Raw genomic sequence first — 72089 nt, 5'->3', positions numbered from 1 at the left:
CGCGAGTGAACGAACAGTACAATCAATTAAATTCGCGGGTTTTACGTGCCAAAACCACGATATTGTTGCAGGAAGAAAGCAGGCCCACGAGTGTAGAAGAATGCATATTTACAAGCGAAGAAATATGGCGTTCAGGCAACGGCCAGAGTCTTCGTCTTCCTCTCGTTCGCTTCACCTTCTTCTTTCCCTTCACCGTAACATCACCCTCCCGGTGGGGTTAGCTCCGTCCCGGTGCAGGTTATGGAGCGTCGCTTAATGGGGGGACATAGGGCTTGAGCCTGGCGACGTGAACAACATCGCTGGTGACGTTGGGCGGCACTGAAGGCTGACCGACTGGGGCGATCTCGTATGTCACGTCGGACAGTTGTCGTAAGATCTGGTATGGACCAGAATAACGGGAAAGTAGTTTTTCCGACAAGCCGACGCGACGTGAAGGCGTCCAGAGAAGGACAAGGGAACCAGGTGAAAAATGGTGGTCTCGGTGCCGAAGGTCGTAGCGTCGTTTTTAAGAAGCTTGCGAGGCTGTGAGGCGATGACGGGTGACCTCTCGGGCCTGGGCGGCTAAGGCCATAGCATCGCGAGCGTAACCAGTGCTCGGTGATTGTACTGCGGAAGGTATACGTGTCGAAGGGCAAGGTGGGGTCGCGGCCATACAAAAGGTAAAATGGGACAATCCGGCAGTATCGTGACGGGACGAGTTGTATGCGAAAGTGATGTACGGTAAAGCGACGTCCCAGTCACGGTGATCGTCGGAAACGTACAGGGCCAGCATTTCAGTTAGTGTGCGGTTGAGTCGTTCGGTGAGGCCGTTCGTTTGAGGGTGGTATGCGGTAGCGAGCTGGTGTTCTGTAGAACAGGAGCGGAGCAGATCATCGACGACCTTCGAGAGAAAGTAGCGGCCGCGATCCGTGAGTAACTGGCGAGGGGCGTCGTGGTGCAGGATGACGTCGCATAGTAGGAAGTCGGCGACATCTGTAGCGGAGCTGGTTGGCATCGCTCGTGTAATGGCATATCTCGTGGCATAATCTGTTACAGCAATCCATTTGTTTCCTTTCATAGAAATAGGAAAGAGGCCAAGGAGCTCGAGGCCCACACGGAAGAAGGGCTCTGTAGGGATAGCAATTGGTTGAAGCAAACCAGCAGGAGGCATAGCAGGCGTCTTGCGGCGCTGACACAGGTCGCAAGAAGTGACATAACGGCGCACAGAGCGATAAATGCCGGGCCAGAAGAAGCGGCGCCGCAGGCGGTCGTAAGTACGAGTGATGCCCAGATGTCCAGCAGTAGGAGCGTCGTGAAGTTGCTGGAGCACGGCCAGTCGAAGGTGCTTTGGAACGACTAGGAGCAGCTCCGGGCCATCAGGACGAACACTACGACGGTATAAAGTTCCATCGCGCAAGGTGAACATCCGCAGAGACGGGTCATTAGGCGAGGAGCTTAGACGTTCCATAAGTGTTCGAAGAACAAGATCTTGGCGTTGCTCGTCGCCAATATGGAGAAAGCCGGAGAGGGACAGAATACTGATGCCCGAGTCTGCATCGGTATCGTTCGGTTGATCCACGGGATTGCGGGACAGGCAGTCAGTGTCTTTATGCAGGCGCCCTGACTTATACATAATAGAAAATGTATATTCTTGTAGACGCAATGCCCAACGTGCAAGTCGTCCAGTTGGGTCCTTCAAAGAGGAGAGCCAGCAGAGGGCGTGATGATCGGTTACGACGCAGAAGCTCAAACCGAAAAGGTACGGCCGAAATTTCGCGACCGCCCATACGAGCGCGAGGCATTCCCTCTCAGCGATGGAGTAATTTCGCTCGGGCGTGGAAAGAACGCGGCTGGCGTAAGCGATGACACGGTCGTGGCCCTGTTGACGTTGAGCGAGGACAGCGCCGATGCCATAACCACTCGCGTCAGTTCGTACTTCAGTAGGCGCAGAAGGGTCAAAGTGTGACAGAATCGGGGAGGTTGTAAGCCGCTCGATCAGGGTAGAGAAGGCTTGCTCCTGCAGTGGTCCCCAAGAGAAAGAGGCATCTTTCTTAAGAAGGTCAGTGAGAGGGCGAGCGATGTCGGCAAATTTCTTCACAAATCGCCGGAAATAAGAGCATAAGCCCAGAAAACTACGGACATCGTTTGTTGAACAAGGTACAGGAAAATGGCGCACGGCGTGGACTTTCTGTGGATCAGGTTGGATTCCGGCGGCGTTTACGAGATGGCCGAGCATGGTAATTTCACGGCGACCGAAATGGCCCTTGGAGGAGTTTAGCTGAAGGCCAGCCCTGCGAAACACGGAGAGTATGGTCGTGAGGCGCCTCAGGTGGCTCTCAAAGTTCGACGAAAACACAATCACATCGTCGAGGTAACATAGGCATGTAGACCACTTCAAGCCGCGCAGCAGAGAGTCCATCATGCGCTCGAATGTAGCTGGCGCATTGCATAATCCAAAGGGCATGACTTTAAATTGGTACAGACCGTCCGGTGTGACGAAGGCGGTTTTCTCACGGTCCATCTCGTCGACGCTAATCTGCCAATAGCCGGAGCGGAGGTCAATTGATGAAAAGTATTGGGATCCGTGAAGGGAGTCAAGAGCGTCGTCAATGCGAGGCAGGGGGTAAACATCCTTCTTTGTTATCTTGTTGAGGTGACGGTAGTCAACGCAGAAGCGCCACGAGTTGTCTCTTTTCTTTACTAAGACAACCGGTGATGCCCACGGGCTACTGGAAGGTTCAATGATGTCCTTGTCTGAGCGCGGCATGCAAGTTCTTTTTTTGCTTCCAACTGACGACCGACAGGTCTGCCAAACAGGTCTCGCATTTTTTTCTTTGCAGACATCCCAGCTTGTTAGGTCAGCTTGATGCGTATCGTACGATTGCTTCGCAGTTCCTTTCAGATAAAACATGAGGTTTGCTAACATCATTGTTGGATCCCACCTGTTGTTGTCGCACACTAGTTCGTACATCGCAAGCCAGTCCTCGACGTCGGCGTTGTCCGGGCCACAAAATGTCCCCGGGTCCCGCAGATGAGTGAGGATGACCGTTGGCGTGGACTGCTAAGGTGTTGCCGGTTGTGTCGGTTGATCTGCCATGGTGGCGGCAGGTAGATGACGCCCGCTGCGAAGTTCCGTGATTGTACCCAGCACCTTCCACCAAAATGTTGCAGGAAGAAAGCAGGCCCACGAGTGTAGAAGAATGTATATTTACAAGCGAAGAAATATGGCGTTCAGGCAACGGCCAGAGTCTTCGTCTTCCTCTCGTTGGCGTCACCTTCTTCTTTCCCTTCACCGTAACAATATCATTATGAGGCACGCTGTAATGGAGGGGGTCTGGGGAATAATTTTGACCATAGGGGTTTCTTTAACATGCACAAAAATCAAAGTACACGGTAACAAGTGTATTCTTGCATTTCGCCCCCTTAGAAATGCGGCCGCCGTGGCCGGGAATCGAGCTCGCGTCGTCGAGCATAGCGGCGCAACACGTATGCATTTACCGCTAAGCTAACACGGCGAATGTCACTGTACGATTCAACTACGTGACACGTCTAAAACAAACGGCCATGCGCTGAATACAGGTATATTACTATTGCGCTTTTATCGAGCGGCCGTGATATTGCACGCGAATGCGAAATTACGTGACTTACTTGACTTTGCGCACTCCAGTTATCCACGCTTGTCGTCTGTCCTTCTCGTACCATCTGCCCGGGATTCTGTAGGACTTCACGGGTGGCTTGCGACCTTTCGAGGCTGTTGTGGCAATCAGTAACACAGCAGTATTGCGTGCCACCTTTCCTGGTTGAAGAGGTCGCGCTCGCCGTCGCGAAAAGAACGCGCACGATCGCTCGCGCCGTAGAGAACACGGGCGCGCGCTGGCCGGAAGCGACGACCTTCGACACTTCCATCCTTCCGCCAGGGGAGTATTCGGCGCTAGTGGCGCGCGGGCAAACTTTAGATTGCTTCGTCTATGGCCAAAGCCGCTATACGGAATCGCCCGTGGGTGTTGGGCGCCGTTAAGGCGCGTTGTTTTCGCAGCTCGTCGAAGCTTTGTCAAAACTTGATGGCATCAGCGATAGATCGCGCATTCTTCGCCAGCCACGTTTAAAAAACGCCATCATCAATGCCTTTCATTATGAGCTTGATTTTTTCTTGTTCGGCTATGGATGTATTCATTTATACAGTTACCTACAGCGCCCTTCTGGGCAATAGTGTAGAGGGAAGGTTGCAAACAGGGACTGTAGACATGCGGTGCAATGTACAAAATACATCCAGAATGCAAATGAAAAACAAACAGTGCAACGGTTCAATGGTAGTACAATGACGGACAGTGCACAATACACAAATACAAAATCCACAATAAAACTGACAAACAATGCAACAATTCGGTTACGACAAGATATAAAAACGTGGTCATGTAATAATGTGAAAACGGATGGAGGATCGACTACGAAACATGTCTGCGTGTTGATTGTGATGATGACTTTAGTACTACGGCACAGACATACAATGGGCGATCGGCCAAGAAGTGGGCGACCGAGCATGTCATGACAGCGCCAGCTATAGCTCTTTGTGAGGATCGCCACGACGTTTGATTAAAACTCCCATTTTATGGCACATATGCCCACCACGAAGAATCGCCCAAGAAGCGGCTAGTACGTTCAAAATAAGGAGAAGTGCAAGTCAGTACAAGAGTTGTCACATTTACGTAGCTCGGGTGCGAGAGAGCTTATGCGCGCCATTTCATTTGCGATAAAGACGAAGGAATAAAATGGCAAATTGGTTGCATTTCATCAACCGCTTCCCGAAAGCTTCCTTTCTCATAGGTTTCAAAATGCTGTCGAACTGCATAATTTGTTTAACTAGGTTAGCTTTGGGTCGGGGTCTCCTGAATAAAATAGAGAACACATATCCCTGCAAATTTTGATCTTTTGGAAACTGACGTGTTCTTTTACAGTAAGCGTTTTAGTTATCTGGCTGGCCCCATGGCGCACTATATTAGGTACAATTTTGAGAGCTATTTCTGGCTTTCTCACACTGTGCATTACAACTTCATGATTACTTCATTCACTTATCGAATATATCCTATTCGTACAACATACATCCATAAGCTATCTCTTGACGCTTTTTAACTAGAGTCTTGTAATCGACCCGCGCAAGCATTTTCTTGTTTGCTTGCTATGGCATTCTCCTTTTTTAATTGTAAATCAAGATTACATTTCTGTGAATCTCAGCTTACAACCTTCACTCGATCATAATCGTCTTACGTTCTTAGAGAGCGGATTTGAAATTTACGGCTTTCTATTTTTACTTACATAAAGCTTTTGATTTACAATCTCATCCCCCCGCGTCCTCCAGTAAATAAGTTATGGTCCATGCATTCGTGCTTAGATCAAAGCTTGCTCACAAATAGATGCAACTTGGTGACAGTGAATGACTTGAAATAAATATTCATCCCAGATTTCTCAAGTATTCCGCAAGATTCCATCTTTTGTCCTTTATATTGGCAGATATAAACGAGCCGCAAAGTTCTATTAATTCCCGTATTAAATTAAACGCCGATGTCTTCGTAATATCTGTATACAATAATACAAGCTGGTTCCGACACGTATGTTTCTCAATTTCATCATAAAAATTTCCAACAGGTGTAAGAATTGGCGTATGAAGCCAAGCAGGGAGATGCGTACGGTTCCATGTACTCCAGAGTAAACCTGCAAACCTTCGTCGTCACTACTGCACAGTGTCGAAAAGTAACTTTCTTATAAGTATCTCAGAGTTCATATACGTCGAATATTTCTTGGGAAACTCACATAAGTATACTGTAAAAATACAAATCGGGCCCTTGGTTTTATAAAAGGAGATTTCTTTATGACAGCATTATTACTGAAATTATGTCCTTATAAAGCATTCGTCCATTTCTAGTTACAGTATAGATGTGTATGAAAGCGGTACCATCATAATTTGATGGCCATTTTAGAAGCAGTTCAAAATCGTAGTGCTAGCTTTATAGTAGCCAATTATAATCGTATGTTCATATGCTGTATCATCCATGAAAGTAAATCTGTACTTTCCGTTTCTTTCCCTCCTAAGTGCACCTGACTACTCTCTTTTTCTCTCTTTTAAATGTTTAATCTCAGCCAGGAATTGTAATAAAAAAAAATTCACGCAGAAACTCCCCCGGGAGTTGTCAAAGTATGCATAAGCATTGTGTCACTTGCTCATCTCCACGCAGCCTAGTGTCATTATCAGTGTTTTGACGCTTGATCCGGCCATTGCAAACGACAGCGCTGCAGCGACACGAGCAGATACGGACGGCGCAAGGTGCATCGACAACGCTAGCAAAATACTGCAGGCGGCGGTGCCAGGTGCGCTGATGACGTTCCGATCATTGTATGCCGTCATCGCTCTTTAGCGCCTTGTCCATTATGAATCGTGATCAGAGGACACCGGAGGCGGCACGGACCCATTAAACGTGCTCTGGCGCAGCCGCGCGGAGTTTATCTTGAAAGCGATCATGTTACAGGAAGGACACATGGATGGACGGATGGACGGACGGACACTTTTCTCGTTCGGTAAGCATAGAAATACTTGCACATTTAAAATCTATTCTAGTGCCACATTTCACAACATCATCATCGGTACAACGTTTTGGACTCCCTTCAACAGGTAAACAATAAAACATTTTGCATAATTCAACCAATTCAATGTCTTTGGAGATGAACTTGAAGGAATGTAGTTTTCTTAAAGCCTTTTTTTAAGCCTAAATTATCTGCCTCCAATTTTCAGCACGTTTCGATGCTTCCTTTTTAGATAGATTGGTGTTTGCGCTTACGCTTTGTATCTTGTCACATGTAAGAGGCCGCCCATGGTGACAGAAGAGGACGAAGAAGTGCGCGGAGCGTTCCGTACGGCGCGAGCGCTCGAGGCACGCGAACCGAGGCGTAATCCGCGAGGGAGAAGCGACGGAACAGCATTATCGACGTGTCTCTTGAGCTGGAAGGTCGCCTCGTCAGCCATGCTCTGACGAAGGGAGAGCGGAGAACCCGTCCACGAAGCTCGTGACGCTGGCAAGGCCCAGGCCGGCCCAGGCGTAGCTGTAGTCCTCGGAGACGTCCGGGCGAAGCTCCTGGGACCGGGTGCTGCTGCTCACGGTGGTTCCAGTCTTCTTCTCGAGAATCCCTCTTCCTCGGCCAATCCCGTTCAACCGATAATCACCGGGGCACCGGGCCGCCACGCAGATCGTCGTAGGGCGAAGAACACTTCATTAGGCAAGTGACACGTCAGTGGCGGCTACCGGAGCTCCAGCCACGCACTCGGCCAGGTCGACGGAACTGCGAGGCGTCGGCAACTACGGCACCCGCAACGCTTCGGACGAGATCGACGTGGACTCTACAAGAACTTCAAACCGACGTAAGGATCCGCACTTCCCTGATTGCGACGCAGTTAGGCCGAATCCAGGGTGGCCAGACTCTGACGAGTCAGCGTTAGGACTGACTGAGAGACTTTAAGGCGGAGCTAGGCTCCGAAACTGAGATAGTTATGTTCAGTGGCGCACCGACGGGGGGGGGGGACTCGGGGGTTGTAACCCTCCCCCCCCCCCTGAGGCCGACTTAACCCCCCCTTTTGTTTAACCCCTTTTCTTTCCTTACGCATTTGAGTGCTGCAACTAAGATGTAAGACGCGCAATCGTCTGCACACTCGCAAAAAGCGCATTTTTTTACAATTTCCCGTGAAGAAATCGAAATTAGTGCTGTTTAGATGGTATTGGCAAACTGTCAACACCCCCCCCCCCCTTGAGGCCGACTTAACCCCCCCTTTTGTTTAACCCCTTTTCTTTCCTTACGCATTTGAGTGCTGCAACTAAGATGTAAGACGCGCAATCGTCTGCACACTCGCAAAAAGCGCATTTTTTTACAATTTCCCGTGAAGAAATCGAAATTAGTGCTGTTTAGATGGTATTGGCAAACTGTCAACACCCCCCCCCCCCCCCTTGAGGCCGACTTAACCCCCCCTTTTGTTTAACCCCTTTTCTTTCCTTACGCATTTGAGTGCTGCAACTAAGATGTAAGACGCGCAATCGTCTGCACACTCGCAAAAAGCGCATTTTTTGACAATTTCCCGTGAAGAAATCGAAATTAGTGCTGTTTAGATGGTATTGGCAAACTGTCAACCCCCCCCCCCCCCCCCTGGCAGAGATCCTGGGTGCGCTACTGGTTATGTTTAAGTAGTTTGTAGTTAATCTGAGTTTGTTGTTTGAGTTCGAGTGAAGACTTTGTTGAATTATAATTTTAGTTTAGTGTGCCGCGTGCTTTTATCGTCCTTGTACATATTAAATCCTTGTTTGCTGTGCTGCCAGTCGTCTCTCCTCCATCGAGAGTAGCGCATGTACGCAACTCTCCGCCTCCCAAGCGAGTAGAAGGTGACATATATCTACGCATCTCACCTCTACATTTATGCGTCTGCGTTTTTTTTTCTCTTGTTTTCTTTTTGTAGCGCTTGTCCTGGTGTCTCTTTGTTTCTGTGTTCTCGTTAAACACTTGCGCTTCTAAAAAAAAACATATGCGACGCCTACTAGCCCAACGAGTTACGCTAATCGGCGTTTACGTTAAGTTTTCAAGCCCTTTTATGTAGTCACAATACCTTGGCCATAGAGCATTGAAATGTTTAGCGGCAATGCTACTCGTTACTCACCTTCCATCCATCAAGTGCATTGTTAGATGCACAATATGTACTGTTGTAAATTTCATCATTTGCTGTAACTAAAATGATGATAATGACATTAACAATGAGAAATAAGTACCAGTGCATTTTACGTATACCAAAAGCAGACAGTTCTAAACTAAGCCGCGCGCCTACTCTCGCGAATTTATTAGATTTCCCTCGAAGAAATGCTTGAAGCCTACGCCTGAATACGGCGACACTTTGAAAATGGCACTTGTGAAAAGAGCATGCATGTGAACCTCACTGTTGGATGTAGACGTCAGAAATGAGGACACTGTGTATTTACAGAAAAAGTGGATGATTGTGACGCACGCACACAATGTCAGTTTAAATTATTAGTTCCCTGAACTCCACATACGGACTACGCAATTGAATAACCCCTGAAATGTCGTCTTTGGGTTTTAGCATCTGCTAGCGGTCATAATAACCAAGTTCAAACAGGGACACTGACATTTGAGCTGAGAGCTTATCATATGGTAAGCCATAACTGCAAAATGAAAGTAACCTGGAAAAGGACGCGAGCTGTTTTAATATTGCTAGCCCTGGGCAGCCATCTTCTCGGAATTTTTGTCAAACTTGAAAGTTGTTCAGCCTTTCTAAGAGAAATTCCATCCAAATACTACGAAGCGTGCAAAGGTCTTGCAACGAAATGTTATAATGGCGCAGCAGTGAAGAAGCTGCACAGTTATCACAAGTGCGTGATTTTTTTGGCAATTTCAATGCTAAAACATCCTGGCAAACCTATTTCAGGATGAGCGTCGACGTTAGTTCGATTGGCATTGAAGCAATGCATTGAAGCACACCGCACTGCCACCGCGGAAACCACGTCATGTCTGAGGACGTGTGTGCAGTCGGGCAGCTCTCTCGCGCTCCTTACCGGACGCACTTCGCCAACCAGCACCGCCGTAGCAGTGTCCCCGCATGGATAGTGTGTGAATAGATGGTCTGAATATATATGTGACACGGGTTCGATGTCGCTGGTGAAGCCCAAATGGCGGAAATACGAACCAACCCGTTCCTTCGCTACCATACGGCTTATTCTAGCTGTGTGCAACCCGCAAGACTTTTCAGCTGTCGCGTGTAAAGAGATCAAACGGAAATAAATGTGAAATGAAAAGGTTGTATTAGCAGTTCTGCAAACAGTATTTATATTTTCTGCAAGGTTTACAAGCGGGAAAGGGGAGCACAACTTAATAAATACCGATGAAATCCCCAGCCCAAGTGCGCCAAAACATGGAGCAAGGCGCAGCTTTTGAAGACCGCTGAAACACGCAGCTCACGGGTACTTTCCGCAACACTGCGCCTCACAGCGGCGCGCTATTACTGCCAATGCGGCGCATATGTGAAACGATGCTGCGTCTGCGCGCCGCTCAGCCACCGCTTGCATGTGAAACAGGCTTACGATTTTATTGAGATTGTAATTATATGGCTACAAATAGCGTTGGTTACCAGTCGGATCCTATACCAGCTGCCTCTGATATCCCTATCAGATAGTCAATACGAGCGTTTAAAAGCCATCCACAGAAAAGGTATTCGACTGTGCCTTGGAGTCCCTCAGCCGGCATCGAACAAGAAAGTGCTCTACGAAGCTGAGTCACGCCCTCTGCGAATTCAGGCTTCCCAGACTTTCATCAACCAGCTACTGCGCTTGAGTAAGTCTTCGCCCGGCAAAGTTCTCTTAAGGCGTATAGGTAACAAGCCGCGCTAACATTTTTATGCAGCACTGAACACGCTTCGAGTCTTAGGATTGCGCTGCTCGAGACAGAAGGAAAAAATAGAACCGCCCCGGACATTCGAGGACATCACATGCTACTTAAGCGTACCACGATTGCAATCAAAGAGCTGCATTCCATCTGCAGAAGCCAAGTCACTAGTCCTGGAACATTTGAACACGACCTACCCGAATAACCTACAAGTATACGCATGCATATGGCTCTGTAAAGTAGACGAAGACCGCTGCGCAGCTGCATTCCATATTCATAATAACCAAGTTCAAACAGGGACATTGACATTTGAGCTGAGAGCTTACCATATGGTAAGCCATAACTGCAAAATGAAAGTAACCTGGAAAAGGACGCGAGCTGTTTTAATATTGCTAGCCCTGGGCAGCCATCTTCTCGGAATTTTTGTCAAACTTCAAAGTTGTTCAGCCTTTCTAAGAGAAATTCCATCCAAATACTACGAAGCGTGCAAAGGTCTTGCAACGAAATGTTATAATGGCGCAGCAGTGAAGAAGCTGCTCAGTTATCACAAGTGCGTGATTTTTTTTGGCCATTTCATTCCAATTTCTGCGACCGCCTCGAGATCCAGCGGCTCAACCGCAGGATTTATCCTCCTCCTCTCTGAGATATGCGTGGTCTGGCCGTCTGGACTGTATAGACTAGAACACCGTGAATTCAAAGCGCGCCGCCATATTGGTGAGCGCCGGTCGCGCCATCTATCCCAAGTGCCGCGAAGTAGCAGGCCTGGGCTGCCACACCGGGAGATGCGACCCAGCGCAAAAGCGAAACTTCGGCATTTCAGCTGGGCGGAAGGCGTGTATCGCGTTTTTTCTAACCTGTCATTTGCGCTGTCTCGTTTCAATCAAACTTCAAGACCTCATGCAAGTCCGCAATGGCCACGCTGAGTGCTGTGCAGACTGCAGAAGCGAATACATCGGGTAAGTACGCTATTACATTTGTACAAGCCGCGCGCTATATACTAGAACACGTGTGAGCTGTAATATCTCCGTATTTTTGGCACGTAACCTGTGAAGGAATATACAGCACTATGTTGGTGCCATATATTATTAAAGGTTGCGCGATAAAGCTTTATGAAAATTCTACTTTTCAACATGCATCCCGCGGCAAAATTTTGCCCGGGCGTACGCTTTGCGACGTGTTTCGCGGAAAGCGGTGTTTCTCCCATAAGTGCTCAGAAGCATGCGGTAAATTCCTCGTTGGCGTCACCTATTCTCCTCGCGTGTCCGCGTACGTCGGACAGAGTTTCTCGCGCCTTACGGCGCTCTACCTCCAAAATAGCATCACTTATTTTCCCGGGGGAGCAGTAGGGGCCATTGTAGAGATAGGGCCTGCTCTCCTGGAACAGCATCTTCGCTCGTGCCAGTATTTTCGTTTTGTGCTCTCCGTGACTTTTCAAATTTTTTTAATGGTCCCCTTCGAGCTAAAATGTGAAAGCATGCAATTGCCGAGCATCACCTGCGATTTAGAGTTCCAATAAAAGTGTATCGTTCATCAATCCCTTTGAGAAGCTATCTGTGACAGTAATGCCTTAAAAGCGAAGTTGCGATATTGTTAGCCAATCTGGTGGTGTTATTGTGCAGAATCCCACCGTCCCTCAGAATTACAGGTGTGCTATGCGAGCATAGACTAATTATGTAGCCATTGTTAGAACTAGTGCTTTAAGATTTTATATCAGCGTCTGCGACGTAAAGGACATTGGCTTGAGTACTGTTTATTTATGTGTCAATCCTATGTATTCTGTGCAGGTGCCTTGTGTCCGCTTGAATTTCATGAAATCAAAGACTGGATCGAAGACATGAAGCTGTGGCCTCCTGTGCAGGAACACCATATTATTTACTACCTTTTGAAGACAAAAGCTTGTGACCTTGAAGAAGTGAATGCAATCAAAAGCACTGAAGCCTACAACTATGTTGAAAGTGGCAAGGTAGGCTGCTTGCTTGTGCACAAGGACATGGCCACACACTCCATTTTTGTCAAAGGAGAAGTCGAAAGGTCTCAGGCATTAAGTGCGCCCCCGCATAAAGCTTGGGTCTGCCTTCAGCCCAGTGGAAGTGTCGTCACAGCGGACTGCTCTTGCATGGCAGGTGCAGCGCATGCTTGCAGCCACATTGGTATGCTAATTATTTTACATGCTACTAACTTATGCATTACAAAGCCATGCAGTTTTGCTGCGTGAATTATGCACTTAAATGTGACCATCTGCCATTTGCTTAAATGCAAAGTGAACTAAAAGTAACTTGTATTTTGATCAGTGTCAGTAGTGCAGAAGTTTTAAAGGAGTGTCTCTTATGAAGTATGAATTGGTACAAATTTTTTTCAGGAGCTCTAATTTGGAAGATTGAGTTTGCTGTCAGACTTGGTTTGACTGGCACAGCATGTACTGACAAGAGTGCTGAATGGAACCGTGGCACAAAGAAGAATGTAGTTCCAGGAGAAATACAAGGCATAGACTTCAAGTTAAGAAGGCAAATCCAGACTGGGAAACCTGCCCCGAGGCTACATGATCCTCAGTTTCAGAAGTTTAGGGACCATAATTCGCTTGTTAAAAGCTTTGATACAGTTCCTTTGAAAGGTCTTGCATCAGTACCGGGCAGAATTTTAAACTTAACGCTAAATGCACCAGCTGCAGAAACTACAGATGAAATACTTGCACCTCGTAGTGTCCCGTCTCATGGCTTTCATAGCGGTACTGGACCTGACAACTGCCATTGCTGTAATGATTTCTATAAAAGGTATGTAGACATACCTCTAGATGCACAAGTTAGACTGGCCAAAGGAACAGTGGAGCAACGTGGCAGTGTGTGGGAAGGCAGTAGAAAGGTCAGAATAACAGCCTCAGTCACGTCAAAGATACCTAAGCGCAAGCACACTTTGCCAGAAAGAGCACTGGCTGCCCTACTGAGGTCTAGCTTCAGAGGTAACAAAGCAACTATGCATGGTACACAGTGTGAGCCTATAGCCAGGGAGGCGTTTGAGCAAGAAACTGGCCTAAAAGTGGCAAGACTAGGAACTGTGGTGTCGCAAAGTGAACCGTACCTATCTGCAAGCCCAGATGGACTTGTTGGCACAGACTCCATTCTTGAAATTAAGTGCCCTTACACAGAAGACTGCTCCTCTTTGTTGGACAGCGGAAAATATGATGTAAGGAAGGGAGATGATGGATATTTTCTTTCTAAATCAGGCAGGGGGGGGGGCTACTACAGTCAAGTACAATTCACTATGTATTGTTGCCAAAGGAAACATTGCTTTTTTTATGTGTGGACAAGCAGGCGAACTGTCCTGGTTAATGTGAACTATGACCCAGCATACTTAAGCTCCAGCCTTGCAAGAGTGCGCAACTTTTACTTTACTTTCTACCTTCCTGCCTTGGTAGACGATGCTCTCACTCAAAGCTCGACAGCACTTGAAGCGTACGACATGTTTCTACGTACTGCTACTTAATGACAGTATAGCAAAAGTGGTTAATTTGCAGCATATTGTTTATTTATTGTAAATAATTTATAAGCGAAAGTTCTATAGCTCGAAAAAACAAACAGCAAGACATATTGTGCAATAGTTCGTTTATTTTTATTTGGAAGTTTGCCCTGAGGCATAAAACAAGTCACGCATCTTACATGTGCACACAAAGTTTGTTCTGTTTACCAAGTCCAGCAAGGATCTATTGTGGAGACCAAGGACGGTATTTTGTAGCTATGCCTTTCCGATGGTAATGCCTTTTCGCGCTTGGTCGGTGGTCAGAGCGACGGTCTGCTCACGTTATCAACGGGATCAGCCGGCCGTGAGCGGTGGATGATAGGACTAGTATAGCATAAAGCATAACGCATCGCTACAAAATACCGGCCCATATATCCTTGCTGCTGGTGACAATGCATTCAAAGCAAAAGTGTAACAATATGTATATACAATCTACGGAGACAAAAAAAAATTGTCCACAGCTGTAACCTTTGGAACACAAATACCTGTCATTTATGTTGATGAATCAATAAAGAATGGTTTCCAGCCTTGTACTTTTCTAGACAGTAAAATGCACTATCCAAACTAGTGCAAAAAAGTTTCTTTCACAGAAAACAAGAAGCTGCACAGTGGTGACTCGCCTTGGTTCCTCTTTGTGAACATTTATGAGAACATCATGCAATAGCCTTCCAAATCACATGAGCGCTTGTGTGATATGACCTTACATGTACACTAGAAAATTGTACTGATTACAATGAAGGTATAAAATCATCATATGTATAAAAAATGTTACTACACATAAATACAACTGGCGAATACATCTTGCATGATTTCCTCCTGGCATACCTTTGACGCAATCTACCAGAATAAATCTTGGACTTCAGAGTGAAATCGCACGCAACTAGAAAAAAAAAGGTTATCAGGCTCTTCTTTGTGAACATATATAAGAACAAAATAGAATAACCTTCCAAATCACTTGAGCACTTGTGTGAGATGACATTACATGTACACTGGCAAATTGCACGTAATACTACAACACAGCTATAAAAAATAAGCACAAAAATTGTCAATACACATGATGGACAACTGGGAAGTATAGTACCTTGCAGGCTTTTTTTTCTCGCATATTTAGAATAAATGTCACAGTTCACGTGAAACCTCTCACAAGAAAAGTCTACCAGGCTCTCTATGAACATTTAGAAAAACATAATGCAAGTCTCAGATTTTAAAGTGAAATCACTCCTAAAAATAAAAAAGCTTACCATACACAACACAAAATTAACACAGCCTTCTTTTAGCAAGTGTTGCAAGACCAATCTGGCACCCACGACTAAGTCATTGCTAGCAAGTAATGCACTTGACACAGGTACTCCTCTGTGCAAAAGTATACATACCACAGATTCTGCGATTAAGCAGATTTTTTTTCACCAACGCATATAACTTGAAACTGAGGACTGCAGTATAAACATGACATTGCGAGCTTTCCCGGCCACTTGTCCGTTTGTATGTCTGAATTACGACTAAATTTAGTGTTTTTCAGCGAGCCTGAGGCCATATACTTTCGCTCACGGAGTACCTTCTTCAACTATGATATCACTGCGAATCAGGGGTGACTTCAAATTGCAAAGTCCTGCACAAACTACAACAATCTCATTTACAAGTTTCTTGTGATGAATTGGGACACTGTACTTGAGTATTCTGAATGTCTTAATACGGTTAATTGCTCTTTCGACATGTATTCTTAATGAAGCAATTCGCCTTGTTCTCGTCACCTCCACTTCTTCAAGCCTGTTCCTTCCTTGTGTAAAAGCGGGCATATTTAGGCGAACACATTTTGCTTTCATCTCCTCATTCAAGGTGAAGCCTCGATCTGCCATTACTTCATCACAGTTTTCGAGGTAGTCGCAAAATCCTGAGTCTTGCACGATAAACCGATCAGAAGCCCGGCCACCATATACTTTAGATACAAACATAATGAAGCCTGTGGGTGCTATGGCTACTAGAAATTTTGCAGTGTTTCCGCCTTTGTACTGGCTGTACGTCTGAGCACGAGCATACAGCTTCTTGGGGCACTGCATATACACCTCTGTGCAGTCTATTATGCACCTAGTGTTCTTGTACATGCTTTCTTTGAATGTTTTTGGAAGTGACCTCTGTATGGTCTCCTGAGGTAGCCAGATGATCAAATGTTGTCTGGAAATTTCAGCTAGTGCTCGAAGAATTGTGCGAAAAATTTTACCAACAAGAGATACAGATACAGCAAACCGATACGCTAAGTCAGCATAGAGCAAGCCCAGTCTAAGGCGCATCAAAGTCAGCAGAACAGCATCACTAATGCTTAATTTGAATTGAGTGCTGACCTTACTCTCCACAACGTTGACTAATTCACAGAAGGTGCAATAGCTCAATCCAGTGTAAAACTGGTACTGACTAGGCGGTAATGAAACTGTATTGTAAATAGATGTTTGAGTTCCTGCATCAACATTTTTCACACTACAAGAAAAGTAGCAGTGTTCGTGCAAAATTCTTTGCACACACTCAAGTGAAACATCCATTGGCACTATTGCTTGCTCGGGCTCTGAAAGTGATGACACTGTGGACAGCTCAACAGTGTGGAGATTCTCTGCATCATAAGATGTCTCAAAATGAAAATTTGGGGCTGCCTCTTCAGTGCTTTCGACCACCACCTCGTATGTAGCAGGGACAATATCAAGCCTTTCGGATGCGACCTCCTGCAGTTCGCTGTTATACAGTTCTACTGTGCTTTTAGCTTCTACTACACTTGTTTTAGTGTGACCTGGTGTCTCCATTTGCGCTGTTTCACTCGGGGCATCCACTGCAGGAAGGTGAACAGACGCTACCTGCTGGGATGTGGGCACTTGCTGCTGAATGATCTGCTGCTCCTGTTCAAGCTTGTGTTGCTTGTTTGTGTGGTATCGTTGTGTTGCTCGTGTGGTCTCGTTTGTGCAGTGTTGCTCGCTTGTGCGAGGCCATATCGGATTGTTGGTGTTTTCAATTAAAGTTGTTTCTCTCTCTCTCTCCTGTTGTGGACAGGCAGCAGCTAGTGCTTGGGTACCAGCATGCAACGTTCCTAGGTTCCCACCAGCACACAGAACATTGTCCTCTGCACTTTCAGTATGGTCTTGTTTGTCATGTTCACTGCTAGGTTGGCCACGTTCGGCAGCACAATGGCGAGGTCGCTTGACTGGGCTTACAGCCTGCCTGATTAGCAGACGCCTGCCCTTCACCACCTGCACATTGAAAACAAACAAACTATATGTTATAGTAAGAAGGGCTGTAGTTCTTTTCTGTGCCATAACTGTTGGGAAGATATAAATTCCTCTCAAAATGAAAAACAAAATGCACAAGGCCAATTGTATCGTGCAACCACTTAAAAGCACAACATTCAGAACACAAGCCTATAGCACTTAGAACAAGCAGCGTATGGCACTAAACCTGCACTCATTGGAAAATGTGGAACTACAGTGGTTATAATGTTCAACTACATGTGCTGTCAAAGCCCGCATAACAAGGTGAGCACGACAGATGCAGGTGTGAGTTGTTGCACCAACTATTACAGGGCACATAAAATTACCATCCCTACTTAAAGCTGCATCATCAGGGACCCCTTTGGTACAAGACAACAAGCCGCACCTGCATTCCAAGAAATTAGCCCCAAAAACTGCAGTTACCTGGTATCAGATCTGTTTCGCTTGTGCGAGGCCATATCAGATTGTTGGCGCTCCCTCAGAAAAAAAAAACAAAAAAAAACCAGGTGAGAGCAACCAAAATTTTGTTACAAAATGCAACAATAATTAACCACCTAATTTTCCTCGCTATATGAAAAGAAAAATTTCGTGCTTTGCCTCGCATAACAGCACGCACGCAGTTTAGAGATCAGGAGGCTCAAATGAATTCGTTACGAATGACACCTGAAATGTAAAGACAGGCGCGCTGCAAGAACACCTTCGACGACGAGCAGTCGTCGTTAACGTCTTTGTGGACGCATGCTACGTGACGAGCAGACTTCAGTTTACTTTCGTTAGTAATAACGCTCACCAGCAGGGCAACATTCTATTGCCTACGACTTGTTCACGCTTAATGGTCATGCCGCGCGCCAGCTGCAAGTATCGCTAACCGCAAACTCAACTGTTCCTCTTAACCGTCGGGAGCTCTACATGAATGAAAACACGAAAAGGCTTGCCTTTTTGTTATAGCCAAGGCGAAGCATCGGCACGGGATTCTGCTCTGTAGGCTTGTTGTCCAGGAAGTGCTCAGAGGAAACCTGCGTGTTACACATATTACGTTCGTAGGGCGCAAAGTTGAACGTGGCACCAAAATATACACAGCTCTCATACTCACTCGCGCATTTTCACTGGGCTGGTAGTTCTTCCTATTCAGTGCAGCTATCCACTGGTGGCGCAGCTTGGCGTTCTTCGTTGCGGATGGAAATCGGTGCAAGCTGAAAACACCGCACCGGCACGATTCCCTGCGTGTGTTGTGCTCTTCGCAAACAGCGCTAAGTAACCTGCTCCTTTTGCGCTGGTTGTTTTGGCATCCAAACACGACGCAATGCCGCCCAGATGACTTCTTGTACTTAGGAACCACGTGAACGGGCACATTTCCGCACTTTGGAGTCCTAGAGCTGGAACTTTCCATGTCTACCGGTCGCCGACGAACACACTTTGGCAGCCCAGTACAAAATGGCGCTGGTCGACCGGGCAGCCCGGGTGTGAGAGTATGCGTTCGGTTAGTCTGGGTGCGAGACTATCGTGTTCTGGTGTATAGCCTCGTCGACAGTTGCGGAAGGCGTGGCAATAGCCGCCGCGCAAACTAAATACTTTGCCTCCGCAGAATGTGGCTGTCCTTACGGACTCAAAAACAGCGTTACAACAACTCTACCGTGGTCTGCCATCTATCAAGTTCCCGCGCAAATCACTAGCCCCCATGAAAGAAGTCAACAACAAAGGCTTCACAGTAAAGTTTCAGTGGATAAATGCCCTCCCACATTGATATTTCTCGCAACGAAAAAGCTGATGCGCTTGCATACGCAGCGCTCTATCATCCTCCCAAAGTCAAGGCTCCAAAGAGTAATCACGTGAAAAAATCTGACATTCAGATCACTTTGGGTCGCTTTGGGTTCCACCACATATGCCCTAGTAACCAAGATATTTCACCGAGAGCAAGCCTCACTTCTATATCGGATAAGGACAGGATCTGCTAGTACACCGGCCTGGTTATTTAAGATGGGACGAATCGATTCTCCGAACTGTATACAGCCTGCCGTAACTTTACGAACGGACGAACACCGCTGCTGGTTGCTCAGATTCTAGCCCCGAGGCTGCAAGAATCCCATCAAATCACGTGGACGCCGGGCCAAGCTGGACTGGAGGGGAACGAAAGGGCGAACACCTTAGCTAGAGCGCTAATCAACCGAGCGGGGCAAAACCAATCGTCTCATCAATCCCCACCCTTTACCTTCGTGCCCCTGCCATCCAATTTCTGCGACCACCTCGAGATCCAGCGGCTCAACCGCAGGATTTATCCTCCCCCTCACAAAAAGCTCAGCACTGAAGAGGCAATAACTTTTAGACTTGTTCAGACTAACACATTCCCAAACCTACACAGATACAGCAAAATGTACCCACAAACATATCGCGGCATCTGCCCCTGGTGCGGCGACACACGCCCTACACTCTTTCACATCTCGTGAGGGTGCGGGGGCAAACCTTAACACTTAAAGACGCCTAGCACGTCATTTGAGGGGTGGGAGGCACAGCTGACCGGCGATACCCTGGCGGGACAAGAAGCTCTCATCGAGCAAGTTCGTCGAGCAGCCACGACCTCGATGGTCCAAATAAATGTTTTCTCCCTCTCCTGGAGAATTTGCTAAAAAAGGACCTTCCGCATGCCTGCCTGCAACAGCTTGTATTTCCCGAGGGATCAGTTATAGCCCGCAAAGAAACTTCACGTCTCCTTATCGAATTCTTAAGAGAGACTGGTTTGATGGAAATATGGTAAAACCCTGCAGCGATATTGTAAGAGACAATCGGGCGGAGCAATTGCCGGCCTTGATCGCCAGGCTAAACCCGCCTGTTGCTACAATTCACAACCACCACCACATGGACACTTCAAGGGCATTTCTGCCGTCGCCGTGGTCATCGCCGTGAGGTTCCGTACGCGGCCGCGCGGCCACTGTTATCTTGAAAGCGACCTGAGACGTGGAAAAAGTTCGCGGCCGCGCGAGCTCAATCTTCAAAGCGACGTGCGATGTGGACAAAGTGCAACTAGTGCCGGAAGCTTTGTATGCGCTGTGCTTTCGACGCGTATTCACCCTTTTCGCGGCGATCCCGTGGGCGCTGCCATGTTTGATCACGTGGTGACGCGTCCATTGCTTGCCTCAACTGCCTCCGTTGCCTCCTTGTTTACAATGGAAAAGCGATTTCGGAGCTGATTAAGCTATGTCCAAACGGCGCAAGCAGCGTATATGGTGCTTGTTCTAAAAGCGGGGGTAAATATTGTTACGTAGGAAGACGCAGACGAAAAGCTATGTACAAGAATATTTACAAAGAAATGCGCCACACTTGGCCAAGAAGCCACAGCCCGCACCAGCCTCTAATCTTCGTCGTCGTCTTCACACTGCTCGCCTCTTCGTCCCGGAGCGATTAAAGGCCGGACTCGGAAGCAGTGTAGTAGGCCTTGAGGCTACTGACGTGCACGACATCACTAGATGCCAGAGTAGACGGTGAGGTCGAACTCACAGGTTCAATTTCGTACGTCACAGGCGTCACCTGGCGCAGCACGCGGTAGGACCCTGTGTATCGCGAAAGGAGCTTCTCTGAAAGTCCGACGTGACGAGAGGGCGACCACAGGAGCACGAACGCACCAGCGAAAACTGTACGTCACGGTGGCGGGCGTTGTACTGACGCTGCTGAGTGGTTTGCGAGGCCGTCAGTCGAGTACGGGCAAGCTGGCGTGCATGGTCGGCGAGGGCGATGGCGTCGCGCGCATACTCACTTGTTGAGATCGCAGCAGGAGGAAGTGCGGTATCAAGGGGCAAGGTTGGTTCGCGACCGTACAGCAAATAAAATGGAGAAAATCCGGCGGTGTCGTGCCGGGAAGAATTGTACGCAATTGTGACGTAAGGACGGGCAATGTCCCAGTCTTGGTGGTCCTTGGAAACGTACTTGGACAGCATATCGGTAAGGGTACGGTTTAACGGCTCCGTCAGGCCATTGGTTTGAGGATGGTATGAGGTAGTCAGCTTGTGTTGAGTGGAGCAGGAACGCACAATGTCGGCGATAACTTTCGACAGGAAGTTGCGACCACGGTCAGTAAGCAGCTGTCGCGGGGCGCCATGAACCAAGATAATGTCACGCAAGAGAAAGTCCGCGACGTCAGTGGCGCAACTGGTAGGCAGAGCCCGTGTGACAGCGTATCGGGTGGCGTAATCAGTTGCGACGGCTACCCATTTGTTCCCCGAAGATGACGTGGGAAAGAGGCCGAGGAGGTCTAATCCAACACGACAGAACGGTTCCACAGGGACGGTGATCGGCTGGAGATGACCGGCAGGTAGCACCTTAGGTGTTTTCCGACGCTGGCAGGGATCATAGGTAGCAACATAGCGTCGGACGGAGCGAGCGAGACCAGGCCAATAGAAGCGGCGCCGGACGCGGTCGTACGTGCGGGTTACCCCAAGATGTCCTGCAGTAGGTGCGTCATGCATCTCAAAGAGCACAGTCCGTCGTAGATGTTTTGGCACGACAAGAAGAAGATCAGATCCATCAGGGAGGAAGTTCCTTCGGTAGAGAATGCCGCCTTGGAGGACATATCGGCGAACGGAGGCTTCGGTAGGTGTAGAGCGCAGACGCTCGATGAGTGCTGGCAGCGATAGATCCCGGTACTGCTCATCGGCAATGTTAGCGAAGTCAGACACAGAGAAAATACCGTTGGCGGTACAACTGTCGGCGTCGTCAGGCTCGTCTACCGGGTAGCGAGACAGGCAGTCAGCGTCCTTGCGTAGTCGGCCGGATTTGTAGGTAACAGTATACGAATATTCTTGGAGGCGTAAGGCCAAGCGACCAAGTCTTCCTGTAGGATCTTTCAGTGAGCATAACCAGCAAAGCGCGTGGTGGTCTGTGACAACGGAAAAGGGCCGGCCATATAAGTATGGGTGGAACTTCGCAACCGCCAAAACTAGGGCCAGACACTCACGCTCAGTGATGGAATAGTTGCGCTCGGAGGGTGAAAGGAGCCTGCTGGCGTAAGCGATAACACGGTCGTTGCCGCGCTGTCGTTGTGCCAGTACTGCGCCAATTCCGTGGCCGCTGGCATCAGTACGGACTTCGGTAGGCGCAGAAGGATCAAAATGGGCCAGAACGGGAGGTGTTGTGAGGAGGTCGATTAGATGGGAGAACGCAGAGGTCTCGTTATCGCCCCACTGGAAAGGGGTGTCTTTTTTCAAAAGCTCGGTTAGTGGTCGTGCTATGGCCGCGAAATTTTTCACGAGACGGCGGAAGTACGAACAAGGGCCGACGAAGCTGCGCACATCTTTGACACATTTCGGAACAGGGAAGTGCGTAGCAGCATGGATTTTGCCTGGATCCGGTTGCACTCCGTGCGCGTCAACGAGATGTCTAAGGACAGTAATCTGGACAAGGCCGAATTGGCACTTCGATACGTTGAGTTGTAGGCCGGGTCGACGAAAAACGTCCAGGACTGCTGAGAGGCGCTCCAGGTGTGTAGCGAACGTTGGGGAAAATACTACTCGTCTAAGTAGCACAGGCACGTGGACCATTTGAAACCATGAAGAAGGGAGTCGATCATGCGTTCAAAAGTGGCAGGAACGTTACATAGACCGAAAGGCATCACTTTGAATTGATAAAGACCATCGGGTGTTACAAAAGCAGTCTTCTCGCGGTCTAGATCGTCCACGGCAATCTGCCAGTAGCCGGAGCGAAGGTCAATAGAGGTGAAATAGCGAGCACCGTGGAGGCAGTCAAGGGCGTCATCAATCCGAGGTAGGGGATGCAGGTCCTTTTTGGTAACCCTGTTCAGGTGCCGATAATCCACGCAAAAGCGCCATGAGCCATCCTTCTTTTTTACCAGTACACCAGGTGACGCCCATGGACTACACGACGGTTCTATAATGTTCTTGGCAAGCATTTTGCGAACTTCTGCGTGAATAACTTGACGCTCAGCCGGGGACACTCGATACGGGCGGCGATGAATAGGAGGGGCATCGCCGGTATTAATGCGATGTTTAACAGCTGTAGTTTGGGGCAATTAAGGGACGATCGTTAAAGTAAAAAATATCGTGGTAGGATAACAGAACGCGGTAGAGCTCACGAGCGTGCTCGGACGGCATGTCGGGCGCAATCATTTTCTGTAAGTCGGCAATGGTACAAGTTGCCGACTGCGATGGTAGAGGATGATCGGCTGAATTGTCGTCTACTGCAATAGATGCTACTGAGTGATCCTCGAATGAGCAAAGCTGGGCCAGAGACATCCCGCGTGGCAGCACTTGTGCCGTCAAGCCAAAATTGACCACTGGCAGGCAGACGCAATTCGCCGTAACAGATAAAACTGTATTAGGCACTGTGATCCCGTGTGTAAGCAGGACGTCTTGCGTGGGAGCCGCGATGTAGCGACCGTCGGGCACTGGTGGGGATGACGCTAAGTCAACGTAAGTCAGTGCCGAAGGTGGCAAGCGAACGAAGTCGACGGAACTGGAGAATAAGTGGCGGCGTTATCGGAGCGTGCGGCATAGGGTCGAGAAGGGCCACCTGGGCGAGAGCAGGCAATATAAGTAGACTGGGTCGGGGAACTCCAGCGACTGCGACAGTGGCGAGAAATGTGCCCAATTCTACGGCAGTGAAAACAAATGGGCTTGTCGTCAGCAGTGCGCCATTCAGATGGGTTGCGGAAACGTGGTGGGTAATAAGTTGTGGAACGGGGCGGAATCGAAGAAGCCGGGTGGGTATCAGGGCGATGGGCCGAGCAGATGGTGTGAAGACTCATGTTCGCGAACTCCTGGCGGACAACTGCCTGGATCAGGAAAACCGTGACTGCAGGTGCGTTGGAGGAGCTGGAGTCGAAGGCAGCCGGATAAGCGGCCTCAATTTCACTCCGCGGACGATCATGGTAACATCACCAGTGTTGTTGGGACGAGGAGCGTCGGCACAGGAAGATGTCGCTGGGGTGTTGGGCAGACGGGCAAACTGCTGGTCGATACGTCGGCTTTTAGCGAGTTCCAGGCGGCGACACTCTTTGATAACCGCATCCACCGTCGCCACGTTGTTGAATACGAGCAAGTTGAAGGCGTCATCGGCAATGCCTTTGAGGATGTGGGAAACCTTGTCTGGCTCAGTCATGTGTGCGTCAACTTTGCGGCACAGAGCCAAGACGTCCTGAATGTACGTGACGTAGGGCTCGGTGGACGTCTGCACACGGCCGGATAACGCCCTCTGCGCGGCAAGTTGGTGACCGTAGGGGTTGCCGAAGAAGTCTCGGAGTTTTTGTTTAAGCGAATCCCAACTGGTGATCTCATCTTCGTGTGTCCGAAACCAAACTCGAGGTGTGCCACTGAGGTAAAAGAGAGCGTTGGCGAGCATGATAGTAGGGTCCCACCGGTTATTGCGGCTGACGTGTTCGTACAGGCTGATCCAGTCGTCGACGTCTTCCGCATCTTGGCCCGAGAATACGCCCGGATCGCGGGAAGCGGGGAGAGCGATGTAGGTCGTCGAAGTGGCAGCAGGTGTCTGAGCCGGCTGAGCCGAGCTATCGTCGCCGGGAGCCATGAAGGAAGGCTCGACGTACCGTCCACTGCGAAGCTCCGTGACGAGGTACAGGGAACGTCCACCTCCACCAGATATGTTACGTAGGATGACGCAGACGAAAAGCTATGTACAAGTATATTTACAAAGAAATGCGCCGCACTTGGCCAAGAAGCCACAGCCCGCACCAGCCTCTAATCTTCGTCGTCGTCTTCACACTGCTCGCCTCTTCGTCAAGGCAAATACTGTTCTGTAGCAATATGTATTCGAAGCTTTCCTAGTATGAATTCAGTCAGGATTAGTGTGTTTTGCTCTTTCTTCTTTATTCGGCAAATTTGTTGAAGCAGTGGCTTGTCAGTTTCTGACTCAGGGAAGTTCCTCGGTGAGGCCACTATCTGATTATTTTCTGTCTAATCGCTCGCGGGTGTGCCCAGTTCCTATAGATTTGTTCTTGCTGCGCACAAGGCTTGAAACGTAGCTGTTTAGTACATTGGGTACCTTGTAGCAAATATATATTACAGCTAGTAACTCGCTTATATACTCTTGTGGACCATCACGGAACATTCAGCTTCGACCATTCGTGCGCCATAGGTGTAGTCCGTCATTTATTGTGCGTATACAGTGCGCATATATTCAAGTGTGCGACCATTCACTTATTCTTGATACGTCGGTGATAGAGTGGGCGTAAGTTTTCCTGCCATTTGGGAAAGATGTGTATAGATAACGTGCGCGAAACTTACTATGACAGGAAGCGGCGCTACTCCCTTTTTCATTGTTGAACGAGTGGTACTCACTCATGCCGACGTTCTGGGGATGAAGCCCTTTCTTTGAAGGTCAGCGATACAAGGCTGGCGGATGAGCAAATTTCTGTATCCTCGAGGAAAGCCGTACATCACGAAGTGCCGGTAACACGTTCGGACAGTTGCAGCAGCGGTCCGCGAACTTGGCCACACAGATTCATTATATTCCTTAACATGCCAGTCACTATTTTTGCAGCCAACTATTGCACACGTGCTCAATCCACATGATTCAATCTAATATGATTGGAGCACAGTGTGTTAGCGAAAACTCAGTTGCATTTCCGACGGCTGATCGCACAGAAGCAAGGTAGAAGCGGTAATGGTTTCGTATTCGTGCGCGGTCGCTGAGGAGAGGCATGGCGCGCCGCCATGAGCGCCATCTCGTTTCTTTAAACCAAACTGCTCCGCGAAAAGGGTCAATAGTTCACGTTGAAGCGAGAGACGGCACGAAGGTCAATTCGCTCACTGTTGCTGCCCGCGCTGCTCACTCCAGCGTTTTGACAGCGAGTTTCCGCGGTCATCAATTGAGATGCGTTCATGTTTGCTCGTGCGCGTGACGCCATGCTTGTTAATTTACTTAGTATGCCTGTGTTTACAAGCTTATACGACCGATAAATCTACGAAGGTTATTAAAAAAGTAAGGGCCGTTTGCCTCGTATTTAAATATTTACACGTCAGAGTAAAGTTTGATTTGTGCACTGTCATCTGTTAATTACTCGCAAAGGTAATGAATTTATTGTTTTGGCCCAGTAGTCGTCTGCTTGTCGGGGAATGCAGACGACAATGTCCGCGAAAATCGTTACTCCCGCCTGTTGTCAGTGCGAGCTGTTATTCGATTTTTGCATGAAAAAGGATCATCAACTTCTCAAATTCGTGGGGAGTTGTGCCTAGTTTATGGACCTACAGTGATGAGTGAAGGAAGGTCAGAAAATTGTGTCGAGACGTCAAAAATGACCGCCCAAATGTGCGCGATGAAGAGCGGAGTGGCAGGCCCAGCATCCAGACTAATGAAACTGTTCAACAAGTGGACCGGGAATTGCGATTAGATCGACGAATGACAGTTAGTGGTATGGCTGATAAATTTCCTCTTGCTGGACACCCTACAATTTACACGATTGTAACTGAAAAGCTCGGATATCAAGAGAGAGAGAGAGGAACGTGGTGGGAAAGGCCGGGAGGTTAACCGGAAAAGATTCTGGTTTGCTACCCTGCACTGGGGGAAGGGGAAGGGGAAATGAAAGGTGGAAAGAATAGGGAAGAGAAAAAGCAATCACGAAAAAAAAATCAAGGAAGTAAAAAAAAGAAAAAAAAAGAAAAGGAGGAGGTTGGAAACGTCTGTGAGAACTATAGTCTGTCAGATAGTCCACTCGATCGCAAAAACTTCAAGAGTGCCTTGACTGACTTATTGTGTGACGACTGTATAGGCCGGCGTTCCAGGACTGTCTGCTCCGAAAGCGGCCGGTCGTCAAGACGTGCCAGCGCGGTCGCGAATGACTGCCTATGTGCGCTGTAATGGGGACAGTGACAAAGTACGTGCTCGATTGTTTCCTCGTCGCCGCAGTGGTCACACGCAGGCTGCAGCACTATCCTCCCATCCAATGCGGAAAGCAAACGACTTTGTAAATGCGACACCAAGCCACAATCGGCAAAGTACTGTTGTTTCGGGTCGGGATAGTCCAGGTGGAGGTCGAAGTCGAAGACATGGGTCCAGTCGATGCAGACGTGTGTGTTGCAAACTAGGTGTGTTCCACAACGATTGTGTGGCATCGTTTGCAAGCACTCGAAGTTTCGCTGCTGCATCTGTTCGTGACAGCGGGATTGGTTCCTGTGCGCCGTCTTCATGAGCAGATCGAGCAGCTTCATCAGCATATTCGTTGCCCATTACGCCACAGTGGCTAGGGAGCCACTGAAAGGTGATGTCGTGTCCTTGCTCGACGAGGCAATGAAGGAGCTCTCGGATTTCGAGGACTAGTTGTTCGTAGGGTCCACGGTGTAAGGCGGAAAGCAAGCAATGTAGCGCTGCCTTGGAGTCACTGAAAACACTCCATTTGTTAGGTGGTTCCTCACGAATTATGCGAAGTGCGCTACGAAGAGCAGCAAGCTCCGCGGCTGTCGATGTCGTCTGGTGTGATGTCTTGAATTTCATGGTGGAGACTTTCGCAGGAAAAAACACTGATCCTGCAGAACCGTCCATGGTGGTTGAACCATCAGTGTATAGATGGGTATGATCACTGTATTTTTCATAGAGCATGATCAGCGAAAGTTGCTTGAGAGCTGGTGATGAGAGTTCGGCTTTCGTTCGAATTCCAGGCACTGTCAGTCGAACTTGTGGCTGAGCCAAGCACCAAGGAGGAAACAAAACTCTCGTTGCAGCTGTGTAACCTGATGGAAGGTATATACGATAAGGCAGTATTGTCTGACAAAAAGAGGCACGTGGTCGGTCTTCTGGCAGTGAGGCTAGATAGTGGGAAGGGGCGCGAGCAAGGTGCCTGACGTGTGCTCTGAGCGCTTCCATAATAATGTGAATCTTGGCTGGGTAGTCATGTGCAATTGCAATGGTTTCTGATGTTGATGTACATCGTGGCAACCCTAGACAGACCCTAAGTGCCTGTGCCTGAGCACTTTCGATTGTACGAATGTTAGTTTTACAGGTATTGATCAGCACTGCCAAGCTGTACCTCAGATACCCGAGAAACAGCGTCCTATAGAGTTGCATCATCGCGTGTACTGAAGTACCCCAGGATTTTCCTCCAAGAAACTTGAAGAGATGAGAGATGGCTGTCAGGCGCTTCTTTAGGTTGGTGACATGGGGACTCCAACAAAGGTCACGATCGGTGATTACCCCTAAGAACCTGTGCGTTCTGACGTAAGGGATATTTTGTCTATCGATGGTTATGGTGTATGGTGTCATTCGTTTCCGGCTAAATGCGATCAATGCGCATTTTTCCGGGGAAATCTTGAGGCCTTGTTCATTAAGGTACGTCGCTATCAACGCCGCAGATTTTTGGAGCCTAGCACGTACTTGAGGACGCGTCACGCCAGATGCCCAGACGCATATGTCATCCGCATATATTGACAACTTCACCGTATTTGGTAGGCATTCTACGAGGGCAATGAGCACAAGATTGAAGAGTGTTGGGCTCAACACACCACCCTGTGGTACTCCACGGTGTGTATAGTGTTGAGAAGTTGGGCCGTCTTCAGTATTCACAAATAGAGACCACATATGTAAATAACTGCGTGTCCAACGATAAAGCCTACCGCCGAGGCCAACCATTTCCAGAGCCTCTAATATAGCCTCATGAAGAACATTGTCATATGCTCCTTTGATGTCGAGGAACAGGGCGACAGATAATCGCTTACACGCCTTTTGATGTTGAACGTAAGTGACCAAATCGATGACGTTGTCAATGGAACACCGGTGACGTCGAAAGCCAGCCATTGCGTCTGGATAAACTTCATAGCGTTCCAGGTACCATTCAAGTCTGGCGAGGATCATTCGTTCCATCACTTTCCCAATGCAACTGGCCAGCGCGATTGGGCGGTAGAAAGTAATCTCTAGAGGAGACTTGCCAGGTTTGAGGAGTGGTACCAGGCGGCTGGTCTTCCATTCTTGAGGAACGTTTCCATTCTCCCAGGACTCATTGAAGATGTTCAGCAAGGCACTTCGTGCTAGTTCACCGAGGTGGCACAAGGTACGGTAAGAAATACCATCTGGTCCAGGTGACGACGACCGATTGCATAGGGCAAGTGCCGCGTCGAGCTCTTGAATGGTGAACGGCAGATCCATGCGTGAGTCCCGTGTGTCCGGAACGTAGTCAAAGGTAAGGGAACTTGATCCCGCTGACTGGCCTGTAATCATGGCACAGAAATCTTCCGCCACGTCGAGGTCTTGTCGGCGTTGGAAAAGTGCTAGTGCCTTGAATGGAAAGCGTTGTTCCGGAACGGAACGTAGGCCTCTCACAGTTCTCCATATTTGAGACAGAGGCTTGCGGGGGTCAAGGGAATCACAATACTTTGTCCATCGCTCCTATTCCAGTTTATCTATGCGGCGTTGTATCTTCTTTTGAGTGCGCCGGGCTGTCCTTAGATCGTGAATGGACTTCGTGCGTCGGTATCTTCGTTCGGCGCGACGACGAATAGCACGAAGTCGCTCCAACTCCAGGTCGAATTGCGAGTACTTCGATGAGCACATGAGCGTGCACATAGCGGTCTGCGCCGCTTCTTTAATAGCTTCCTGCAGTCCAGATAAAAGACCTTTCTGACAAGCGTCCTCCAGGTGGTTTTTAAACACAGTCCAATCAATTCTTCGTAGTGTGCTTGGCGTGTGAGTGTTAGACATGCCGTCAATCTTGAGGTAGGTGGGGATGTGATCGCTGCCATGTGTCTCAATGTCCAAAAACCACTTAACGCGCGTGGCAAAGCGGCATGATACAAAGGTCAAGTCCAGGCAGCTGCTGTACACTGTGCCCCGTAGAAACGTAGGACTAGCGTCATTGAGCAGCAAGAGGTCATGATTGGAGGAAAACGAAGCGAGTCTTCGTCCGGTTGCGTTGACTTTTGAGCTTCCCCAAATGGTGTGATGGGCGTTAAAGTCCCCGGTGATAATCCAAGGACCAGGAGACGCTTTTATTATGTCTTCTAGTCTTTTGGTGTCAAACCGACTTGACGCCTACTAGTGTAAAGGTGAGCTTTCTATTTTTGACGGTTAAGCAGACATACTGATTGTCGTCATGAGGTTGCACAGGCTGGATGACGTAAGTAAGCTCACGGCGAATAAAGACGACTACCTTGCTATTTCCGTTGTTATTTGAGGACGTAATTGACTCGTAGCCGGATAGTCTGATAGGGTGTGTTAAATTTGGTTCACAGATAACGATTATTGGAAATTGGTTAACATGTACAAACTGGCGAAAATCAGCAATGCGAGATCTTAGACCTCTGGCGTTCCACTGAATAATCGATGCTTCTTTGACCTCCTTACGAAATGACTGGTGGTTGTCAGCCATGGTTCACTCGAGGGTTGCTAGGACTGGGCTCAGCGAGTCCAGCACTTGTAGTCCCCTCCGAGCGGATGGAGTTTCCATGCTGGTCAGCATTACTCTGATGACATCAATTATGGACCGCAACATCGGGATGATTTGGCGGTCTACTGTTGGCAGAACATCAACTGAAGGTTGCTTCGATGAAGGCATCAAACGTGTAGTCTCCTTGGAAGGCTGAGCGCTCGGGAGCGCGGGCCAGTCTTCTACACGGGAAGGATTTTCCGTTTGAGGCCTCCTTGTGATTTCGGGTTTGCTTGTACTCGAAGCTGATCTCGTTGGCACAATCTGTGCATGAACTGCACCTTGAGTTGTACGTTTCCGTCGATGACGTCGACGTCGACGCCGGATCTTTTCAGAAGCTTCACTGTGAGATGAGCTGTCCCTGACCATCTCTTTCAGGATAGCAAATTCTTTTTTGATCCGTGGGCAGTCTTTAGATGTAGCTTCATGAGAACCGTTACAGTTTCCACATCTAATGTTGGTTGCGCGGCAGACGTCTGCAGTGTGCGACTCCGCACACCGAGGGCACACTGCAGATTTTGCACAGGCGCCCTCGACATGTCCAATCTTGAAGCATTTGTGACATTGAAGCGGCTTAGGGACAAACGGCCGAACAACATGTCGGAAGTGACCAACCTTGACATGCGAAGGGATAGAGTCGCCCTTGAAAACTATCTTCACGCAGCGGCTGTTTCCGAGGCGGCATACGTGCGTTATGGCTACTCCTTCATACGCCGGTTTAATCAGAATGGGCAGGTCTGAGTTCGTAATTGCCAGGTCAATGTCGTAGATTACGCCGGCAGTGCAGGTTTCTTCCATTGGTATAACCGGTCTTACTTTGATGTTTCCCAATTCTGTTATCTGTCGGAGCTTATCCAGCGCATTTCTCCGGGTCGTGTCGACAGCCAAGACATTCTTCCGCGTGTTTATTCGGACCTCCTTAATTTCGTTTGGTGCCATTCCCTCAAAGAAAACGGAGAGAGCTTGCCTGTTCAATCCTCGAAGGCTGATGGAATTATCCACAGGGATGAAAAGGATGGTGTGCGGCCAGCGCTCAGGTTTTGCATGCAGGGTTGATGTACTCCCGGGTGATGACGTCTTGATGAGTCTTCTTTTTGCCTTTCGGCTCCTCACCGATACAAAGCTGTCGTCCGATGAGTCGTCGCCTGTGACTGAGTAAATCTCAGTGTCTTCGCTGGTGCTAGACCAAGTACCTCGCTTCCTTGAGGAGCTTGTCAAAGTAGACCTCTGGCCCGGCGGGATTGCAGGATCCGCATCCATGACCACGAGAGCAGGAGCCTCAGTGGAGTCTTCACTGCTGGTGGACCGGTTGCCCCTTGTCAATGAAGAGCTCGCCGTGGTAGACTTCTGGCCACACAGGACTGCGGGAGGCTCCGCGTCCATAGCCGCAAGGCTGGACGCATAAAGCGCCCCGGAAATCGTGGAAAATTGGACGAAATATAGCTAGCCGAGATAGATGCGTTCTAGCAAAGAGCAACTTCGTCGTCGTTCCTCCTCGGATATCAAAAAGTGTGTGCAAGCTAGGTGGGTGCCAAAAATGCTTACCGACCAACTCAAACAGCAAAGAACGTCATGTGGACGAGCCTTTTGGACCGCTACCGACAAGACGGAGATGAGTAGTTTTCGCCCATTGTTACAGGCGACGAGACTTGGGCATCCTACGCTACTGCACAAACAAAACAACAATCGATGCAGTGGCGCCACTCCTCTTCACCAAAACCGAAAAAAGTTAAGCAATCTCCTTACTCGAGTCGGATGATGATGGCTACCGTTTTCTCGACCGATAAGGGCGTTCTTTTGGTTGAGTTCATGGAACGTCGGACCACAGTTACAGCTGACGTATACTACGAAACGCTCACCAAACTGAGACGTGCGATCAAAAATCGACGGCGCTGGAAACTGTCGTCTGGAATTGTCCTCCTCCATGACAACGCGCGTCCTTGCACTGCTGTCCGAACCAAGGAGAACATTCAAGATTTGGGTTGTGAACTTTTTGATCACCCACCCCACAGTCCCGACCTTGCACCAAGTAACTATTTTCCCTTCTTGCACTTTGAGGTGTAGCTTGGGGGACAACGGTTTGAAGACAATGAGGAACTCAAGACCATCGTTGTCAGCTGCTTGAATTCCCAGGCGGGGAACTTCCGTGTAGAGGAAGTAAAGAAACTGGTGCAGCGGTACGAAAAGTGCTTAGAAGTTAGCGGTCATTGTGTGGAAAAGTGAAGTAGGCTTGTACTAAACTAAACCTGCCAATAAAAACTTTTACTAACGAATATATATATATATATATATATATATATATATATATATATATATATATATATATATAGGACCAAACGGCCCTTGCATTTTGAATAACCCTCGTACTATCCTTACTTCGTATAGCTGTCCTCTATTTTGCTATCATAGCCGATACTTCGCCTTTCGGGAGAAACTGCGACATTTCTTGTTGAGTCTTCATTCGGGATTCCACCAGAGCAACTAAAAAAAAAAAAAAAAAACTTGCGAGACGTTTTAGCTTCGCCTTTAAATGGCCCCTAAACCACTCAGATGTCGAAATTTAGTTCTGGTGTTGCAGTTATGCACGAGTTTACAATGAACACGTAGCCGCGATAATTTTTCGATTGCTGCCGTAATAGCGGAGTTACACCCGTTTGATGATCGAAACACGGTCCTCGCTCGTTTGGCTCTTTCCTTCGCTACTCTCCTCGTCGGCTGGTCTCTCCTCCTCGCCGAGTGCTCCTCCAAATGTCACGTGACATACGTCATCGCCAACGCGCTTCTCAAAACATTGTCCACTTCCGGTTAAGGCACGTCCAGGCTAGCGGCAAATACGCCGACGGCGAACCGGCCCCCAGTGCCGTAGAACGTCTGCAGCGCGAGAGGTGTCGAAAGTCGACGGTAGTTCGGCCGGTGCACGGCTCGCAGCACGTTCAACGGGCCAATCGACGACCGCGAAGCTGCGCGCCTCCGCCACCGGTGACGAAAACATCGGCTGCAGCTTCTGTTCCAAGCAAAAGAATTTCCTCTCGATAAAGCGATGCATAAATTGTACATTTAACGAAAAACGATATGCACTGTCAAACGTTAAACATGAAGGAGAGCTCCGGTACTTGTTGAGCTCAGCTGCAGTGCACGGCTACCGACGGGAGACGACGGGCTCGGCTGTGCTCGCATCGTAGCCGACGGCGCCGCTAATATCAGCATATTTTTCTTCTTTGTGTACAATTATTGCGAAGAGCGATAAGAACGATAAGAAAATATTGCGGCTTGTGAGCGTCGGTAATTCATTCCAAAGCGCCGTCCGCGTTAGCTTTGAAGTGAACCGGAGAAGGCCTAGCGACGATATCGGCGCTGTCGAACGATCAGTGGCGGTGAGGCTGCCGCACAAATAGGCCCAGGTCTCATCCTCTCCACGGCAAAGAAATCTCGCCGTTCGCGAGCAAAACCGCCGTCGAACGGCGTCCCGCGAATGGCAAACGGCGTGCGGCGAGTTACCGTGCCAGTAACGTGGACGGGCCTTAGCCGCGACTCAGCACTTCTCGGTTACCCGCTGTTGCTGCCGTGCCGGCCCGTGCTCATGCGAAGCGTGCTGCTATGGACCCTGTATTGCGCGCACGCACTGCAAAAATACCGGTATTTTTACGCCCAATATTATGTAAAAAAATTATTCCATCTCCTGCTAAAGGGAACCATGTGTGGATGCAAAGCAGCAGGGAGATGATTAGCTTGAGCGGGAGATCGTGTAATTTACTCCACGTCGCCGCTCCCGTTTCGCGGCAGCGGCCCGAGCGCTCATCGCGGCGCTGCACAGGAGAGAGAATGATGCGCGCGCGCTCCGTCATTTTCATGACGGAGCGCATACTCCGCATACAGCTGCATACTCCGCCCCCAGGGGAGTATGCAGCTGTCGCGCCACCTGTCGTGCGCGCCGCTCCGGCTTCCTAGAGGAGAGAAAGGGGGGAACGTAGGAGAGGAGGGAGAGGGGGAGGGGACGTTCATGCGCTGTGGGGGTGTGGGACGCCGCGGGACGGAAGGAGGGACGGACAAAGCCCCCGCCATAAGCTGCTTCGCATCTAAAATGTGGTGTCGCCATCGTAAACGTAAACTTTCTCAGCACTGTCAGAAGAGCGGCTGCGCGCCTCAGTTTAACCTCACAAGCATTATTTCAAGGCATCATGATAAGACGACTCGGGAAGTAATCGAAGCATGGAACATTCAAAATAAAGAAACAGTCTTGTATCAGCTGTCCCTCTATTGCGCTACAGGATAAAGAAATCCTTCACCTGAATGGTTAACGTGTTTTGGTTTTTGGGTTGTTCTTTTTGCGTAGTGTGTGGCCACGTGTGTGTATAGACGAGGCAACCTAAAGTATGCCCGCGCGGCACCAGCGCCGCCCACTCCCCTGGCGGAAGGATGGAAGTGTCGAAGGTCACCGCTGGGTCAGCGCGCGCCAGTGTTCTCAACGGCGCGAGCGACCGCGTGCGTTGTTTTCGTGACGGCGAGCGCGACCTCATCAACCAGTAAAGGTGGCACGCAATACTGCTGTGTTGTTGATTGCCACAAGAGCCTCGAAAAGTCGAAAGCCGCCCGTGAAGTTCTACAGAATTCCGGAGAGGTGGTACGAAGAGGACAGACGACAAGCGCGGATAACTGCAGTGCGCCGAGTTAAGTAAGTCACGTACTTTCTCGCATTCGCGTGCAATATCACGGCCGCTCGATAAAAACGCCATAGTAATGTGTCTGTATTTAGTGCATTGCCGTTTGTTTAGACGTGTCACGTAGTTGAATCCTACTGTGACATCCGCTGTGTTAGCGGTAAATGCATACGTGTAGCGCCGCTAAGCTCGACGACGCGAGCACGATTCCCGGCCACGGCGGCCGCATTTCGATGGGGGCGAAATGCAAGAATACAGTTCTTGCCATGTACTTTGATTTTTGTGCACGTTAAAGAACCCCCGGTGGTCAAATTTATTCCTGAGAGCCTCCATTACAGCGTGCCTCATAATGATATTGTGCTTTTGGCACGTAAAACCTACGAATTTAATTGATTGTACTGTTCTTTCACTCACGATCGGCAAAGACTGGCTCAAGATAATTATATCCTTTTTCCAAACGCTGCAACTTAAATTCCTAGTTGTACAGGGAACAAATAGGGACGCACGTTACTTGTCTTTTGTGTGGTGGCAATCCGTATTTAATGCAAGCTGCGGTCATCGCATGCGTCGGTAAGCGGCAGATCGCAAAGCAGCTGCCCGAGACGCGCGCGTTATGTTTGTTGCTTGGCCATGCTTTCTGGGTTCACAATATCCAAGCATGTTTTAAAGTAATTGCCACCTTGCACATTCTTCCTGCTTCACTCTTCCCGCCAAGAATCTTCGTTTCGTGTAGTAGCCGGCCATCGGTGTGAGCTTACTTTTGCTGCGGCGAGGCATTCGCCCGACGAGAAACTAGATTTGCTTTGGTGAGGCATGTATCGCTAATTATTGCGCTCGTGCTGCTGGTCCCAAGGTAATCGCTGGTAACCGTGACCTGGGTTCATTTCGCGGAGCAATTTCTACGAGTGATTTCTCATGACCAGTGAAAAGATAACTTGCTCAATAATGCAATGAGTTGCCATGACTCTAGCATTGAATAAGGCATGATATAGATTGAATATTTATACAGCATGATATAAGGCATTATGCACATATGTAGTACTTACATCGTTAATTAATTTTATTGGCTTATTGGTGCCAAATGCATGTGTTCTTTCTGTTCCGACAGTGCTGATGCCACTCCCTGGGAGTCAAATTGAGAGCAGCCGTGTCTGCGCGCCCAGCGACCAACGAAACCAACCGCAATCGTCACCGTCTCTGGACATCTCTGCAAGCATGCATGACCGCTTTGTGACTGCACCATAGAGAAATAAAAGTGATTAAATGACTGAACTTGGTGTGTACCTCTAACTCGCTGTCGTATACAATTTTGTTGGACACCTCCGACACGCACTTGGCTTTCACAGTCACATCACCGCCCACAATTTTTCAACACCACACACGTGTGGAAGCAGACGCTCCCCTTTCTTGAGGTTGCCGCCACGAAAAAAACTGTTGGCGTCGGCGACCGTCTTGAAATCGCACTGCAGTCTTTGCATCGCTGTTCAGCAAGCAGGCGATCTGCCGCCGTCGAAAACGGAGCGCCGTGAGCACGAGCAGTGAAGGAAAGCGCGGGCGAAACAATGTAAACAAAGCGGCGACTGCACGGCGGAGCGACCGCGCTGCTTGACATTTCCACATTGGGGGCGCTGTCAGGAGGCGCAGCATAGGGTGCCTCGATGCCAGCGCCGCCGTTCAGGGTGGTGCCATCCTTTGACCGGACCCGCGCAGCCGCTTTCTCGCTGCGACGCCATCTTGAGTCACAGCGAGCGGTTGCGAGTGCTTGGTGCCGGTGCTTAGTTCGAGACACAGTGCGCGCGGATGCTTCGCTGAGGCTCCTACTTGCTGGACAGTGTTCAGCGGCATGAATGACAAGCTTGTCAAGTGCATCGAGTCGACATGACGGGCTGTTGTGTTCCCAAGTGCACCGGATCGACGCGTAAAGGGCTTCGTTGTTTACGCTTCCCCCGGGACCCAGAGCGAAGGAAGAGATGAGAAGCCCAAGTAAAGCGGTATCACTGGAAGGCAACGGATAGCTCCTACATTTGCGAGGTAAGTGTCAAGAAAGTTTAGACTATCGCATCGTGTTTTTAATAAATAAGAAAGTATTCTCTGATCCTCGCTCACGTACCTACGTTCGCTCACGAACTAAGCACTGCACCGATGCTGAGTAGCCTATGGTTTGCGAGCGCGCGTCGCATAGGCTTTTGCCGTTTTGATCAGCGCAGTCTATGCGAGTAGTACCCTTATTTTAAGAACTGACTAAAATGCTTCGCCGCGAAATAGCCTTACATTAGCTACAAATCGTCATGTAAACCACCTATTTTACTTTTTCATGGGAAACACACATCGTGTGTCTCTTGTTTCTTTTCTTTTTTCCCTCAGTTTCTTTTTTCACTACTGGTTATTTGGGACTAAAGAACGCAGTGCTTCTTCTGGGGAGAGCGGCTGTTGTGTACGTGGCAAGCGAATCATTGTGATTTTCTCTATTCTCAGCAGATATCTTGCGGATCTCAGGTTGTTACGTTATATAGCTGATTTTTTAGACGAATATATTTGTAGCGTGGTGCTCGTAAGCCGATGGTCATTCATGCTCATTCCCGATCGTAGTGGGTACTGTGACGGTCTTTAAATGCCTGTGCACGGTATGCCCAGGTGTAGTAGAGTTAAGGGGCATCATGGGACCAAAATGTTTCTGCGCTTTCTGGCATGGTGTCTGTTGTAGCCTGTGCATTTCTTCGAAACGTGTGAAGCGATGTAATACAGCATTACTTCTGCGAAAATTTATTTTTAAGCACTGTAATGGGTTCTCTGTATTTACAAGGCAACTTTTCATATCAATAATCACCTTTGTTGTTTTACTTGTACTTAGAAACACTTTGAAGAGGACCAGTACGAGGGAAATCGACAGGATGGGCGCCGTCTGTTAAAGTCAACAGCCCTACATCATCATGGACTATATTTTCGAAGTGAAAAACATTGCTAATCTGTATCTGACTGTCTTAGTTTCATTTACGGTTTTTTGTACGCGATATGTATGCAGTGGTGTTTATTTTTTCAATGTAGTTATCAGTGTTCTAATGGTTATTTATAAAATGTTCTGTACTCGCCATCGATGTGTTTGGCTGATGCGACGTATTCGATGGTAGCTGATGTACTCTGGCTGGATATCTTGATTAATATTACCCGCGGTTGCGTTTTCTTGTTTGCATACTTGTTTTCGATTTATATTGTGTGTAATAAGGTTGATGTACTCACTTGAACCCCCCCCCCCCATGTAATGAATAAATTTTAAAAATCTCTCACTATCCCGAATTGTGTGTCGAGCCTACCTTGCGAATTTTTTTTATCTCGTCTTTCAACATAACCTTCAGGCGCCACACAGTACATATAATTTTTCATGTACATATCTCTTTCATGATTGATTGTACTAGACATTGTAAGTAAATGTATTTTGTGCATCGTTTGGTTTCTTGTGTGTACTACGCAAGATTGACACAGACAAGTTACGTTACATGTTTCTCTACAGCACTAACTAAACCTTACTTTCACATCGCAGTTATTTTTACACCAGCTTAATCCTGTCAGCACACAGTTTCGTGGGCAAAAAAAGAAAGCAATATTGCGCGTAGATATCGTCAAATAATTGCAACGAACGCGAAGAGCACGCGCAACTTAAGGGAAACTAACCGCCGTGCGCGAGTGGCTGGCTACGGTAAAGGAGGCGTGACGTGTAAACCAAAATACAACAGCGAAAAAGAAAAACTTCCACACACAGGGGGTCGCAAACCTTATATACCAAGCATCGAAGCGCAAAAAAAAAATTGTGCGTATTTCAAACATACACACGGCACGTTAAATGTACATTGAATAAGGCAACTTGGGACATGTTCCCGGCGCCATACATTTACGTCTTGGACCTTCGACGAGTTAACGGCTATTGGTTATAAAGATGTGCAGATGCGATACCGATAAAAAAAATCCTCATCAAGGCAAAGCACTTGGAAGTGCGCCGCGAGTAACACTATTTATGAACGCAAGCGTAGCCGAGTCTCAGCTCGTGTGACTCAATATGGCGGCGCCAGCGGGGTTGTCTCCACCCTGGACGGCGGTGCTGGGCATCGTGGGCATCGAGGCACCCTAAGGCACCCTAGCGCAGCAGCGCCTTCAGGCGATCGTTTTCTCGTCTATAATCTGCTCTGTGATATGGAATAAACTTTAGTTGTGAGTCGGCGCTTGTGTTCGTGTGATCTTTCGTCTTTTCGTCTTCCTTGTTGCGCCGTTCTGAAGCCATACGGTATTCTCACGGTATACCATGCCAACGCCGCATCTCCTTTCGAGCGAGAGCCACATCGTAACCTACTGCGCCTGCGCGCGCCGCTCGTTTCCCGCCGCTGAGTGTGTGTGGATGCTGCGACGAATGCTAGGCGCCGGCGCACCCTTATGTTACGGCCGTTACGGCCTACCTGCGAAACCGTGCATGCGCTGAACGGCGCAGATACCGCAAGGAGCTGCCGGCCAGGCGCCCGATCCGTCACTAGTCTCGCCATTTCTGAAGGCTCGGCGAATTTGCGTTGACGGTGCTAATTTGGAAGCACGTTGCGCCACGTTTTCTTCACCTGCTGCAGGTACGTCGCATTGTTTTCCCGAAACTTAATCGCGCAGTGACGCATGCGAATAATATGTCTGCTCTAGAGTCCCAGAAAGGCATTACGTTTAAATGGCGTGGATTCTGTGTACTTGCTCGCATGACTTTCTTCACGCCCGCCAAGAAGAGACATCTTGCTTTGTGGTTCCGCCGCAGGTACGCTGCTGTATACTTCGCCATGCATGGGTGCGCGCCGACTTAGTGCGCGATTTTCTTTTTTTTTTAATGTGCCAATGCAAAACAGCATGAATGCGAACCTTCGCGAGTTACAACTATAATGTGGCGTTTGTGCGAATATTGCGCCGCAGTCGCTGAAATGGCTCTGCAGCCACAAGCGGTGTATGTACCAGTTGTGCTTGCAGTTTATTTATATATTGTTACGGTGAGATGCGTTTTTTAATGGAAATGATGGATACGAGAGGCCGAGGGACCGATGATGTCACAGTCCGAACTCACGTCGTCTTCCTTCACTTTCAAGCGTCCTCCCGTATCGTAGCAATTCCCCCCTTTGCAGACGATGCCCACCGGGCGAGTCGGTTGGAGTTCCGGTGGTGACAACGTTTAAGACGGGCGACATGGACGACGTTGGTCTTGCTTGAGCGACGGCCAGTAGACAAGAGTCGACAAATCAACAAATCACGTACGTGACATCACTGAGACGTGACATAACGACAAAGGGGCCGGTGTAACGGGCCATGAACTTTTGGTATAGGCCACGCTTCCGAAGTGGCGTCCATAGCCACACCAAATCGCCTTTCTCGTACGATACGTGCTGATGGCGCTCGTCATAACGGGTTTTAGAGCGTTCTTGGGAGGCAAAAGTACGAAGGCGGGCGATGCGCCGGGCCTCTTCTGCGCGGCAAAGTGTTTCGGCCAGAGAAGTTTCGGCGGTTTCGGAGAACGGAAGGATAGAATCGAGAGCTGTACGCGGTTGGCGGACGTATAGGAGATAAAATGGGCTGTATCCGGTGGTCTCGTGTTTTGCGGTATTGTAGGCGAAAGTTATGAAAGGCAACACAGTGTCCCAAGTTTTGTGAGCGGAATCAACATACATCGCAAGCATGTTGATGAGAGTTCTGTTGGTCCGTTCAGTTAAACCGTTAGTCTGTGGGTGGTACGGGGTGGCGTGACGAAAATGAGACGTAGAAAGCCGGAGAAGCTCTTCAACCACATCGGCAACAAATTGCCGGTCACGATCACTGATAATAACACGAGGGGATTCATGGCGTAAAATGACGAATGAGAGCATGAAGTGTGAAACTTCAGCGGCAGTTGCTGCACGAATCGCCGCACTTTCTGCATAGCGTGTCAGGTGATCGACGCATACTATAATCCACCGGTTGCCTGTCGTTGATCGCGGCAGAGGTCCGAGCAGGTCAACACCAACTACCTCAAACGGTGAAGCAGGGGGCGTGATGGGATGCAGAAGTCCGGGAGGGCCGCTAGTTGGGCGCTTGTAGCGTTGACACAGTTCACAGCTCGCAACGTACGCTGCTACACTTTGGCGCATCTTTGGCCAGAAGAAACGTTCTTGTGTGCGCTGAAACGTCCTGGAAAATCCCATATGTCCAGATGTAGGGTCATCGTGCATTACTTGGAGCACATCACGTCGCAAGCTTGTCGGCACGACTAGAAGCAAACGGGCACCCTTGCCAGAATAATTTTGCTTGTAAAGAATGCCATCGTTTACAACGTAACGGCGTTGACCATTTGCTTCGGAGATAAATAGAGGAGCCAGACTGGTGTCGCTGCGTTGCTCCGTGCGAAAGGTGGTAAGGTCAGGAAATAGAGGGTCAACAACTGCTAGGTATTCATCGAAACTGTCTGCGTCACACTCGGTCGTCGAAAGGGGAAGCCTTGATAAACAATCAGCGTCAGCGTGACGACGACCGCTCTTGTAACACACTTCAAAGTCATATTCTTGTAATCTTATGGCCCAACGAGCAAGACGGCCGGATGGGTCGCGTAGTCCGGTGAGCCAACATAACGAGTGATGGTCGGTGACAATTGAGAATCGGCGTCCGTAGATATACGGGCGAAACTTGTGGACAGCGAAGACGACCGCGAGACATTCTTGCTCCGTCACCGTATAGTTGCGCTCAGGTTTACTTAAACAACGACTGGCATAGGCAACCACATGTTCTATGGTGTCATGCCGTTGAACCAAGACGGCCCCGAGGCCTATACCACTGGCGTCGGTGTGAAGTTCGGTTGCAGCAGATGGGTCATAGTGGCGAAGTAAGGGACCTGAAGTCAGTACAAACTTGAGCTGCTTAAACGATGACTCGCATTCTGCTGACCACTGAAAAGGCACGTCCTTGTTGAGTAGACATGTCAGGGGGTAAGCCAGGTCGGCAAATTTAGGCACGAAGCGACGGAAGTACGAGCACAAGCCCAAGGAACTTCGCAACTCTCGTAGTGACTGCGGTTGTTTGAAGCTGCTAACTGCAGCGACCTTTTGAGGATCAGGCCGAACGTCGTGCTTGTCGACAAGATGACCAAGAACCAGAGTCTCACGGTTGCCGAAGTGACACTTCTTAGAATTCAAGGTGAGCGAAGCTCTCTCAAGAGATGTAAGAACGATGTCAAGACGGCGATTGTGCTCGTCAAATGTACAGCCAAAAATTACAACGTCATCAAGATAACATAGACAAATTTCCCACTTCAGTCCACGCAGAATAGTATCCATGAAGCGCTAAAACGTGGCTGGGGCGTTACACAAGCCAAACGGCATTACATTGAATTCAAACAGACCATCTGGGGTTACAAAGGCCGTTTTCTCGTTATCATCCGAATGCATGGCAATTTGCCAATAACCGGACCTTAGATCCACGGAGGAGAAGTACGAGGCAGAATGCAAGCAGTCAATTACGTCATAAATCCTGGGAAGCGGGTATACATCCTTTTTGTTGATAGAGTTGAGACGTCGGTAATCCACACAGAATCTCCAAGAACCGTCTTTCTTCCTTACAAGGATCACAGGTGCAGCCCAAGGGCTGCATGACTTCTGAATGACCTTCTTCTTGAGCATTTCTTCCACCTGTTGAGCAATTATTTTGCGCTCTGTAGGTGAGACACGGTACGGTTTCTGCCGGATAGGATGAGCGGATCCCGTGTCAATCACGTGACGAGTACGTGACTGGCACATTAAATTGTTCCTCGCTCTGCGCAAAATCAAAGACTGCGGCATGCTTGGCCAGGACGTGGACCAAGGCTCGGCGCTTCTCTGACGGCAACGACTTGCTCACCATACCCAGAAACTTGTCCTCTGTAGGGTGAGTGACAGCCACGTGGTCTACTGTTTCGTTGCTTAAAGCTACAATACAACAACTGCTCGCATTTTGTTCGAAGAGGGCAAGCGGCATTCTACTGGGTAGCACGACAGGCTCACTAGAACAATTCAGCACCCATAATGAGGATCAGCCCATCGGTAATCAAAATTGCGCAACGCGGCACGAGCACATTTTTCTTGACGCAGTTGAGGGGGACCGGCTCCACAAGGACATCAAACGTTCCAGCGTCTACAGCAGGGGTATCAACGGGCACTCTCTTTATCGACTGGGGCGGCAAGCAAATATCGTCAGTGACGGCGAGGGTTCCATGACAGAGCGGAGACCCCTCAGTAAAAGCGGATAACAAAATTTCACCAGCGCCGCAATCTACAGTGGCGCCGCACTCTCGTAGAAAATCGATCCCCAAGATTACGTCGTGCGTGGAGCTAGCCAGAACAGCAAATTTCACCTTGAACACCCTGTGGCCTAAAGCTACACTCGCAACACACATCCCGACAGGGTACAGCGACTCCCCACTCACTGCACGGAATGTGGCACAGTTGTCCCAGCAAACATCACTTTGGGTCCTAGCCGTGATTTAAAATTTAAACTCATAACCGAAACAGCTGCTCCAGTGTCTATCAAAGCCATCGTCAGAAATCCGTCTACGAGGACGTGAACCTTGTTCTGCATCATCGAAACTGGTGGAGGCATGCGTGTGTGTTGTGACAAATGTTCGGCGACCTCACCTCCATCGGCCGCACCACCTAGTTTCCCGGCGGTGGGGAAGTGACACGGCGACCAGGCGATGGAGAACGGCGCCGGCGTGCAGTTGGGGGCGTCAAGCTTCGTACGGAGGCGGGCGAGTCGCTGCGGGTGTTCTGTCGGTAGTTGTTGCCCATGAACGTGTCACCACGGGAGTTCTGTTGGAAACTGTTTCCGAAGTACGTGTCCCTTGTCCAGCGAGCACTACCGGGCGGATTGTTCCGTCGAGGAGACACCGGCGGATTCTCGTAAAACCGTGGTTGTCCGCGACGGCGCTCAGGGCAGAATCGAGCCACGTGTCCACGGACACCGCACTGGAAGCACATAGGTGCCTCACGCACATCATGAAACCTTCCACTAGGCTCCTTGTATTCGTGATGATCGTCCCACGATGACGCCATGGTATGTGGTTGGTTGAAGGCGTTCTGCGGGCCATCGCGACGATGTAAGTCTGTCACAGCTGTCCCCGATTTGTCGTCGGCGCGAAGTCGATCGACGGGGTAGACAAGCTGGTTGGTCGTTCCGTACGCAAGCGAGCACAGTGAAAAGAGTCAGAGTCGGGAGTAAACAAAAAACAAGATATTTATCGGCTGATAAATATACACAAATTAATAAAATACCATAAAAAAGACACAAGACAGACTAACACACCTGAACGTAATAGAACAAAAGGATGAAGACAAATAAATACGAACAATTAACAGTAGATATCAAAATGAAACAGTGCGAGGATCAAATACACAAGAATACACTTAATAGTTTTCACTAAAACAAAGTTCAAGAGCAATCAAAGTTCAAAAGAAAACAAATGATGTCATACGCATGGCCGGGCAGCAGCAGCAAGTCCATAAACCGTGAAGTCGGTGCACAAAGCTTTCCCGAAGAATGCTGGCGGTCCGATCTTGTCGAGGTGGATGCGAATTGCTGAGCTGGGTTTCCCGGGAGTCTAGATCTGACGACTTCCCTCAAGCAGGTTGAGCTAACTTGAGGTGAACTACCGTGAGCTTCGTTGCAGACGCTGGTTTGACGTCTCGTACGTCAACAAGTTCCTCGGAGTTCCGACGTGGCCAGGCGGCCCAGGCGATACTGGACGGCACTAGCCCCCCAACGGCTTCTCAGTAGCGCATAGGTTCAGCTTCTAGACTAATCAGCAGGGCCCAAAACATGCGCTTAAATAACCTCTCCTTTCCCTAGTTCCCTAGGTAGGGAAACTGCCACTATGTAGCATTCTCCGAATTCAGCTCTCTTAGCTCCCAACAATCTTGGCCGCGACCTATCACTATGGACGAAGAACCGCAGATTAGCCTCTCTCCCAATGTCAAGGGCCAAGGTTGAGCCCGGCACTACCACGTGGCCGTACGTGCACTCTTCGGGGTCCGTAATCGGCGTGACGCGTCTGGAATCGAGATGGCAGCCCGAGCGGCCACGACGCTTTTGACGCCCGTAATTCGGCGTGTCGATGTCGAATGCATTATACGCTGCACAGTCAGGAGCCCACGTTTTTGACACTCGTAATTCGGCGTGTCGATGTCGAATGCATTATACGCTGCACAGTCAGGAGCCCACGTGTTTGACGCTCGTAATTCGGCGTGTCGTTAATCAGCGTCCAAACCATTCGAAAATATGCCGCTCCGTGACACAGCCCCCCACTTTCAGAATATTATCACATAATATTCACTTACACGAGTGGCATTTTCGAAAACAAAAACAAGAAAAAGAAGACCATTCTATGTATACATAACCTTATACATCTAATAACCACGTGTACCATGCAAAAAAAATCGAACACAACACCACACGTCCAGGCACACAACAACATTCTCCAACTCGACTGCACAATGACCGCAAATAAATGGTACTCGAAATAACATATCCAGCACACCTGCCATGAATAGTCTGCTCACACTCCACATCAGCTTTAATACACGTACTAGTGCAATGGCAACCAAAACGTGCGCCAAACACGCGCTCAGAACTACCAGTACAGTTGCGCATCTAGCAAAGGACTTCCATGCACCAATTGAACCGCAAAACCCTGTCGTCTTCCAAACACACATGCGAGACACACGCCAACGTTTTGTTTCCCTTTGTGTTCGCGGAAGACACGCTTTAAGGAACGGCGCAAACACTCTTCCAAACGACAAGGCCACCCCACGGCTCCTTCAAAATAAAGCAACCCACTCTCAAGAAAGAAAAAAAAAATCACGAACACTTCCGCAAAGTGAACTGATACAGCCTATTTCCCCCACAATCAAGCCTAACTGCTACAGAAAGAACGACATATAAAAAAAACAAAGTTTCAAAAACTTTCTACGCGCGCAAGCCAGCTCTCTCAGAATATCGGAGGGCTTCCGAAATAATTACACAAAGCTCCAAACTTGCTCACCCAAACTATCTCTAAAAGATTAACCTAACACGGAAAAATAAAGAAACAAACTGTTTCTACAAAAACCTGCATTGCCGCTTTTCATTCCGAATATTTAATGGACGTTCTTAAGCCGTACTCGAGGCGGGCGCGGTTTGACGGCTGGTCTGGTCAGCGAGAGAATACAAAAGGTACAGCAGCCATTCTCCTCGCTGCCCACCCCCGACACTTTACTGACAGGCAGCATGCCTCTAGAGCACGCATCGCACAGCGACTTTACTGACGCGTATGCCTAATTCACGGTGCCGTACCGTCTCTCTCTTCAGAGACATGCCTTGCACACTTTTCAAGGAACCGAACGAGGGGGAACATACTGGCACCCTTGCTTTTGTCCGCCCCCGCGACGAACGGCCCTTTTCTCTCTTCCTCCCCGGCGGCTCGGACGCGCTCGTACATGAAATATTGCTGGAGACATTGCAATCTGCAAACGCACCTTTCGAAATCCTGCACTGCGCTCCCCGCAGGGATTAGCGCCCTTTGTTTTACTTGGCGGCGCTGCCTTCTCTGCCGCATTACGGACTCTGCGCCACCGCTTCTTTCTCCTAGCACGCTTGCTGGTGCTAATTTCCGAACCTTCCGCTCGCATCTCGTCGGTCACTATTGCCACCTCAACCGCACGGTCTGGATGATTAGCGGGTGAATCACCCCTCTCAGTTCCACCTTCACTGGCGGAGAGCTCCAAACACCTCGGTGCAATGCAGCTATTTTCTTTTCCGCACCGTAGCTCACATATCTGGGAGCTGTCCACCACTTCACTGTCCTGCCCGCACTGTGCTTCAGCGCACTTTTCTGATCCATTGAGCTCGACACTGGTGCTCTTACCTAACAAGTTCGTGTCACTTCGGACTGCTTCTGTAAGAGCAACATTCGCGACGAACTCCCTGGATAACTGCGTCAAATCGTCTACAGCCATACTAGCTGCTTCTCTAGCATTCACATGGCACAGTATCGCGTCGCGCTCAATCAGGTCCCCATCAACGGGTCCCTCAACAACTACGCCCCGGTCTGCGGATCTGGCATCACCTTTGTTAGGCTCGCAAAGATTAGCCTCTCTTCCTACTATCGGCAGAACCGTGCGCGCGACTTCTTCGCATTTTTCATGCGCGACTACTACGGGCGCCTGACATTTCTGCTGCTCCTCCTGTACTTCTGAGGGCTCGTTGCTAGCCCTGCTCTCGTTGCCACTTTGAATAAGCAGAATCCTTAATTTTAGCAACAGTATCTCGCGCTCTCCAGCTTCCTTCGCCGCCACTCGCTCTTTCTCCCTTTTCTCTCGGGCCTGCCTCTGCTGTTCCGTAATCCATGTCCTTAACTCGGCGCCCTTCAGGCCTAACTGTTTGCCTTCTTCTAACCACTTTTCCAACTTCATTGCCTCCAAAATGTCGCTACTGCTACCCCACCAAAAACCGTGCCCTCACAATTCTCATGCACGTGCGTTCGACACTGCACACGAATGTGTCAGTAGCACTAACCGATCAATCTCCACGATTATCGTTCTCCGTTCACCATGCTGCTTTTTGTACGGAACGTCCTGTTCGCGGACGCCAGTTTATGTCACAGCTGTCCCCGATTTGTCCTCGGCGCGAAGTCGATCGACGGGGTAGACAAGCTGGTTGGTCGTTCCGTACGCAAGCGAGCACAGTGAAAAGAGTCAGAGTCGGGAGTAAACAAAAAACAAGATATTTATCGGCTGATAAATATACACAAATTAATAAAATACCATAAAAAAGACACAAGACAGACTAACACACCTGAACGTAATAGAACAAAAGGATGAAGATAAATAAATACGAACAATTAACAGTAGATATCAAAATGAAACAGTGCGAGGATCAAATACACAAGAATACACTTAACAGTTTTCACTAAAACAAAGTTCAAGAGCAATCAAAGTTCAAAAGAAAACAAATGATGTCATACGCATGGCCGGGCAGCAGCAGCAAGTCCATAAACCGTGAAGTCGGTGCACAAAGCTTTCCCGAAGAATGCTGGCGGTCCGATCTTGTCGAGGTGGACGCGAATTGCTGAGCTGGGTTTCCCGGGAGTCTAGATCTGACGACTTCCCTCAAGCAGGTTGAGCTAACTTGAGGTGAACTACCGTGAGCTTCGTTGCAGACGCTGGTTTGACGTCTCGTACGTCAACAAGTTCCTCGGAGTTCCGACGTGGCCAGGCGGCCCAGGCGATACTGGACGGCACTAGCCCCCCAACGGCTTCTCAGTAGCGCATAGGTTCAGCTTCTAGACTAATCAGCAGGGCCCAAACCATGCGCTTAAATAACCTCGCCTTTCCCTAGTTCCCTAGGTAGGGAAACTGCCGCTATGTAGCATTCTCCGAATTCAGCTCTCTTAGCTCCCAGCAGTCTTGGCCGCGACCTATCACTATGGACGAAGAACCGCGATTAGCCTCTCTCCCAATGTCAAGGGCCAAGGTTGAGCCCGGCACTACCACGTGGCCGTACGTGCACTCTTCGGGGTCCGTAATCGGCGTGACGCGTCTGGAATCGAGATGGCAGCCCGAGCGGCCACGACGCTTTTGACGCCCGTAATTCGGCGTGTCGATGTCGAATGCATTATACGCTGCACAGTCAGGAGCCCACGTGTTTGACGCTCGTAATTCGGCGTGTCGATGTCGAATGCATTATACGCTGCACAGTCAGGAGCCCACGTGTTTGACGCTCGTAATTCGGCGTGTCGTTAATCAGCGTCCAAACCATTCGAAAATATGCCGCTCCGTGACAAAGTCGTAGGTTGGTCGTTCTGGTGCTCGTGATCGAGGCGCATCGTCATACCCCGTGGCATGAACGGACGCACACGTTGCGTCGTAAGGCAAATAGGCATCGCTGACACGTGCTCTTGTCGCAGGGAAAGCTTCACGTCGATCAAGTTCTTCGCGTACGATTTGTCGTATCGTTGACGCGAGATCGCAGGGTGATATAGGACCCACGTGAACACTCGCAACGGTGGTGACATTAGCGAGTCTACCAAACTTAGGTGTAATGCGCCGAGTCTCAAACGTGCGACAATGTTTGATCACGTCGGCTACAGACTCCAAGGTGTCCTTTCCTATGAGGAAGTTGTAGACGTCCTCGGCAATCCCTTTCAGAAGATGTCCGACCTTGTCTTCTTCTTTCATGCGAGGGTCTACAGACTTGCACAGTTTCAAGATTTCTTCAATGTAAATTGTGCAAGTCTCGCCTGGCACTTAAGCACGCTGCATCAAAGTCTGCTCAGAGCGCTTCTTCTTCAAAGATGGGTCCCCAAAGCAGCTCTTTACTTCATTTACGAAGTCTTCCCAAGTGGCTAGAGTTTCTTCATGGTTTTCAAACCACACGAGCGCCGTGCCTTCTAGAAACAATGGCACGTTGGTCAGCCGGGTGTCCGAATTCCAATGGTTGTATCGACTCACCCGACTGTAGTGGTTCAGCCACTCTTCAACGTCTTCTCCGACCTTTCCGGCGAATGTCCGTGGCGCCATGGGATGTTGCCACGTAGCGCCAGACGAAGTCAGCGCGTTGTCACCGTTAGGAACCGTGTCCATTGGAAGCGGTGGTAGTCCGGCCAGGCGGCGGCTTCGGCGTAGTTTCAGATGTTGCGCTTCCGTGGTCGTTCGTCCTGGACTCCTCTTCGTTACTCAGCACCTCCACCAATACTGTTACGGTGAGATGCGTTTATTAATGGAAATGATGGATGCGAGAGGCCTAGGGACCGATGATGTCACAGACCTAACTCACGTCGTCTTCCTTCACTTTCAAGCGTCCTCCCGTATCGTAGCAATATATTAAAGCGCTCTGATGTTTGCTGCATTCAACAGGTATATAGTTATATTCAACGGCGTATTGCGTTCCAGCAGCGTAAGGAGGATTGAAGTTCCCACATGTGCGCACTTTTTGTGCGCTACAGTTTCGAGTACACGCTGTTTCCTTCACAAAAAAAGCGCGCTCGTCTGTTATTCCATCGTTCGAAAGGAAACCTTTGTCTTGGTTTGTATTGGCGTTCCGAATGTGCCGCCGTTGCTTAAATTGGTCTGCAACCTGAAACGATACGAGTTGTGCAAGTGGTTTTAGTTACTAAAGTACTTTCCAATATAGTATATACTCTGCTTTCAACTGGAATACAAGTATGTTTAACGGCGTATTGTGTGCCACATTTGTGTACCCACTTTCGCGCTTTTGCTGAGATGCAGCGGTGCAGCGGTGTTTTGTTCACAAACCTTTGTCTTGCTTTTCGTTGGCGTTCCGAATGTGCCGCCGTTGCATTGTTGTGCAGCCCGAAACGGTACCAGTTGTGGAAGCAATTTGTTTTTTGTTAAAGTACTCTCATATTTTTTGCTTCACGCCGTATACTTAGGTTTAATAGCGTATTGTGTGCAAGCTGCTTAAGGAGGATTTGAGTTCCCAGGTGCGCGCACTTTTGCTGCGCTACAGTTTTGGGTTCTAAACTGTCTTTTTTTGCGATGACTTTCCGAGGCGGCACGTGGGCTTTTAGAAGAAATTATATATTTACATCACCCACATGGTCTCTGTTTACTTGATATCATGGATGATCTGTCATCATCCTGCCGCTCCTCTGCTGAATTTATTAGCTTAACACTAGATTACAATCTAACCCAGACAGTCGATCAACACACCCGCGGTCCCAACATCTTAGATTTAGTATTAACTACCGCACCTGATACCACCGGGCCTATTGCTTACATTGATTGCTTGAGCGATCACAAACTTCGTCAATTAGACATAAATATTCCACAAACTTTCTATCGGGTTCAGACTAAAAGCATTAGAGATTTCAATAGGGCCGACTATACAAATATCAATGCTGAATTGGCTATCTTTCTTAGTGAAGAATACAGAAAAAAATCGTGTTTCCCGATTAAAATTATTTTGTCAACTAGTGAATGGCCACTACCGTATTGATACCTCGCATATTTCAATACCTGTAACTGGTTATGCTACCCGTCATAAGCATTCCCAAGCAGTAGCCCCATTAACGCCGCATAACAACTGCTTCAAATACTCTTATTTTCCAAGAACAATAATAATAATATATGGGGTTTAATGGCGCAAGGGCCAATAATGGCCAAAGAGCGCCAGGCCAGTGTTAATGAGTTTGAATTGAAGCGATGAATTACGAGTGGTGGATATGACGTGGCTGTAAGGGGGCCTAAAAATAGTCGCTGTAAAGTGCATAAAATCTACAGTAATAAGATTATGGAAATGACTGATGGCGTGTGCTGTGAGCATGAAATATGCATTGCAAATAAATGTTACTATTTGCAAAGTATGTCCGATGCGAAAATTGGCATGAAGCACTATTGCCTCAACAGAGCCCTTGAACATAAAGGCCTGGAGGCATGTGCTATACTGAGCACTATCGCAACAGCATCCTCTGGCGGGAGGATGTGCTACGAATATCTAGGGCTAATCACATGTACCACGTCATTCAAAAAACCTAGGACTGCTTTGGTATTAAAAAGTGGTTCTTTGCCAAGAAACATACTGGGATGGAGAGGGATATGGTAGCGGTATGCAAGAGGAAAGTGTTTCCTTCTCTCTGTTTCGGCTTCCCGGCACTCCAAGAGGACATGGAGGACGGTCAGCCTCTGACCACATCGGCCACAGGTTGGAGGCTCGTTACCAGTCAACAGAAAATTGTGAGTACCATATGTGTGTCCTATTCTGAGACGGCAGAATAGGACATCAGTTCGTCGTGTTTTAGTTGTACAGGGCCAGAAACCTAACTGTGGCTTAATCAGGTGGAGTTTATTATTTGTTTCACTCTCCCACATGCGTTGCCAGTGCTTTCGCAGTTTCGTTCGCAAAAAAGGCTTGAGATCTGTGGCGGGAATAGTACTGCTAAGATTGGTAGCTTCAGATGTAATTGATATGGCCATTTGGTCTGCAAGCACATTACCTTCGATGGATCTATGACCAGGAACCCAGCATATTGTCATATGTCTACCAGATGAGTAAATATTGCACAAATATGAGTAAAGTTCAATGAAAACAGGATTTTTGTGTTTCCTTAAAGACATTAGTGCCTTTACGACACTTAAGGAGTCCGTGAATATTATTGCCTTTAGTAGCTTTAATTTCTTAATGTGTTTAATCGCAGACAGTACTGCATAGGCTTCTGCAGTGAAGATACTTGTATACGGGTTCAATACGTCTGATTCAGAGAAAGATGGACCGACAGCTGCGTAAGATACACCAGCATGGGACTTTGACGCGTCGGTGTAGAATTCAGGGCAACAGTACTTCGATTGGAGTTCACGGAAATGTATTGCGATTTCGAGTTCAGGAGCGTGCTTTGTGACCTCCACAAAGGATACATCACATGCTATCACCTGCCACTCCCAGGGTGGTAAAAGCTTACCTGGAGGCATTAAACGGTGTTCGAGAAGTGGGACATCCATTTCTTCGCTAAGTTCTCTCACACGTAGTGAGAAAGGCCGTCTCACAGAGGGTCTATTATGGAAAAGTGTAGTACACGTCAAATCGTTAACGGTTTGAAAACATGGATGTTCATGATCAGAGTGAACTTTGAGGAAGTATGTGAAGCTGATGTATGATCTCTGGAGATGAAGTGACCATTCATTCGATTCTGCATATAGGCTTTCTATAGGGCTTGTTCTGAAAGCGCCGGTGGCCAGGCGGATACCTAGATGGTGAACGGGATCCAGCATCTTTAGTGCACTTGGGGCAGCAGAGTTATATACTACAGCACCGTAATCCAGTCGCGAACGAATGAGGCTCTTGTGAAGATTCATTAAACATTTCCTGTCGCTGCCCCATGATGTGTGAGATAAGATCTTCATGAGGTTCATTGTTTTTAGGCATTTTGCTTTGAGATATTTTATGTGGGGGATGAAAGTTAGCCTAAAGTCAAGTATGATGCCTAGAAACTTGTGTTCTTTGTTCACAGGTATTTGCTGTCCATGCAGTTCTACACAGGGGTCTGGAATCAGGCCTCTCTTTCTTGTGAAAAGAACACAAGAACTTTTGTGGGGGTTAACTTTAAACCCGTTTTCGTCTGCCCACTTCGTTACCTTGTTTAAGCCCTGCTGTACCTGTCTCTCACACACTGCGAGGTTACATGACTTGAAGCCTATTTGTATGTCGTCTACGTAGACGGAATAAAAAATAGCCGGTGGTAATGAGGCACGGAGTGTGTTCATCTTAACGATAAACAGTGTGCAGCTGAGCACGCCTCCCTGGGGTACACCAGTTTCTTGAATGAATGGGCGTGAAAATACATTCCCGATTTTGACGCGGAAGGTACGATTGGACAAATAGCTTTGTATTAGGCTTAGCATATTGCCATGGATGCCTATTAGCGCCAAGTCTCTCAGGATTCCGTAACGCCATGTTGTGTCGTACGCCTTCTCCATGTCGAGGAATACCGATAAGAAAAACTGTTTATGTACAAATGCGTCTCGGATATTTTCTTCAATGCGCACAAGATGATCAGTTGTGGATCGGCCTTCTCTAAAGCCACACTGATAGGGATCAAGCATTTTGTTCAGTTCAAGGAAATGTATAAGGCGTCGATTAACCATTTTTTCAAATAGCTTGCACAGGCAACTTGTGAGAGCTATGGGACGGTAACTTGCCGCCAAGGAAGGATCTTTACCCTGCTTCAATACAGGGACCACAATCGCTTCTTTCCATGGAAGATGGAAGATATCCGGCAGCCCAAATAGTGTTGAGAAGCGCCAGTAGTGTTAGTTGTGTATCAGTGTGCACGTTCTTAATCATGTCATACACGACTCTGTCGGGTCCCGGTGCAGAGCTCTTACATGCGATCAAGGCAGCTCTCAACTCGGCAATATTAAAAGGACGGTTATATGGTTCGTTCTGTCGGCATTTGCGTATAAATGGCTTGCATTCTTCTATCTGTTTGTATTTAAGGAAGGATTTCGAATAATGTATTGAGCTTGACACATGCTCAAAGTGCTCCCCAAGACAGTCTGCCTGGTCCTGCAAGGTATTCCCTTGGTCATTAACCAGAGGCAACGGATGAATTTGTTGCCCCTTTAGCTTTCTTACGCCATTCCACACTTTTGCCTCCTGTGGGTAGGAATTTATACCCGAGATAAACCTCACCCAGCTTTCTCTCTTTGCCTGACGTCGTGTCCGCCTTCCCTGCGATTTAATCTGTTTAAATTGAATGAGATTTTCAGCATTTGGAGATCTACGCATTATGCCCCATGCCTTATTTTGCCTTTTTCGCGCCTGTCTACAGTCTTCGTTCCACCAGGGAACACGTCTTTTACGTGAGCTACCATTCGTTTGTGGGATACACTTTTCAGCAGCATCAATAATAAAAGCGGTAAAATATGCAACAGCATCGTCGATACTAAAATTGCTTATAAAATCTCGTGGTAAATAAGTTGATTCTTTAAAATGCTCCCAGTCAGCAGATGCTAATTTCCATCGAGGAATACTGGGAGGGTTGTCATGCTGCGTTATTAAGTTTAAAGTTACAGGGAAGTGGTCACTTCCAAAAGGATTTTTGATGACGTTCCATTCAAGGTCAGGCAGAAGGGAAGCGGATCCAAGTGCAAGGTCTATCGATGAATACGAATCGTGTTGGGCGTTGTAGTAGGTCGGCTCCTTCTTATTAAAGAGACAGGCACCAGAGGTCAGAAGAAAATTTTCAATGAGTCGACCTCTCGCGTCGCATCGGGAGTCTCCCCACAAGGTGTTGTGAGCATTAAAATCACCCACGAGTAGGTAGGGTTCCGGCAGTTGATCTATGAGGTTATAAAAATCTGTTTTGATGAGGTGATAGCTTGGGGGTATATATATAGAACAGACAGTTACCAGCTTATTGAAAAGAACTACCCTAACTGACACTGCCTCAAGGGGTGTTTGTAAGGCTACATGATGACAAGCTACAGACTTGTCTGCAGCGATTGCTACACCGCCACACGAGGCGTTATCCTCGTCACGGTCTTTTCGGAAGATGGTGTACTGGCGAAGAAAGTTTGTGTGTGAATGTTTCAGATGTGTCTCTTGAACACACAGCAATTTTGGATTATGTTTATGTAGGAGTTCCTTAACGTCATCGAGGTTGTGGTGAAGACCCCTGACATTCCAATATAGTATTTGTGTATCCATAGTGGGAGTGTGTTGTGCTGTGTGTTTAAGAGGGGAAATCTGTGTTAGCCCACAAGGCCCTTTCCGGGCCCCGTGATACGGGGTTTGTCTTTTTTGGCGCGCTCCTGAGAGCTGCGCCGATCATTCGGCGTCTGAGACGCCGGTGGGATTTGTGACGTATCCATCCCCTCCGCCGAGGCGCTGGACGCCCGCTCGCGGCGCACGCTCACGGGTGTTTCGGGCTTCTCTGCACGAGCAGAGGCCCTAGGTGTCGTAGAGCCCGCAGACACGGAGGACTGCTGGCTCTTCTTGCTGGATGGCGGAACAGCACTAGCTGATCCCGCAGTGGGGGCGGGTGGCGCTACCGCCGGGCCACTTTGCGTGGTTCGAACGGCCGCCGAGAACCGTTGTGGCACTGCCCCCTGCCGTGCCACTTCGGAGAAAGAAGGCCCCACAAATGAGAGGCGCTTTCGTGCTTCTTTGAAGGAAGTGTTTTCTTTTACTTTAAGTGTTATAACTTCTTTTTCTTTTTTCCATGAGGGACAGGAGCGTGAATATGCCGGGTGTTCACCCTCACAGTTTGCACAGTGGGGTGGGTCGTTACAGTTGTCCGCAGGGTGGTCGTGTGATGCGCACTTTGCACAGGTAGTACGGCCCCGGCAGCTCTGAGAGCCGTGACCGAATCTTTGGCACTTAAAGCAGCGTCGGGGGTTCGGAATGTAAGGTCTGACATTTATTTTCATGTAACCTGTTTCAATTTGTTCCGGGAGCGTGCTAGTACAAAAAGTAAGTATAAGGTGTCTTGTAGGAATTTCCTTGTCGTCTCGCCGGATCTTGATTCGCTGCACATTCGTCACGTGTTGCTCTTTCCAGCCCTCTAGGAGCTCTGCCTCAGTCAGTTCCAGTAGGTCTTGATCTGATACTACCCCTCGTGTACTATTCATAGAACGATGAGGGCTTACAGAAATTTGGGTTTCACCAAACGAGACAAGTTTTGCCAGATTTTCGTGCTGTGCTTTGTCACGGATTTCGAGGAGAATGTCACCACTGGGCATTTTCGTTACTTTGTAACCAGGACCAAGAGAGTCAGTCAGGCATTTAGCAACTACAAAAGGTGATACTGTTCTTACGATTTTACCGGGGGATTCACTGTGAATCACGTGGAAACGTGGGAAAATTTCGCTGGTCTTAGCGAAAAAGCTGAAAGATTCATCGGTGTGCCCTCTGTTTATGAGAGGGCGATCAGGGAGTTTAGGGTATGAGGAAGCCATACAAATTAGCGTGATTTCGGCAGCGGTGCCAGCCGCCCACCACGGAGCCAAACAAGGGGACGTGACAGGGTTGTTATAAACAAGACCTGCCAACGCCAGCTGTACACAGCCACTATAACCAAGGTTGGCCATCTCACACCAGGTTAACCCTAGCTGTCTGGAGGATCAGAAAATCAGAAGTGAGGAGGAGACAGGAAAGATTGAAAGTGAGAGAAAAAGACGAAGATTGAAGAGGAGGATAGGAAAAGGCAACTACCGATTTCCCCCGGGTGGGTCAGTCCGAGGGTGCCGTCTACGTGAAGCAGAGGCCAAAGGGGTGTGTTGCCTCTGCTGAGGGGCCTTAAAGGTCCAAACACTCAGCGTCGGCTCAACCCCCAGGATCCCCTTTTCCCCGGACACGGCTAAGCCACGCACGGTTAAGCGTGGGAGGGTCCGACCCTCGTGTGCTCGGGTCCGTGGTGTCGCAACACACCAAACGCCTGCTTACGCAGACGCCCCTGCGGGTTCCAAGAACAATAGTTGATTAGAATTAACTTCCTGACGAAGTCGTTACACTAAATTCTTTATCACCTTTTCAGGCGCGCCTGCATTCTTGACTCTGTCGCACATAATTTATTTGCTTCTTTTTGCTTGCATTCTGTCATTTTGTCATGTTGAATTCAAGCGTCGGCAAGATTGCTTGTAATGTATGCTTGTATGAGTGTACTTGTATGTTCCCACCCTGCTAAGATCTTGAAAAAGATCGCAGTATCTATAAATAAAAAAAAGAATTTCTGCCATTCTTTAATTCAAGATCGGTAAACGACAGCTGGGAACTTTTTAAACAAAAATTAACAGCACTGGTAGAAAATTACGTGCCGAAAATCGTTATAGCAAATGACAGGTCTAATCCTTGGTTTACTAAGCACCTTGGAACATTTAGAAACAAAAAGAAGCGTCTGTATCGGGCGGCCAGAAGGGACAATGAAGCCTCATCTTGGGCGGCATACAGTGACTTTCTAAAATCTTACAACAAAGAGCTATGCGCAGCCAAAGACAAATATTTCTCACGTGACCTGCCATCTCTCCTAATCAATAACCCCAGAAAATTCTGGCAAGTTATATCACCAGGTAACACTGTCCGCAATATTGTGCTACGTGATGATGGTGAAAGCCCTTTGTCTGACGCTGATTATCCAGTAGCGTTTAACAATTTTTTCACATCTTTTTTTACACAGGAAGACTGTTCCGCTGCTCCCATAATTCCCGACTTTGAATATCCTTTTATGGAACCAATAGATATTACAGCAGATGGCATTTCATCTTTAATAAACAATCTGAAATTATCCACATCTTCCGGTATAGACAATATCAACTCAAAAATACTAAAAAATACCGTTACAATTTCAAGCCAAATTTTGTGTCATATTTTTAGGCAATCCTTATCAACTGCTGAACTACCCCTCGACTGGAAAATTGCAAAGGTTATCCCTGTATTCAAGGGTGATAACAAGTACTCTCCACGAAATTACCGTCCCATCTCATTAACATGCATCTGCTGCAAACTACTGGAACATATCATAGCATCGCATATCTACCGCCATTTAGAATCAAACGACTTTTTTTATTTTACCCAGGATGGATTCGGAAAAGGCTTATCTTGTGAAACCCAGTTGCTCGAATTTACAACAGAATTACATTCCAGCATGAATTACAAACAACAGGCTGACTGTGTATTAGATTTTTCGAAAGCATTTGATCGTGTCGTTCACTGTCGCCTCATCTCAAAATTATCCGCGCTCCGACTGGATTCATTAACTTTATCTTGGCTCCGAAACTTTCTCTCCTTGCGGCAGCAGTTCACTGTTGTTAATAACCACTCATTGCTTATTTCTGATGTTACTTCTGGCGCACCGCAAGGCAGTCTCCTTGGTCCTCTTCTTTTATTAATTTTCATTAATGACCTTCCACAAAATATATCATCGCAGTTAAGGCTTTTCGCAGACGATTGCATCTTACACCATACGATAATAACACCTGATGACCATTTATTATTGCAGAATGACCTTAACCTTGTCAGTTTCTGGTGCAGTAAATGGCAGATGACCCTGAACTCAGATAAATGTAAAGTTATGTCCTTCTCCCGAAAACATTCAAACTTTCGCTTTTCTTACGTCCTAAATAACCCCGGCGTACCTCTGACATCGTCCTATAAGTACCTTGGCATTGAACTTACAACTCATCTTTCCTGGAGTACGCACATAACAGCTATCTGCGCAAAAGCTTCAAAAACTCTGGGTTATCTCCGACGGAATTTGCGTAAATCCCCTGCTACAGTTCGTAAATTAGCATGTCAGACTTTTGTTCGCCCACAATTAGAATTTGCATCATCAGTATGGTCACCACATGAAAATTATTTAGTTGATATGCTAGAATCAATTCAAAACAGAGCATCGCGCTTCATCACAAGTAACTACGACAGAACTTGCAGCGTAACTAAGATTAAAGCAGATATTGCGCTCCAGCCACTTGAAACTCGTCGCGCGATTAGTCTTCTTTGCCTTTTCCATAGATGCGTTCATGGTAATCGACCTCATGTGTTGCCCCTTGAAGTACCAGAACGCACGTCATGTCGCCTTAACAATAGCCATAGTTTCATCAAGGTCGATCCAAATGGTCGCGAAGATTCGGGCGAAAATCAGTTCAGAACGAATTGTCACTGACATCAGCAAGGGTGGTTATGGGAGCAGCAATGAAAGCGCGACTATGTTTGGAGGAGGAGTTAATTGTCGGAGTCATGAGGGAGGTAGTGGCCGAATACTGCACCAGGGAGGCCAATTCCTGTTCTGGTGAGGGAGTGACTTTTTGATGAAGCTTAGTGGGCCTTCCTAGTTTGGTTGTACCTGAACTAGTATAGCCCCACTAGCTCTCGGCAATTATTTTTTTTTCTTGCCGGTGTGAGGCACCACTCTATGCCTGAAAATGTAGTGGACTGGAATAGGATTCGAACTTACGACCTTCAGATTTGAAGCCGGATATTCTACCTCTACTCCACGCCCCCACGCGCGGAGAGCGGTGTGGATCAGAGAACAAACGGGGATAGCCGATATTCTAGTTGACATTAAGCGGAAGAAATGGAGCTGGGCAGGCCATGTAATGCGTAGGATGGATAACCGGTGGACCATTAGGGTTACAGAATGGAAACCAAGAGAAGCGCAGTCGAGGTCGGCAGAAAACCAGATGGGATGATGAAGTTAGGAAATTTGCAGGCGCAAGTTGGAATACGCTAGCGCAAGACAGGGGTAATTGGAGATCGCAGGGAGAGGCCTTCGTCCTGCAGTGGACATAAAATAGCCTGATGATGATAATGTTGATGATGATGATAATGATGTTTGGAGGGAACAAACATTGGGAAAGAAAAAAGCGTTTTTTTAATTAAAGCGAGACACAGTTTGATTCATTCAACGAAAATAAAATTCCTAATCGATTTTATATACGCATGGCGAAAAAATAACTCTACTTTACTTGATCATTATCGATAATACCTTTTTTCAGCGCCCTACGCAAGAGCGCCCACCGATAGCGGCGGGCGTTGCACTTGCAATGCAATGCAGCTCTTGGAGTGGACAGAAAGGCGCGCTCGTAAAGTTCACGCCCCCCTCACATATTGTGTTGCTTTGCTTGTCGACGTTTATTTGAATTTGGTGACGCGGGTAGTTTCTTTGTTTCTTAACCTGTTCAGTCAAAAGTAGTGAGTTGCGACCGCCAGATATTTGTTTACTTCAGTTGTTTTCGAGGGACAGCGGGACTAGCCGGGTGGCGCGGGGTGTCCCCTGCGTCTTCTCTGGACCTCAATAAAGTTATTTCACTCACTTACTCATAGCGCTGGCCAACGGTCTTGGCGTCCGAAGAAAGGACGAGCACTCGAGGCCCAAACCGTTCGTCGGCCTCCTAATGAAGTATGTTCCGTTCAGTGAAGCGGTTTCGACACCCGTACGGCTGAACTTTTTCCTGCATCGCTTTCCGCGCTGAAAGCTCGAAACACCCATCAAGTCGAATGGCGGGGCATTTGAATACGATATACAGCTGTAATGGCAGGCCTTCGAAAACAAATTTCGCGCCTTTGAGATCAAAATGACGTCACTTGTGTTCTAAACGGATATGACGTCAAGTTATTTTTTCTTCCGCCGGAAGTGTTCCCTCCTCACACAGATGGCGCTAAGCCGCATGAATTTTTCAGTTATTTGTACATGAGGAATGTTGACATAAAATGGAGGAAGCGGACCAGAAAATTGTCAATCAAATATTTGGACTGGAGAGGGGTGCAAACCAGGAAACAGCGGTTAAGAAAAAGGTTAAAGAAACAGAGAGGGTTCTGTGGAAAACAGGGATGCAAACGAAATCAGCACTGGGAACATACAGAACTTTCAAGCAAGAAATTGCCAAGGAAAATATCTATGATAATTCTAGGGGAAGCTCTTTGTTGTTTGAAGCCAGGACGGGAGTATTGCGGACTAAGATGTACCGAGTCAAGTACCAAGGTATAGACACGTTCTGCTGTGCGTGTGGAGAAGAAGAGGAAACGGCTGAACACCTCATACTTTTCTGTAAAGGTCTTGACCCTACAGCGCAAAGCAACGGGGGTGTTTTTTTTTCAAAACATTGGGGTTTAGGGACAGTGAAGGCAAAATAGACTTTAAGCGGGTAGAAATAACCAAACGGAGGTTATCTGATTGGTGGATAAAATCAAGGCAGGGGTGAAATTTCACCCACCACACAGTACAAAATATGTTAATAGTCATGGCTAGGTGGCGTATGCCACCACCCGATTTAAAGGGTTCAGCCTCATGCATCCATCCATCCGTCCATCCGTCCGTCCGTCCGTCCGTCCGTCCGTCCGTCCGTCCGTCCGTCCGTCCGTCCGTCCGTCCATCCATCCATCCATCCATCCATCCATCCATCCATCCATCCATCCATCCATCCATCCATCTGTCGGAAGCTTCGCTACCAGGTATATTTACCTTGGTTTCATGCGCATATTTGGCAATACACTGTCATTTAACGCATCAGCGCTGCCACGTTCCATAACCGTGTGGAACAGTCTTCCTGATAACATTGCGTGCTTAACAAATCATGAAGCCTTTCGCGAAGAATTGCAAAGCTTCCTGTAGAAACATTGCATAAGGATGTTATTGACCTGCTTTCCTTCCCTGTTTTTCATGCTTGTATTTTTTGTGTTTAAGAGTATATTAATGTGTTTACGGTGTCTGAAGCTTAGCCTAGACAAACATTTTTGGAACTTTGCTTTACCCATCTTGTGACTGCCTGTATTAATATTTATATTGTTTACTCCTGTTGAAACACTTACTCTGTGTCCCCCCTTACCCAATGCCCTTAAATGGGCATGTAAGGTATTTTAAATAAATACTGGTGTACGGCATGATTTCTCTACAATCAAATTGCTGTTGCCGCTGTCGATTCAATCTCATGGCGGTTAGCACACGAACGTCTTTTGTGTATGCTTTGGATGTATATATATATATAGACGGTTGGGCCCAGATAACTCGGACCAATTACGGGCTAAAAATATCAAGTATTAGCGACATGCTAGTGAATCCTGTTAGTTTTCACGTAACGTCATGGGCGCCATTTTTGGGTACGGTGGCCAGCTTCCGCTGGGTACTCGGGAACTGGTTGGCGATAAGCTGATTAGCAAGACCCCTAAGCTTTCGTTGCGCTTTCTGTACCCAAAGATAGCGGCTGCTATGACACCGGTGAAAACTATGTATTCTTGAAAGTATCCTTGCGCTCCTCAGAAATGTTTTTTTTTCAGCAATGGTTTCATTTTAATCTAGATTAATTTGCCTAACTTGTTAAAAGCAGAATTTTGAACCCATGTTGAGCAGTGACCTAATAAACGTCATTCAGTAATGTATTAGCCAGCTTCATGTTTATATTTTTGCCAACTTCGAAAGTAGCAAGGTCCGTGAATTACAGAGAAAAAAAGCCACGGTGCGCCGCTATTGTGCTGCACTCCACCGTGGTTTAAGCGAACGAAATCACAGTATCCTTGCTGAGTATCCTTGTCGCACTTAGGATACATAGTGTTCTTGCGTTTTCGCAGGGCTTCCTTTTGCTCCACGGATCAAGTCATCGAGTGGTGCCTGCTTTTGAGGACTTTTGTGTGTAGTTACCTGAGCTTCACACAAAGCTTATTTCATTGATTGCATTGACAGATGCTTGCCCTGAAGCAGCGTTGAGCTATGGGAAGTGTTTTTTTTATTCAAGTACCCTAAAGGCCCGTAGGGCATTACATAGGGATGGTACAATATATCAATAAGTAACAGTAGACGCATTCAAACAGGTAATGCATGTTAAAATAAAAACAAGAACACAAATGGAAAGAAAGATCAAAGAGAAACCGTAAAAGCTGTTACAAGAACACATCCTAAACTTTCAAGACACCTATAGCCATTAAAAGGGGTGTAGCACAACATCAAGGTTACTTAGAATGAGTAATTCAAAAGAAAAATCCTTGTTAACATAGGTACAGACAGCAGCAAATACAGCATGTAACAATAAAAAAATATAAATACATGTGAAATAATAATAATAAGAAGAAGAAAATAAGCAGTACAAGGAACTTGGTGCTCACCTAAAACAAAGCCAAGTGCGCAAGGAGCATCAAAATATGTTGATGAAAAAAATGAAGTGACAAAAAAAAGCCCTAGACCACAATGGCGCCTTGAACGATTGCGCAAGAAAAGCCTATGTGTGTACTTTAAAATAGTCTTTTAGTTTTGCTAGGAAATCATCATGACTTAGAATGGATACTATTTCATTTGGTAACTTATTCCAGTGGTATACTGCGAGAAAGAGAGGCGAATGACTTAAGAAGTTAGTGCGCGCCAGAACGGGCTGCACTTTAAAGGGATGATCAAGGCGCGGGAAGATACGATGGGCGGGCCTGATGTGGCATGCGCTGAAAGACGACCTGCAGTGATAAAGCCTGTGAAAATGGGAAAGAAGTGCTATGAGTCTACGATTTTCTAGAGAGGGAAGATTTAGAGAATTTTTAATGTTGGTGATGCTGGACGTTCGTGAGTAATTTTTTTGTAATAAAGCGGGCTGTTTTGTTTTGGACTGACTCGAGCTTGTTTATGAGGTACGACTGATGCGGGTTCCAAATAAAAGACGCGTACTCCATTTTTGAACGAACCAGCGTCGTATACGCTAATAATTTAGTGGACTGGTTTGCCGAGTAAAGGTTACGCCTGATGTAGCCAAGGGTTTTTGCACGCGCTGCTAGTAATCGCATGGATGTGTCGATTCCACGAAACGTTTGAAGAAAAATGAATTCCTAAGTATTTTATTGTGTCAGCATGAGCAATATCAATGCCGTTCATCGAGTAATCGGTTAGCTGCAGGTTAGAAGCTCTAGTGAAAGCAATAGCCTTAGTTTTTGAAACATTTATTTCCATTTGCCACTTTCGACACCAGTCCGTAATTTTCGCGAGGTCAGATTGCAAAGTGTCAGCGTCGGAAGGGTTAGTTATTCGTCTATAAATTACACAATCATCTGCAAATAGTCTAACTGTGGATTTAATGTTACTGTTGATGTCGTTAACGTAAAGCAGGAATAAAATAGGTCCCAATACAGAGCCCTGCGGCACCCCTGATTTAACTAGGGATCGCGGAGAAGAAAATTCATTAGCAGTTACAAATTGGTACCGGTTAGTTAAAACGTTGCTAATCCAATTAGTGGTCCTACTATTTATATTAAAACAGCGAAGTTTCATTAATAAACGGTTATGAGCTAACTTGTCAAACGCCTTCGCAAAATCAATAAATATGGCGTCTACTTGTGATGAGTCATTAATAGCTTGGTATAAGTCGGAGACTAGCTCGAATAACTGCGTCTCGCATGAACGACCCTGCTGACACCCATGTTGGTTAATGAAAAGAAGATTGTGCTCTGTTAGGTATTTCATAATTGCTGATGAAATAATGTGTTCTAGTAGTTTACATGGAATGCTGGTCAGTGAAATGGGTCTGTAGTTATAGACAGATAAAGGGTCACCGGACTTGAAGATTGGAATTATTTTAGCTATTTTCCATCCGTCAGGTACGCATCCTGAATCAGTAGATTGTTGAAAAAGACAAGCGAAGATGCGGGATATCACTGGTTTAGTTATTTTTAATAGTTTTGAACAGATTCCGTCTGGACCGGGAGCCGAGCTGTTAGAAAGACGATCAATAGCAGCTTCTATGCCCTTCTGAGTGATTATGATATCATTCATGATGAAGGTAACAGAACCGACGTCAATATTGGCGGGAACAGGAAGTTAACTTGTGAAAACAGAACGAAAGAAAGAACTTAATGCAGTAGCGACCTCTGATGGTGGAAGGAACTCGTTGTCTTTCGTTATGGATATGAAGCAGGATGATGACGGTTTGGGGTTTATTACTTTCCAGAATTTTTTTGTGTTGTTTGCTAACATGCTGGAAATATCATGGTTAAAAATTTGTCTTTAGCTGCTTCAATTTCGATTTTGCATAACTTTGACTGTTCCCAATAGCACTTCCAGGCATCATCATATGTCGACATCTTAGCTTTTGAGTAAGAGCGTTTCTTTTATTAATACAGCGCCTTACATGAGAGGTGAACCACGCGCTTCCAGTAGACAGAGTTATTTGCATTTTTGGAATGTACTTTTCTTTAAGTTCAGTCAGCTTGCCACAAACAATCGTCCAGTTATCATTGCTATCACGATCATGCATGCCACTCAGGAATTCACCACAAAAAGACGAGAGCTCGCTGTTGATCATTTCGACATTTGCGCGCGCATAATCATAAATTGTTTTCTTTTCTTGTACTCTTTTTTTACGCTTTAGCTCGTATTCACAATGGAGGACATTGTGATCACTGATGCAATCTAACACATGAACACACACGTTGACGGGTTCAGTGGTCAGCACAAGATCCAAGATAGCATCCCCCCTTGTTGGCAAGGAAACCATTTGGCTTAATCCGTATGTACAAATCATATCGAGAAAATTTTTACATTCAACTTTCCTTGGGCCGCTTTCGGCTGTGCCCGTCCGTCAGTTAATTCCAGGGTAATTAAAGTCACCCGCAAGAATAATTGGTGAGCCAGGAAATTTGTTACACACAAAGGTTAATGACTCGTTTAGCAATTTAATAAATGTGTCCTGTGAGTCAGGCGGACGGTAACAAACCCCAATGGCACAAGTTACACATGAAAACTGGAGCATGACCCACAAAATTTCAATACCGGAACCCGTGTCAAGTAGGCGCGCTTGGAATTTTTTGTTTACTGCAATTATAACACCACCGCCTCGCGTTTCAATCCTGTCTTTTCGAAACAAAACAAAGTTTTTAGAAAAAGATAATTCTTTGTCGGACACATCGCACGACAGCCATGTCTCTGTTCCCAATATAATATCAGCAGAGCAGGACTCGACAAGCGCACAAAGGTGATCCTGTTTTCTGAAAAGACTTCTAAAGTTTGCCAGAATTATGGACAGCTTTTCATTTTCTGCAGCGTTGAGACGTCAGTTGCCATTCGTCGGAGCTGCGTGTCTAGGAATGGGGACCACTTCATTGCTTGAAGGGTCGACCGTGAAAATACCGTTACCCATTATAAGCTTTTCAAACTGCAGTTTATATTTCTCGTTCTGCAGGCGTTTCGCACGCGCGAAATCACGGAGCGTTTTCCTGATCAGTTGCATTCGCGGTGAAAAATCTTCCTCGATCCAGACGCGGGGGTTTACCAGGTCTTTTAGTTTGAAAGCGCTTTTCAGGATATTGTTTTTATCTTTGAAGTTCAGAAATTTCACCACAACAGGCCGAGTGCGATCGGGTTTACGTTGCCCGACTCGATGAGCTCGCTCTATTTCACCTGGTTGAATGCCCAGGTTTGTCGTGACAAATTCAGAAATCAGTTTTTCCGTATCGCTCCACTTTCCAGTAGTCTGTTCAGGAATACCCTTGAATACGAGGTTGTTTCGCCTCATTAGATTATTCAGGTCATCCACTACGATATTTGCTTGTTGAGTCGTCTGTTTATGCTCGATGCTCTTCAACTGCACTTGAGATTCTTGAAGAACAGAGCCGACAGCTGTAACACTTTCACTTAGGTTGTCAACAGTCTCAAGTCGTTCCTCAATTTTGGAGAGCCGCCTTTTCACGTCTGTCACAGTAGTGTGGGTGTCTTTAAGTTTATTCGTCACTTCCTTGTGAAATCGATCGTTCGACACTGTCAGTTCCTTCACCAATGTCACAAGTTGATCAACCTTATCCGGACCCGGATTTACCTCAACGTCACCCGCACAAATGAGTAAATGAGCAAGCGAAAAAAATACAAGCACTAGGCGACCGCCCACAAAGTAACGACGACCAAACGAACTCGATCGGAGCCATACAAGGCTACGTGGATCCGCAATTTTTCTCGGTTGAACGAAACAGTCAATGTGGGCGCGGTATAAGTGCACAAATCAGTACCCATAACTAATCAATCAATGACTGTGGACACAATGGGGAATTGCAGCCAGTCAGCGAGAGAAGAAAACTATCAAGGGGCACGTTGCTACACACTCACCTAGAAAAACAGCACACTATTAGCTCGAAGCTTTGGGCTGCAAATCCCGCTCGGTCGGCGTGGCTGATCCTTTTTACAGGACAGCTGACTTGGGGGCGCTGCAAGCGACGAGCAGCAACTGCACCGGTGTAGTGCTGATTGTTCCAGATGAGATGGCAATCACAAACCACGGCACGAGGTAGCAGGGTACGTGTCGCGCTGGACAGCAATCCGGAGAACCGAAGATGATTCAGCTGACGCCGCTAAACCCAACGCTCATCAGCTAAACCAACGCCCATCAGCTGTGCATGATGTCACGTATTCCTTATGGTATTCAATATCAAATCGTTGTCATCGTCACTGTAGGGTACTATGTTTGCATGCAGAATTTGAATCTGAGACTCAGGCTATGCTTGTCATTATGGTGTAAATGCCTGTTCTCGAAAAATCCCTTGCGTGCATTTTCTTTGCTGTCATGAATTTGTTACTTATGCTTGTCTCGGGCATCCTCAGGAAGCATAGGAAAGCGTGATGATCATAGCTCCGTACTTCATCCAGTCGATGACTTGGTTTTCACGTGTTTGGTCCAGCGCTGTCTTAAAAGTTTTGAAACAAGAAACTTCGTTACAGATTAGGGATTAACATTTATGCTACACTGGGTGATTTCTAAGAATTAAGGAGTAATATCTTTATAAGCGACATTGATGGATAGCCTTGAGACATCTAATTTCAACATTTAGAGCCTGTATAACTTCTGCGATGTATTTTGGAAATTACAACGAATCTAGGTACAAGCTCAAGAGTAGCTTCATTACTGCTATATCTAGCATTGTCTTTTCTTTTTCTTCTCCTGGTACAGGACACTTTTTGGTAGCAACCCAGATTATGGGAACAAGACTAAGAAAACGCAAGGAAAGTGAACTCAAATGTTGCCAGTCTGACAAAAAAAAACCATGGAGTCTGAATGGAACGTTTAGGTAAGTAGCACAATTCTTGACTGCATTTTCCTTAGGTGGAAGTATTGAATACAATGGACCATGGCAGTTTTCCGTCCTACTGCTAGAGCAAGTGAATTTGAGATGTTAAAACTACTTGTTAAATCTTGCTTTATAAGTGCACAAAAATAGAGGCAACAGCCTAAACGTATTTTCTGAGCAGCTTGTGTCGCTCTATGCGCGAGTAGCTTCTGCTGGAGATGCAACTTGTTCACTTTTTAGGAGTTCTGTATGATTGCACAATGTTGCAAGTACTTAGCCTAAAACTATTTTTGCAGGTCAATGTGGATATGAAGACACCTTTACTTACAGAAAGGGAAATGTTGGCTTGGAGGAACATATCCGTGAGGCATAAACTAAGTCTGTGCCATTTTGTTCTTGGACATTCTCCTTATGGCTTTTGTACAGTTAAATCCGTGATGAATGTATTGATTACTTTGTCATCTGCATAGTTATTATTGTTAAATTTTATTTCACACGGTCTTGTTAGCTTCAGTCCACCTACTTATTTTTTCATTCCACGAATCAGAAATTGACAGTAGTTGATGTTACAGCGACCTGAGAGAAGCTGCGTTACTTGTTTAGGAGGCAAAATTTTTTGTCGATTCCATGCATAGTAAATAGGGGGCCATCGTTTTGCAACTAGACTGCATATGAGGCATATGTCAAATATCTATTCTAATTGTGCCCCAAGCTTAGTCCCCCTTGGTAAAAGCGGTAAAATTGCAATTAGCAAAGGTGTCAGGCATGGAGACACTACGTCTGCAATGCTATTGATTGTATGCTTACAGGAGGCATCAGAGAACTGGAATTGCAGAGGTTTTGAAATAAAAGTTAATAGTGAATGCTTTAGTGATTTGCAATTTTGTGATGACACTGTCTTATTAATTGAATCACAAGACAACTCCAGAGGAAGATAGAGAAATAAAACAAAGTGAAGCAGTAGCTAGGGTGGGCCTAACAATTACTTGGAAGAAAACGCAAAGTTCAACTGGTAGAGAACAGAACATCAGTTAACCATAGGATGTGAAACAATAGGACTGGTAAATAAATATATTTACATTGGCATGCAGTTACCATTAACCCAGCCCATAAGAGTGAGATAATTAAGAAGCTAAGAATTGGGTGGAAAATCTTTCTCCGGTACTCAGAGTAGCAGCTTGCCAGTATCTGTCCGGACGAAAGCTTGCAAAAGCTATATCTTACCACTACTCACCTATAGGGCAGAAGTCAGGGGATAATGAATGGGGTTGAGATAAATTAAAGATTAACATGGAAGGGCACGAAGAGAACTGAATTAACTATGAAATAAACCCCAGTAATTAAATAATTGCTGAAACCAAGAAAAAAATATATGCATGGGCAGTGCGTTAATAAGTGTAATAAAATAGAAGAAGATCATCAATTAATGTTAAGTTGTGGATTCGAAGCAAGAGCAAGTGTTGTATTGGTGACGAAAAGGATATGGTGAGTTGAAATTATTAAATCTAGAGGTTTGAGGCTGGTGCAGCTGGTAGGTAACAGTTAACAGAAGGAAAATGGGAAATGCCTTATTTCAGAGTGGTCATATTTAGGCTGACGATAGGGGTAAAGTGCAGACTGAGGTGCTCAGACAACTGCCTCTTTATAACCAATTCCTTCTTCTATATAAGGGGTCGTGAGATAAGTTCAATGTCTGAAATCACTCTGCTCTCTCAATGCTGTATTGTGCTGTGGCCGCTCATCATATACTAACGGCCTGCGTACTGTAATTGAAACCTCTATAGCCTGAAAGTCACTTCATAGGTAGTGTCATAAAGTGTCTCCATGAAGCACACAACTATTCTATTCTTACCGTTTTTGTCCCTTTTTTACAGATGTTTGAAGACTGACGAAAGTACAAGATGGATCAAAATATTAGAAAGTGATTATTATAAAGTTATTTCTTTTGTCTGGAATGGAGATATGCCAAATGCCGAATCCAGGTGTGTGGAGAACTTAGTAAATAGCAGTATTGGCAATTTCTACTGCATTGTCTTCTTGTATAGAATATTTACACTTCACATTTTACAGCGGTGGCCTAATCCATGCATGCAGTGTTTAGGCTTTGTCTGAATGTCATAGGCACCTGCATAGTAGAAAAGCAGCAGCGTTGCTCCTGTGTAAATCAGATTAAATGAATTATTCACCATGAAATAGCGTGGGCATGAAGATCGAGAATATCTTTTGTATACATTACAAATGACCTAAATTGACAAATCTGCATGGCTTCCTTTCCACGAGTATGAGTAGATAGCTACCTACGTAAAAGAAGTTATTATAGCCTTCATATTGCTCTGAAAAGGTTAGAAAACCAGACAGATGTGGGTGGGCTCATTTCACAGGCCACGTCATATATTACGGCCTAAAGGTTAGAAGCCAGAAAATATTGGTATGCATGTTTCGCAGCGCACTCCATATTTTACAGTAGGCTACAAAATGAGAAAACGTTGCTGCCCAAGTTTTACACTATATTTAACGGCGTAAAGGCTAGAAAACACAAAATTGGTGCAGCGTAGATTTTACAGGTTGCGGTTTATTTTTACTAAAAAAAGACTGTGGAGTAAAAAAAAAAACAGTGGCTAGATCTTTTTCAACGGGATATCGTTATATAGACGGCATGCATGCCGTATACTTGAAATACGGGTCACATCTTTTAACTGTAAATGTTTGGCAGCATCAGCTGCTGGTACTTTCACTGTAAAAGCTACGGCGAATTTCTTACAGTGCACGTAGAAAGGCCAACACCGTCGGACTCTGTTCGCGCAGCTATTCAGATCGCTAAGCACGACTGTGTTGGAATGCGAGCGATTGGGCACTTGCGTTGCCGGCTGTAATTACCGATTCGCAAGGGCGCACAAGCGAGCCACCGTAACGAGGAATAGCAGGGAGCGCGCCTACCTGCTAGCAGACAAACCGGAAGTCGTAGGTTCTTGTTCGACCAATGGACATCGTCACCACCGTTGGCATCAGCAGATGCACCCTGGTGACATCGTGACTACTGCTGGGGATACCGGAAAGGTCAGGAGAGGAGAACGGCCTTTTTTCGTGTGTGGCGCGCCCGCAGCGCGTAGGGTGCCTCTATGCCAGCGCCGCCGTTCAGGGTGGTGCTACGGTGGCTAGGTGTGCCGACCGAGCGTAGTTCACCCCTTCTCCACATCATGACGCAGAAGTGGCGCTGCGGACAGTAGAACGGCTGAGCTGCGCGCAACGTCGGCTGCGCTGTGTAGACGAGCAGCGTGTTTGATAGTATCGCTGCCTCTGCTCTAGCTTTGAAGTACGCGTTATACAATGGCGTTTCGAGCAGAGTAAGCAAAGCCAGAATGGGGAATTTGTTACTGTCGTCTACTCAGAAGACACGATATGCTCAAGTAAATTTTCTAGCTTGGCGATGGGTCACATATATTTACTGGTACAAATGCGGCGCTCCAGCCCATTGCATTAAAGACGTAGATGCATTTTTTTCATGCATAAAGCAAAACTGCAGTGCTTTTATACGGTATATGGAAACGTGTTTACGTGATATTTAGTGAGTTCTAAAGTTTCAATTTCGAGAAATCCAGCTATTGGTGTTTATTGCTGCCTCAGTTGCGGTATTTAAATTGTTACTAGACGAATTGTGTTGGTAAGTGCATATGGTTCACTGTTTGGTTGCAATAAAATAAAGCAATATGTCTTGGGCTAGATTCATGAATATATTTAAAATACAAGAAACGCTCTCATAACTTGACGCACCAACATAAATAGCCTAGCGCCAACAAGGCCGCAACGTTGGTCCACCACATCATAACATTATTCACAGCACACGCCTCCACTTCAGGTGATTCTTCTTCTCCCTGTTGCTTT

The 72089-nt window shown here is 47.4% G+C and overlaps 1 long non-coding RNA gene across 1 annotated transcript; it reads left to right on the top strand.

The window, feature by feature from the left end:
* The first annotated feature begins 39672 nt into the window (after positions 1-39672).
* LOC125947462 (uncharacterized) lies at positions 39673-70204 on the top strand. Its single transcript, XR_007468311.1, has 3 exons — positions 39673-39799; positions 68090-68207; positions 70082-70204. It is a non-coding gene; the product is annotated as an uncharacterized LOC125947462 (long non-coding RNA).
* The last annotated feature ends 1885 nt before the right edge of the window (positions 70205-72089 follow it).

This window comes from Dermacentor silvarum, chromosome 8 (assembly GCF_013339745.2).
Source record: "Dermacentor silvarum isolate Dsil-2018 chromosome 8, BIME_Dsil_1.4, whole genome shotgun sequence".
Taxonomy (NCBI): Eukaryota; Metazoa; Arthropoda; class Arachnida; order Ixodida; family Ixodidae; genus Dermacentor; species Dermacentor silvarum.
The sequence above is the reverse complement of the archived record's forward strand: the minus strand, read 5'-3'. Positions and strand labels throughout refer to the sequence as shown.